General features: G+C 34.3%; 3 protein-coding genes and 2 pseudogenes across 10 annotated transcripts; 2 read left to right on the forward strand and 3 right to left on the reverse strand.

The window, feature by feature from the left end:
* The first annotated feature begins 860 nt into the window (after positions 1 to 860).
* Positions 861 to 12,330, forward strand: LOC131630312 (uncharacterized; annotated as a pseudogene).
* On the forward strand, positions 3,722 to 6,010 carry LOC131630324 (uncharacterized; annotated as a pseudogene).
* Positions 12,331 to 14,026: 1,696 nt separating the features above from the next.
* Positions 14,027 to 14,995, reverse strand: LOC131630325 (auxin response factor 9-like). Its single transcript, XM_058901110.1, has one exon. It carries the CDS (start codon positions 14,993 to 14,995, stop codon positions 14,027 to 14,029), a length of 969 nt encoding a protein of 322 aa, XP_058757093.1.
* Positions 14,996 to 24,757: 9,762 nt separating this feature from the next.
* LOC131630315 (threonine synthase 2, chloroplastic-like) lies at positions 24,758 to 30,869 on the reverse strand. 7 transcript variants are annotated; one of them, XM_058901102.1, is made up of 5 exons: positions 30,463 to 30,869; positions 30,141 to 30,234; positions 29,862 to 29,933; positions 26,165 to 29,671; positions 24,758 to 25,496 (listed from the first exon to the last, which is right to left on the reverse strand). In XM_058901102.1, the coding sequence occupies exon 4, from the start codon at positions 29,381 to 29,383 to the stop codon at positions 27,407 to 27,409; it is 1,977 nt and encodes a 658-aa protein (XP_058757085.1). In that variant the 5' UTR covers positions 29,384 to 29,671; positions 29,862 to 29,933; positions 30,141 to 30,234; positions 30,463 to 30,869; the 3' UTR covers positions 24,758 to 25,496; positions 26,165 to 27,406. The 7 variants fall into 7 exon arrangements, 6 of the variants coding, with proteins under 6 accessions (XP_058757085.1, XP_058757082.1, XP_058757079.1 ...); XM_058901099.1 differs by having other exon boundaries at positions 30,141 to 30,348; XM_058901096.1 differs by having other exon boundaries at positions 30,141 to 30,354.
* A 16,482-nt stretch (positions 30,870 to 47,351) lies between these two features.
* Positions 47,352 to 49,772, reverse strand: LOC131630321 (protein MAIN-LIKE 2-like). Of its 2 annotated transcripts, XR_009292304.1 has the most exons (4): positions 49,658 to 49,772; positions 48,835 to 49,556; positions 48,663 to 48,753; positions 47,352 to 48,585 (listed from the first exon to the last, which is right to left on the reverse strand). XR_009292304.1 is itself a non-coding variant. In XM_058901106.1 (2 exons), exons 1-2 carry the CDS (start codon positions 49,700 to 49,702, stop codon positions 48,909 to 48,911), a joined length of 693 nt encoding a protein of 230 aa, XP_058757089.1. In that variant the 5' UTR covers positions 49,703 to 49,772; the 3' UTR covers positions 48,793 to 48,908. The 2 variants fall into 2 exon arrangements, 1 of the variants encoding a protein (XP_058757089.1); XM_058901106.1 differs by lacking the exons at positions 47,352 to 48,585; positions 48,663 to 48,753 and having other exon boundaries at positions 48,793 to 49,556.
* Positions 49,773 to 72,089: the final 22,317 nt, after the last annotated feature.

The raw sequence follows: 72,089 nt of genomic DNA on the forward strand, positions 1-72,089 counted from the left end.
GAATCAAACTTGGATTTCATTGTTTATAATTAAAGTTCATAAATTCTAAGACCTTAAGACCAGACACTACCAAGTTAGAAAGGCCATTGGCTAAAACTGTACTCTTTCTCTCGCAAATTCACAATTTCTTTCTCTCCTCTTTCTTATTTTCCAGATGACAAGTTGAGGATGCTGCAAAACCAAACACCCCTTTCAAGGTTGACGAAGAAATGTGGCTTCAGTGTAGTGACATTCTTCCTTTTGATGCCAATGTTGCTTCTCTCGTTTATTATTTTCTCTAAGAAAGAGGAGAGAAAGAAACCGTAAATTTTTGCGTTTACTAAACCAATTTACTTTAATAAATATGCATAATTTAATTTTTATAATATAATATTTTTTATCTTTTGTGTTAAATATTTTCATTTTTCATAGAAATGAATTGTTTTCACAAAGTAAAGAATATATTATAATATAATTAAAATATGTTATGAAATGTCACCATCTCTAAATATCATTCTAAACCTCGAAATATAATTTAGAGTATCTTTTATTTTTATAATGATAAAAATTGATTTTAAAATAAATTGATTTATTTCTTTAAAAATAAGTTGAAGTTAAAGTATTTATGTTTGAACATATTTTTTATAAAAATAAATTAAATAATAAATTTTAATGTTTAAACTAAAAAACTTAAATATTTTTAACTTTAATTAAAATCAATTCCAAAAACTATAGTTAATTATACTTTTTGAAAAAGGAATGACATTCTATTTAATTTTTTATTTCTAAAATCATTTTCACCTCTTCCAAAAAACAAAAAGCCAAGTCTAAATATAAACATAAACTTGATAGCCAATTTAGATAACTGGAGTATTTGAAAACATTAATATAGAATAACATTTAAAATAATCTTTCAGATCATAACAAATTTCTAAAAATGCAATACCTCAACATTCAAATAAATTTAAGATAGATAGTACCAAATAAAAATTACTTTCTTTATACTCTTTTAACACTGCCATTTTTGTTCATTGTTTCTGGAAAAAAGCTTCATTTTTGTTCATTGTTTCTGAAAAAAAGCTTCATTTTTGTTCATTGTTTCTGAAAAAAGCTTCATTTTTATTCATTTAGTTCTCTCAGATTTGTTTAGTAAAAGATGTTTACTTAAAGACTTGACAAAAACGCACTTCGTTGAGTCAGAGAGGTAATCTTCACCATTACTGTTTTTTTTCTTCACTTTTTAGCTTTTTCTAGCTTTGTTAATTTGGGTTTTATCATAATTTAAATGATTTTCTCTTCATTCACTATAATTCTAATAAAGTTGTGATAGTTTTTTGTTTTGTTTTGTTAGTGATTTGTAAAGTTCTGATTTTTATGTTTAGGTTGTTACTCTTTTTGTGTTTGTTGTTGTTATTGTTGTGGTTTTTGTTGTTGATGATGATGATTGTTAGAAGGAAATTGAATTGGGAGAACACTACATTGAGATCATGTTGAGGTTTATGAAAATCTAATTTTTGGTTTTATTTTGTTTTTTGTGTTTGGTTGTTGATTAGAAGGAAGTTCCATTCACAAACACTACTACAATGAGATCTCGAAACGATCCGTGCATAGTTGGAATCGTGGGGAGTTTGAAGAAATCGTGTTGGCACCGTGATCTTGCTGAAGCTCCAAATTGAAGCCTTTGCAAAAAAATGGTGGCATATCCTGATTCTGCCTAACTTACCATGAGTCCAAACACACTTAATTCATTATCATCTTTAATCTTGACGTGTTTTCACGGAACTGCTACTGGTTCTGAGGGTGTTCATATTCTAATCCACAACCTACCAACATTTCATGCAAGGTATCAATATTTAGACATATGGTTCATGCTGAATATTTTTCTCCTTACGCGTGGTAATATAATATATAACTACGTAAATTCATTTCAGTGCTCCTGGACCATGGCAAGCAGTAATTGCATACGATGCTTGCGCGCGTCTTTGTCTTCATGCTTGGGCAATGCAATTTATGGAAGCTCCTGTTCTTGGAAAATGAATGTTCACTACTAAGGGACGCATTTGGGTGAGTTAAGTCTCTAGACTCTTCCTTCATTACTCTCTTCTCCTTCAAGTGTTGATGTAATTCATTGTTTTTAATACGCAGATTGCGACAAGTGCTACTTTAACCCGAAGAGGAATTATTGGTGAAATGCAATGCCGAGCTTTCAGCGAGGGTGTTGTACCTAAACCAAAAATACTTATTGGCAAGATGAAGGTTCAAGGTATAGTCTCGTGTTATTGTTTACTATTCAAATTATTTAACTTCTCCATAGTGAGTCTTTTGAGACATTCTTCACTTTTCAGTAAGTAAAGTCAAAAGGGGCGTCGACCCTCCTACTAGCTGCAGCATGTCATCCATAGTGGCATATAAAATTAAAATGGAAACAGTGCTATTACAGTAAAAAATATCTTTTGGTTGGCACGCTCTTAGGAAAGTTCGCTTTGTACTACATTTTTCCGCTAATGGCTCCTTCACACGCAAAAGCTTGGCATATGTGCATGCAAGCACTCACGATATACAGCAAGTCTCTAGACTCCTGAAAGTTGGTGTAACAACTTTGCGGAGCAATTCATCTTCCTATGATGTTGTGCAAGGTATGTGAAAATGAGATTTTGATCATCTAAAGTGCCTAGGTTCTAAATGTACCTACGGTATTATAATTTCACTTATTTTGGCTTTAACTTCATCTTATTTCATTCATTTTTATTTTGTGTGTGTTTATCATCAGAGACATTCTCATGTTCTTTTAGACCAAAAAGCTTAGTTGAAGAAGATGCCATCAAGTTGCATCCTGGATTTGGTGAAACCCATTTGTTGTAAGTTTTTTTTTTCTTCTTTTTTGTCTTTTTCTACTTGCACAACTATGGTGGTTGGACATAGTCATCTTATACTACAAATGCAGATGACAATAGTCATCTTAAGGTTAGTTTCAACTTTCAAAGAACATTAACTTATTTTCTAAAATCTCTAAATTAGTCGAGTTTCATCATTTAATGTTTCTCATCATATTACATTTTATTGTCTCTCGTGATCAGTGTGGTTCTGTAGCAGAGACAGTTGCGTATGACTTAGTTTTAGAAGTTGCGTGATCAGTGTGGTACTTATGCCACTAAATAATCTCAAATAAGTCAATCCAAATATTCCTCTAATTTTACTTAAGATGGATTAATGTCATCTACTTTTGTAATTTTTTAGTTTTTTTTTTTGTAAGATTGACTATATCCTAAGTCAATATACTAATTTCAATTTGCATTTACTTACTTTACTTTCAGATAGTTTTACTTTCTTTTTTTGCCTTATCTAAAATGACTCAATTTGGTCAACTTATCATAACCGGCTATTAAGAGAAAACAAGGAAGAAATTGAACATATACTCTCACTTACCTTTGAGAACTACAAGTCATTCGATGAATCATCCTTATCTGGTATCATTGATGTTTTAGACCAGCATCTGATCTTGCAGCACCTGATTTGGAACCTGCTGTTAAATTTTACAAGCTTCTTCACGATATCCTATCTCCCGAAGTCCAAACTGCTTTCTGTCATTATTTCCAGGTTGGAGAAATTCGAGTTTTGATGATTGCTTAACTTTCCGGTTTAATTGACAATCAATATATCCTTAGGTTGCGGAAAAAGAGGACACCTTTCTGATACAGATGAATATATTACACAGAATAACGAAGGTTGTTTAATGGATCATATGACTATTACCATTGCTTACCAGAAGATGAAAACTCTCTGCACAAATCTTAGGAATGAAATCTATACCGATATTCAGATTCATAACCAAAATATACTTCCCAGGTAAAACTATCTTGTATTTACTTTGCTTGTACATTGCTTTCTCATCTTGTATTTCGCTTATTTGTTGCACGTTTGTAACATTAACAATATATATTATCTAGAGTCTGTATGTCCATGTGATAACCGACTTTTCTCGGTATAGTTACTTTTGTTTGTTTGAAACTTGACTAATAGGAATTATCATTTGAATCACTTTATTGTAGACCTGCCAAATCTTTACAGCACAGGGCTTTGCAACATGTTAAGAAAGTGTGGTTAGGCCTAACTCAACCCTACAAAACCGGCTTGTAGAGTGAGGATTGCCCCCACTTATAAACTCATGTTCATGCCATATATTGTCCGATGTAACTGGAGCGTGGAAATAAATGGTGGGTGGCCCGATAGCGGAAACCATAGAAGGTGGTCCACCGGATCTTAAACGAGGCTCTGATACCATGTTAAGAAGTGTGGTTGGGCCTAACTCAACCCTACAAAACCGGCTTGTAGAGTGAGGATTGCCCCCACTTATAAACTCATGTTCATGCCATATATTGTCCGATGTGGGACTCTTAACACAACAGATTACGAGCCTTCCTCATATCTTGTCCACCGACAGACCTTCATCACCCGTAGCAGAACTTCTAATTGCTACATCAGATTTTCAAAGAGATCTCTCAGCCTGGAATATTAAGTAAGCGATCTATACTAGTGTTGGCATTTGACTAGGAGCATAGCTCTAATTACGTAGTCAAAGAATGAATCCCTTTCGTTAATGTCAATACTTTATTTCTTTCTCAGTCCGATCAAAGGTGGAGTAGATGCAAAAGAGCTGTTCCATTTGTATATTCTTGTTTGGATCCAAGATAAACGCCAATCTTTGCTAGAGTCTTGCAGATTAGACAAGGTGCCCTTTTTTTCCTTCATTAACGCGTCGCTTTTTCATGATACCCTCTGTTGATCAGTGTTTAAAAGAACCTTTTGAAGGATGCACTTAATTAATAAAATTGTGTTATATTAGTGAGGATGTTTAAATGCTTTGTTTTTGCAGGTGAAGTGGTCTGGAGTCAGAACGCATCATTCTATACTCCCTTTGTTGTATGGCATGCATGAGCGGCTGAAAGAGACATTGACCGATTACGAGGTCATCATTTGCCGTTGGCCCGAGTATATAATGGTTTTGGAAAATGTATGTCAAATCTTATTATCACTTTCCTGTTTCCGCATCCTGATTTTTTCTTTTTCTCGTAAATCTTAGATGATTCCAAAATTCAATGTTCTTGCTGTCATCGTAATTTAGTTGATTTTAACTAATGGAAAAAAATTATGACAGGCAATAGCTGATATTAAAAAGGCCATTGTGGAAGCTTTAGATAAGCAATATGCGGATGTATTAGCTCATCTTAAAGAAAGCATGACTCCGAAGAAATTTGGGCTGAAATATGTTCAGAAACTTGCAAAACGGTCTACATGCGCATACGTGGTTCCCGATGAGGTGAGCTGAATTTCAGGACAAGAATCTTTTGGATAAGTCTTTGTTCAAACAATTAAAATCGTGTATGTTACCTTTTGTCAGGTTGGAATTCTTTTGAATTCTTCGAAGAGAATGCTCGATACCCTGCGTCCTAGGATTGAATCGCAGTTCAAGTCATGGGGCTCTTGCTTGCCAAATGCTGGAAATACAGCACCTGGTGAGCGACTCAGTGAAGTGACAGTGATGCTGTGAGCAAAGTTTCGAAACTACCCGCAGGCAATTGTAGAAAAACTTGTCGAGAATGTTAGTTGCCTTTTGAGATCAAATTTATTACTGTTGTTATTTCAATACTCGATGCGCTGAGGACCAGTGTTGTCAAATAGCAGTGCTATAGTTTAGCTGAATCTGAACATAAGCCATTGTTCTGCGATACACATTTTAGTACAAAGTGTTGTCAAATGGCGTGCTAATATGTATCTTTTGATTTTGTTTCAGACGAGGGATCCGATGATTAGAGTTGGTTCTAATGATAGGCAGAATGGTTTCACCAAGTATGAATCGTCAGATTCGGCGGCCAGCTCAGAATTCTCGTCAACACAAGTAGGAAGTGTCAATGGCACTCTTCCGAAAAGTAGGGCTTATATGTCAGCTGGGTATGCTTCCAGTGTACCTTCAAGGATGAATCAACAAAATTCTGCAGAAAAAAGGTGCAATGTCCTTATAAAATTCTCTTAATTTTATTTTTAAGCACTTGCTACCTATGAAGCACGGACGCGACAGTGACACTGGTAGGTTTGGGAAAGTTTACAAGAGAAATCGTAAGAGAGAGTTGGAGCAACCACGGCGAAGGAGGAACGAGCGACCACGTAGGGGTGAGGGGTACGACGAGGAAGAAGAAGGGAGCGACCGGAGCTCCATATCACGAGAGTCACAGCCTCACCGTTATCACCATAGAGGTGAGGGTCGTCCACGACTCTTTGGAGGTCGTAGAAGATTGGAGATTCCTGTCTTCAAAGGGGAAGATGCGTATGGGTGGCTGGTAAAAGTGGAACGCTATTTCCAGTTGAATGAGGTGAGGGCGAAGGATAAGCTGGATGTAGCAATGCTGGCAATGGAAGAGAGAGCATTAAACTGGTACCAATGGTGGGAAGAACAAACACCATTGAGGACGTGGGATGAGTTTAAGACTGCTGTGATGCGCCGGTTCCAACCTGGATTGTTGCACAATCCTTTAGGACCATTGCTGAGTTTGAGGCAGAAGGGATCTGTAGGTGAGTACAGAGAGAAGTTTGAGATGATGGTGGCACCTTTGAGGAGGGAGGAGAGAATCATGCTGGACTCCATTTTTTTAAATGGACTCAAGGAAGAAATCCAGGCTGAGTTAAAGCTGTATGAAAGTCAGGATCTAGCTGATTTAATGGACAGGGCTTTGCTGATTGAGGAGAAAAATGAGGTGGTGACTAAGAAGGGAAGCTCATGGAAGGATAGAGGAGGAATTTTCAAACTTAAAGATCCAGCAGAGGTGGGAGGCTTTAAGAAAGAGAGTGAGAAAAGTCAAATGGGAGGGGGTGACAAAGGCAAAGGAAGGAGATTGGATCCTGCAGAATTGGAAGAAAGAAGCAAGAAGGGATTATGCTTCAAATGTGGGGACAAGTGGAATAGAGAGCATGTTTGCAAATTCAAGCATATGAGCTTGAAACTTTGTGAAGATAGTAGTGGAGAAGAGGATGGAAAAGAAGAACCGGGAGAAGCTCAAATGGTGGTGGCAGAAAGAGTAGAAGAGCTGCAAACCTTACAACTGTCAATACAAAGCAGGGATGGTTTCACATCAAACAAATCATTTAAAGTATGGGTGGAAGTGGAGGATAAGAGGCTGCTAACCCTAATTGACTCTGGGGCTACTAGCAATTTTATTGATTCAAAAATTGTTAGGGAATTGGTTTTGAAGGTGGCAGAGACTCCAACTTATGTGATTGAGGTGGGAAATGGAGAGAAAGTGAAGAACAAAGGAGTGTGTGAAGGGTTACAATTCACACTGCAAGGGATGGATTGGCTAGCTAGCTTGGGGAAAATTGAAGCAAATTTTAGTGAGCTCAGTTTGAAGTGGGAAAAGGAGGGAAGGAACTATGTGATCAAGGGAGATCCTGCATTGTGTGTGAGGCAGTCTACTTGGAAGTCCTTGATCAGGAATTTGAAGGATGAAGGTTTTGGGTTCTTTGTGCAACAAATGAAGCCTGAATCTACTGTGACAGCAGGAGAACAGGAAGTGTGGGAAGAGATTTTAAAGCCTTTTGAGGAGGTTTTCCACTTACCAACAGGACTGCCCCCTGTGAGAGCTCATGATCATGCCATTAGACTAAAGCATGAGGCTGCCATCCCAAATCTCAGACCCTACAGGTACCCTTTCTATCAGAAGAATGAAATTGAGAAGATAGTAAAGGATATGCTGCAGGCTGGGATAGTGAGACACAGCACCAGCCCTTTTTCAAGCCCTGTACTATTGGTCAAAAAGAAAGATGGTGGATGGAGATTTTGCACTGACTACAGGGCATTGAACAAAGCCACAATTCCTGACAAGTTCCCCATTCCAGTCATTGAGGAATTGTTAGATGAATTAGGGGGAGCTGTGATTTTTTCCAAACTAGACTTGAAGGCTGGATACCATCAAATAAGAATGAAGGAGGAGGATGTATCCAAGACAGCATTTAGAACCCATGAGGGCCATTATGAATACTTGGTAATGCCCTTTGGGTTATCAAATGCTCCTTCAACCTTTCAAGCTTTAATGAATGAGGTTCTAAGGCCTTATTTAAGGAAGTTTTGTCTAGTTTTTTTTGATGACATCCTCATCTATAGTAGGAGCAGTGAGGAACATCAAGCACATGTGAAAAAAGTTTTGACATTACTCAAGGAGCAGCAGCTGTATGCCAATAGAAAGAAGTGCTCCTTTGGTCAGCAACAAATTGAGTATTTGGGACACCTGATTTCAGGAGAAGGAGTGTCAGCTGACCCAAAGAAGATTGAGGACATGCTGAAATGGCCAGTACCAACAAACTTGAAGGGATTGAGGGGTTTTTTGGGACTGACAGGGTACTCCAGGAAGTTTGTCAGGAATTATGGGAAGGTGGCTTGGCCATTAACTCAACTACTGAAAAAAGACAGCTTCCTATGGAACAGGGAAGCTCAGGCAGCCTTTGAAGCTCTTAAGGTAGCCATGACTACTGTCCCTGTGCTAGCTTTACCTGATTTTGAGAAGGAATTTGTGCTGGAGACTGATGCCTCAGGAAAGGGGATTGGAGCTGTCCTTATGCAAGAGGGAAGACCAATTTCTTACATGAGTCAGACCCTATCAGATAGAGCACAACAAAAGTCTGTGTATGAAAGGGAGTTAATGGCAATTGTAATTGCAGTTCAGAAGTGGAGACCTTATTTATTAGGGAGACATTTCAAAATACACACGGATCAAAAGAGTCTAAAATTCATTACTGAGCAGAAAATCATGGGGGAGGAACAACAAAGATGGTTATCCAAGCTGTTGGGGTATGATTTTGAAGTGAAATACAAGCCTGGGAAAGAGAATAGTGCAGCAGATTCTTTATCAAGACAAATGCAGTATGTGAGTATTACTACTGTTCAGTGTGAAGCTTGGGAGGGCTTAGAAGAAGAAGTTCAGAAGGATGAGAAATTGCAAGCTATAGTTCAGGCAGTATTGACTGATCCTTCCAGTCAAGAGGGGTTTAAATTAAAGGGGGGCAGGTTGTATCATGAGGGCAGAATTGTGATCCCTAAGCAATCTCCAAGGATTGATTGGATCATGAAAGAATTCCATGATACTGCCATTGGTGGGCACTCTGGTTATTTAAGGACATACAAAAGGATAGCCAGTATTGTATATTGGGAAGGAATGAGAAAGAGAATACAACAGTATGTCCAAGCTTGTGAAGTATGCCAGAGAAACAAATATCAGACACTGAGCCCTGGAGGATTACTGCAACCTCTGCCTGTTCCCACTCAAACATGGAGTGACATCTCCATGGATTTCATTGGAGGTTTACCTAGGGCTTTAGGGGTAGACACAGTTATGGTAGTGGTGGATAGACTGACAAAATATGCCCACTTCATACCTGTCAGTCATCCTTATACAGCTAAGGATATTGCAGAAGTATTTGTTAAAGAAATAGTCAGGTTACATGGATTTCCCAGCTCCATAGTATCTGACAGGGACAAGGTGTTCTTAAGTCATTTCTGGGCAGAATTGTTCAAACAGGCAGGAACCAAGCTCAAGTATAGCAGTGCATACCATCCACAGTCTGATGGGCAAACTGAAGTAGTGAATAGATGTCTCGAAACTTACTTGAGATGTGTCACTGGGCTGAAACCAAAACAGTGGCCAAAATGGCTGGCTTGGGCTGAACATTGGTATAATACCAATTACCATAGCTCCTTAAGAACTACACCCTTTGAAGCCTTGTATGGGAGAACACCTCCTGTGTTGGTAAGAGGAGATACTTCATCAGCAGTAGATGAAGTAAATAGACTGACTGCTGAGAGGAATGTGGTGTTAAAAGAGCTACAGGAGCAGTTACTTAGGGCTCAAGACATTATGAGAAGCCAAGCCAATAAACACAGAAGAGCTGTGGAGTTTGAGATTGGTGACATGGTGTTCTTGAAGATTCAGCCTTATAAAATGAAGAGGTTGGCTAAAAGGGTGAATCAGAAACTAAGTCCCAGATATTATGGTCCTTATGAAATACTCCAGAAGATTGGAGCAGTAGCCTATAAGCTAAAACTACCAGAAGACACCAGGGTACACCCTGTGTTCCATGTCTCCCTGCTCAAAAAAGCTGTCTCACCTTCTGTAGCAACTCAACCTCTACCTGTGTGCATCAATGAAGAATGGCACTTGGAACCAAAACCTGAGAGAATCCTAGAGCAAAGGCAGAATGAAAAAGGAGAAATGGAAGCTTTGGTCAAATGGAGGGAGCTGCCTGATTTTGAAAACTCATGGGAAAATGCATCTAGGCTGAAGGCAGAATTTCCAGAAGTTCTCCTTGAGGTCAAGGAGAATTTGGAAGGGGGGAGAATTGGTAGGTTTGGGAAAGTTTACAAGAGAAATCGTAAGAGAGAGAAAGAGTGGCCAGCTAGCAAGGACAAAGAGGAGACAGCTAGCATATAGGACAAATTCTGTTAGGACCACTACTGAGCAGGGCTAGGTGTCAGGCTGTGAGTGGTTAGTAAATCCTAGGACTGCTAATAAATAGAATGATTGTTAGGAATATCAGTATGCACAGTTTTGGGTACTGAATCCTAGGAGAGAAAGGCCTCTCGAAGTGCCTCAGTCCTTTTTTTCCTTTTCTTTCTTTTGCTGCTATTTCAGTGCCTGCTGTACTACACTAGATCCCATATGAACTCTAGTGTGTTTTGCTGAATAATCACATATTCTATTTTCATCCATCTGTGTACTGTTATTTTATACTGTTAATACTAGATTGAACCTATCAGACACTAATACGTGGACACTGGTGGTAATTTGAAAAAGTGAATAAATTAAATGTAATCACAAGTGTTTGTGTCTATTTGATTTTGGACACTGACAAGGACACACCTATTTTCAGAGGTGTCGGTGCTACCGGGCTTGCTACTACGTTCCCCTTGTGAATATATACTGAGTAGCACCAACACTTCAAATTGAAGGCACGTTCAACATTAACATAACACATGAACATAACACCAACACGTGTGGTTTACATTCAAATAATATTTCACTTTCTTAATTTGTTACAGGTGTATGTGTCTTTGGCTTGCTGAGATTAGCCTAACTCTGATCTGTGCTATGGTGTGTTTTCAGAATGGAAGATTATCCGACGGCGAGGACATTCCAAGTGCACCCTCATTTTGTGGTTCAACTCAAGGGATCAGACCAACTAATGAGCAAATTTCAACTTCTACAGCTCGTAGTACTCCAAATAATGCAGAATCGAGCACCTTGAAATCTGTAACCAGAGATAAGTTTGAGAACCACGGAGATGCAAGCTCGGAACAATTGGTTAGGTTAGTATATTTGATCGAATTAATAATTGCATGCCTCTCAACACTGAGTTCTTAATCTTCATTAAACATACATGACATTGTAACCATACAGCATATACAAATGTATAGTAGTTTTAATTCAGTGCATAGTTGGAATTGCGGGGAGTTTTAAGAATTGTGTTGGCACCATGTTCTTGTTTGAAGTTTTTGCAAAAAAACGGCGGCATATCATGATTCTTCCTAACTTACAGTGAGTCCAAACACACTTAATATGATATCATCTTATTCTTTGATGTGTTAACACAGACCTGCTACTGGTTCTGACGGTGCTGCATCTTCTAATCCACAACCACCCCGTCTTCCAACATTTCATGCAAGGTATCAATATTAGACTTCTTTTCATGTTGAATATTTTTCTTCTCACACATGTGTAATAGATAACTAAATAAATTCATTTCAGTGCTCTTGCCTCTTGGACCATGGCAAGCAGTAATTGCATATGATGCTTGCGCGCGACTTTGCCTTCATGCTTGGGCAATGCAATGTACGGAAGCTCCTATGTTCTTGGAAAATGAATGTTCTCTACTAAGGGATGCATTTGGGTGAGTTAATTAAGACTCGAGATTATTTCATCACTACTCTCCTCTCCTTCAAGTGTTGATGTAATCAATTATTTTTAATACGTAGATTGCGACAAGTGCTGCTTCAACCCGAAGAGGAATTATTGGTGAAATGCAATGCCGAGCTTTCCAGCGAGGGTGTTGTGCCTAAACCAAAATACTTATTGGCAAGATGAGGGATCAAGGTATAATCTCGTGTTATTGTTTACTATTCAAATTATTTAACTTCTCCATAGTGAGTATTCTGAGACATTCTTCACTTTTCAGTACGTAAAGTCAAAAGGGGTGTCGACCCTCCTACTGGCTGTAGCATGTCAAAAATTGTGACAGACAAAATTAAAATGGAATCTGTACGATATAAATTCTCAAATTTACAGTAAAAAATATCTTCTGGTTGGCACGCTCTTAGGAAAGTTCGCTTTGTACCACATTTGCCTGCTAATGGCTCCTTCACTCACAAAAGCTTGGCATATGTGCATGCTAGCACTCGCTATATACAGCAAGTCTTTGGACTCCTGAAAGTTGGTGTAACAGCTCCTGCGGAGCAATTCATCATCCTATGATGTTGTGCAAGGTATGTGAAAATGAGATTTGGGTCATCTAAAGTACCTAGGTTCGGTATTATAATTTCACTTGATTTAGCTTTATCTTCATCTTATTTCATTCAATTTTATTTTTTGCGTGTGTTTATTATCAGAGACATTCTTGTGTTCTTTAAGAATGAAAAGCTTAGCTGAAAAAGATGCCATTAAGTTGCATCCTGGATCTGCAGAAACTCATATGTTGTAAAGTTTTTTTTCTTCGTTTTTGTCTTTTTCTACATTCACAAGTTCACAACTATGGTGGTTGAACATAATCTGCTTACTTTTACAGCTTTTCAGATAGTCTTGGCGACGATTTGATTATCGAAGTTTAAGATTCTAAGCGAAAACATTTTGGCCGTGTTCTTGTCCAAGTGGCTTCCATATCTGATAATCCGGTAATACTTCGTTGAACTTATATTTCAGGTAATTATTAGTGCATGTCGTGAGTGATGAGCATTATAATATATAATTCATGTTCAATCTGAAAATAGGCTGACAAAGTACGCCGGTGGCCTATTTATCATGAGCTTGTCGGAAAAATACAACTCTCTATAACTTATACTACAAGCGCAGATGAAAATAATCATCTCAAGGTTAGTTTCGAAGAACAGTAGCTTGTTTTCTGTTATACCAATGAGTTTCAAAATTGAATATTTCTCATGACATTTTTCTCTTGTGGTTGTGTGGTTCTGTAGCAGAGACAGTTGCGTACGACTTAGTTTTAGAAGTTGCGATGAAAGTCCAAGGCTTCCAACAAAGGAACCTATTGTTAGATGGTCCATGGAAATGGCTCTTGACAGAGTTTGTCCAAGTGCTTATTGTATAATCTATTTCTATAACAAAAATAAAGTCAAATTGTTTTAATATAAGCTATCCCATAGATTTTATGGAAATAATCTGAAAACAACTTATGGACATGCCATACTTGTGCCGGCAAATAATCTCAAATAAGTCGATCCAAAGATTCCTCCAATGTTACTTAAGATTGATTAATGTCCTCTATTTTGTAAGGACTATATCCTAGTCATTATACTACTTTTAATTTGCACTTACTTACTTTCAAATAGATTGACATTTTTTTGCCTTATCTAATACGGCTCAATTTGTCAACTTATCAGAATCGACTATTAGGAGAAAACAAGGAAGAAATTGAACAGATACTGTCACTTACAAACATGTTTGAGAATTACAAGTCACTCGATGAATCATGCTTATCTTGTAATCTGCTTATTTGCTGCATGTTTGTCACATCAACACTATCTATTTCTAGAGTCATATGTGCACGTGACTTTTCTCTTGTTTGAATCACTTTAATGATTTAAATACTATGCAGAACTAAAATAAGGCTTCAGTTTTCTAAGACATTCAAAATAAAGAGCAGAAAGAATAAAGCATAAGTGACTAACTGAGAAAAAAAGCAATAAAAGCAATAGTGAATTTTCTTATTTATTTATACTTGAGCTTTACAGAGCATGGTCTATGCAACACTGAATCCCAAAAAATGACCTAAACATGACCTAATCGGATGGAACTACATCCCAAGAATTAACTAAAATTTGACTGCCATCATTATCCCAAATAACCTGGGCAGCCCTCCAGCTTAAATCATCTACTGCGGACACAGCTCCTGACAATTTTCCAGTCCTTAAGTTCCCAAACAACTTTGAAGAATTCCGTTTTTGGATTTTCAAATCAGAGGTCATAAGATTTTTATTAGAATTGAAAAGAAAATCCGGATCGACCAAGAAGTCTACCCAGTTAGGGTAGAACCTGACCTTGAAAGTGCTATCATTCTGTGCACGAGCAACCGCCTTCGAAACCTCCTTTTTGAAACGTTTCTGAGACCGTGAATGTGTGTAGGCGAACGCCGAAAAATTCCCCTTCTTTCTGAAAGAGACAGAGAGATCGTCACCATCACCAGTCCTAGTAAAGAATACAGTATCGCCAGCAGCTATTTTCTTTTCCTGACACATCGTGTTCCAGTTCCCGGACAGATTGTATCCGTTCTTTGCAGTTGAGAATTTACATTTCACTGACCACTTCTTGTTTGCAACATCCACCAAGGTTAGCGAGTTACCGTTAAACCCTTCAATAATACCATTGTTAGCCACAGGGATGAAGAGTCGATCGTCTATATGGCTCTGAAATATTTCTTTCCCAAAAAAATCATCATCAAGATCGTTGCGAATGTGAAATTTATCCAAAACGGTTTCATCTTCACGAATGGGTTTGAGAGTGATGTTGGAGTACATTTCTTCCGTGTATGCGTCCGCAAGATAGGAAATCTTCACGATCTCACACAAGAATGGACGAGCTTCATTGATTGAAGACTGTTGAGAGCTGATACACATACTCTCCAAATGACCTTGGGGAAAGTAGTAAACACGCGAATTAACGTCGGGAACGAATGGGAGAACTCCGCTGCATTGAACCCAGGTAGCTTCATCAACAATGAAAGGTTTGTTTGGTTTCGAATAGATTTCCATATCCGGAAGAGGTAATTTGGGAATATGTGAAAGAGGAGATGAGACTGTAAAAAATCTTTTTGGGAAATTGTGTGAAAAGTAAAAGGTTAAAAGTTATAATTTAACTGAAAACTACTGAAATGTGATTGGGTAGAAATGTTTCACGCGGATCACCAGATGTTAACGGTTGAGATTAATTTAATCTACGGCTAATACTGTGACAACCATGACTTTAGAAAATGGTGTGATTGGACCAAACGAATTCACTAGGATCGCTAATTTTAACGGTCGAAATCATCTACATCTAGTGGTTTAAAAAATTCACAGGGAGTAAATAGTTTTTGAAAAGCTTCTGTAAGAATTGTTTCTTATGAGACACGTGCGATTATTTTAAACAAGACCCCATTTTTATTTATTTGAAGCATAACAAACTTATTCACCGACATTTTTTTAAACTTAACTTTCACCTTTATATAAAAAAGTTTTCTAAGTTATTAAAAACTTAATTTTCATTAAATTTTTAATATCTATTTTATTAATTAGTCTTTGTCATTTTATTGTACTAAATTATGATATTTTTATTTAAAAAATTGTATTTGTTTTTATTGGTTTTTAATTAATTAATTAATGTATTATTAAATTATTTTGTCACACTAATTAAAACTACCTCACGATTTTAAGCATTAACTAATTCACATTTTTTCACTTATTTTTTTTTCTTTTTTTAACTAATGATAAATATTATATATTGAAAGTATAATAATCATATAAAATAAACGAAATAAAAGAGGAAATAAAATAAATACTTATTTATTATAATTATAAGAATCTTTCTAAATTACACCATCTCACTTAAAAATATAGAGAATTCATAAAAGATAAAACGGGTCAGCATAATAAAAAAATAGTTAAAATGAAAGTAATTTCATTCATCTAATTCTTGAATCAATACATCTTCATGTAAAAATCAAATAAAAATAGTTAAAATAAAAGTAAATTCAATTCATCAAATTCTTGAATCAACACTATCAACATTAAACCCTCAATTAGCATAACAATGCAACAACATATAATCTATTATCAATAAATTAAACTATACAGTCATCACATATCCAGAATAGGGTTAAAATTAGTGATACAAAATATTCCTTTTATATCTAAAAATGACGGCATTAGACAAGAAAGAATTGTTAAAGGTGTTATAGAGGACTTCTAAGCGAAAGGGGGTCTAAATCGGCTAAGCATCTTGATAACGAGAGGTTGCAAGACGCTTTATTGCCTTTAGAGACTAATTCTTCTATCAATAATGAGGAGTGGAGACATTGGAAGACTTTACATGAGGGACAAAAGGAAGTGGATGAGGATGTAATAGAGGTTGGAAATGTGATTGAAGTAAAGTTGGCAGGGGATTATTCTAATATATTTAGTGTGTTATTTAGAGGAGGTTGATGGAGGAGTAAGGATGAGGTGAAGGTGAATCAGGGTGACGTGGGTGCTTAGGTAGTGGGTGGTGGTTAGGGGGGATGTCGAGGGGGAAAAGGGGTTATGATGCAAATCTTATTGTTTAATGTTCGTGAGTTAGGTGGGTCGGAGAATAGAAGAAAGGTGAGGAAAATGATGTTGGAGAAGAGTCAGTGGATTTCATGTATTCAGGAAATTAAATTGGAGGTGGGGGATGAGTTTGTTACTCGGTTTCTATGGGGGAATGATTTAATTGAGTTTTCATATAGACCTTTTGTCGGGGCATCTGACGGCATATTAACGTTATGGGATTTGATGAAGGTGGAGGTGTGGGCTACACGATTGATATAACATATTTTGATGATTCACGAAAGTTTTGTAAAGAGTGAGGTGAAGTTTTCTTTAGTTAATGTGTATGCGTTGTAACACCCCAATTTCTACCCGAATTTATAATGTAAAAATCGGAGTATTTTAAAAACTTCAAGCAACATATTGGAGTATCACATTTCAACATAAATTTCAACTTGTATTTCATTCAACAAAATAACTTCTTTTCATTTACAACGCAGCGGAATTACAATGCATGACTTATAAATCAATCATCCACTCTATTCAACTAAAGATAACTTCAAACATTGTAATTTACTTTTATTATTCAACTTGTATTCAACAATTATAAATATAACCAGGATGAAAACAACATAGACAGACATAATCTCATTCTGAGTGCTACATATCAGAGCAAGACCCTTTTCGACTTATCAAGCAACTTAACAACTTTATAAAAGACTTGAACATCTTCAGCTATCCTTGAGTACCTGTCCATTGCTCATGGTAGGGGAAACATCAGCAGAAGGGGTGAGATATCAACCAATATAAACAAGTGTATGATAAACAGTATATTAGATTAGATCATACGAGTTTTTACAACTTCATAACAACAATCAAATACCAACTTAATAATTACATCTACTAAGTAACAACAACACAACAACGTTAAATAACCACAACAACATATTGACAATGATACTTTAATAACAACAATTGTTTTCAAATAACAATGCTACGATGATAATAACTTTACATAGCTAGCAAGTAACTTAAATCATCACATTTTAAGAACAATAACTGCTTAAATCAACTAACATATCTACGAACACTTATAATTCATACAACTTCAATTCATCGCAATTAATAACAATAACAATTTAAATCAACTACCACATCAATATAACAACTTATAGTCAACACAATTTGATAACAATGACAACTTGGACACATGACTCAAATGCGACTCAACTATGCAAATGCATGTGGATCCATCGGAGTAAAACTCCTAACTTAAACATATGTCAGATTATCGAGGCATTTCAAGGCATAAGCCTTCAACTTAATAATTTTGCCAATCCAGGTCAATATGGTGAGCATTAGCTCCAACTTAAACAATTTTTCAGTTCAGGCCAACTTAATCAATGCAATGTATGCCATGCGACATCAACTTTAACAATAATTCACAACAATGCAACTACAACTTAAACATGCATCAATTGCATCAACTTAATCCAACATTGGTCGTTTGACCTACAACTTAATCAACAATAACTTATAACCAACAACGTATTCTAAACAACAACGAAAATATGAAACAACGACAACTCATCCACAACAACATAATCAACAACAAGTATTCAACGGTGACTTTAACAACAACATAGTTTCGTAACCGGAACAACCAAACAACCTACAGACCAACTTATCGACATAATTTACAACCAAATAAACCAATTATAATTACCTACTAATATTTACGACTATCCCGTTAAATTTCGGTCAATTCTGACAACTAACTTTACCGCTTAATTCGACTAACCGGTACTGTTACTACTTAAAATCTACTACTATTTAATTGTTCAACTCCTGTTAAATTAACTTCCTGCTACCAACTTACTTTCCAGCTGCCAACACTACTTGCGGTTACAACCCTCTACTATAATAATCCAATTTCTTGCTAAATAGCAGCTTCTGTTAGATTGCTCGAGACTACTAGTTTATGCTACATACTATTATATTTATTCTAGAAATTCATATTTTCTATAAGTCATGTATTATCCTTATAATTACTAACACATTATTCTCATCAAAATTTCACACGCGACTTCATCTTTACAAAATTTTCAATAATAATCGCTCAACTTCAACCACCCATATCTCCTTCAATACAGATCTCCCAAACACAAAATTATATTCCAAAACGAAGATAATTTTGTGTAGATTTTAGAACTTCAGGAATCGCTTAAATCCGACTTACAAGTAAAAAGTTATCAACTTTGCAATGAGAGTGATCCAGAATTTTCGTATGCAGAATTTTCCAAAAATCAGCATCAGACCCAGATATTAAAACACAGTTTTCTCCATCTTCACAAACTCCCTGAATGCAAACCTTATATGCAAACTGTAGGGAATTTCATAAGCTTTCCAAAAAGTCCAGAATCGCTTCAATCGGAATCATAAGTAAAAAGTTATGCTCCTCTTACTGACAGCTGCCCCAAAATTGTGAAAATCAGAATTGGAGATTGATGAACACGAGTTTCATCTCTCTCTCTCTCTCTCTCTCTCTCTCTCTCTCTCTCTCTCTCTCTCTCTCTCTCTCTCTCTCTCTCTCTCTCTCTCTCTCTCTCTCTCTCTCTCTCTCTCTCTCTCTCTCTCTCTCTCTTGCTTCTAAGATCCACCAACATCATCGACTTTTTATCCAACTACGAAAATTACCCGACTTTATTCCAACTATACTCAAGACATACAATCTATCAAATTAATCCATCAACTCATCTTTTCCTTCGTTACGATTTCACCAATTATAAATCCACAGCCAATACAATAGTAACAATTAACACAGTAACAATTATTTAATCAAATCGTCACAACGCAAACAAAACAATTAATCCATGGCAATTTCATAGAATCCCAATCCCACATACGGTTTATCATAATCCCGGTTATAGAGATTGAACCCCACCCTTACCTTGGTTTTACGGTCGATCTCAATTTTTCCGATCGAATTCTTGATCTGGCTTTCGGTCTACGTTTTCCTCCAATGACAGTTTCCTCTAACCCTTGTTCCTCTTTTCCTTCTTTCACGTATTGATTCCTTTTCTTTTTCTTATTTTTTTCCAAAATAACTTATATATTACTTAATCAAATAATAATAATAATAATACTATTTCTCCATAATGTCTTAACCAACTAACCAACACCTCCTACTTTGTTATTTAACACCTTACAACTTAATCCAAACTAAATAATATTACTATTACTAATATTATTTCTTCAACAAAATTAACTTAATTAATTCTCCGATTAATGACTAAATAATCCAAGTTTAGCTTAATCCCTCTAATCGACATATTAATCCAATTAGCTTCTTAAAATAATACCGACAATTCCAATTTCTATTAGATTCAATAAATAAATCCTTTATTAATTTAATTAAATAAATAATTAAATTCGGGGCGTTACATGCGTCGTGTGATGGTATGGAGAGGTAAATGTTATGGGATAGTTTAAGAGTTATTTTGAATGAATCTGGTGGAGGTCCATGGTGTATGGTAGGGGATTTCAATGATATTAGGCATCAGGTAGAAAGGCGTAGTATTGTGTCTATTGAGAGTTATGTGGAAAATTCGTCATTTAATATGTTTATTAAGGATAATGCCCGGTAGATTTTCCGTTTTGTAGGAGACGATTTATTTGGTATCGTGGGGATGGTCGAGTTATGAGTCTGTTGGATAGATTTCTGGATACTTAAGAGTGGTGTAATATTTGACCTAATTGTACTCAGTGGGCATTTCCTAGAGGTATCTCTGATCATTGTCCACTGGTGTTGACTGTTGATGGTCATAATTGGGGACCACAACCTCAACGTATGTTGAAATGTTGGGCGGATTTACCAGGGTACCATGATTACGTGGTTTAACAGTTGAGGTCTTTTCAGGTGGAAGGGTGTGGTGGATATGTTTTGAAGGAAAAGTTTAGGTTGATCAAAGGTAGTCTGAGATGGTGGCATCATCAACATACTTAGAATCTGGAAGGGGAAATTTCAAAGGTAAACTAGTGTATTAATTCCCTTGATGTGAAAGGGGGACAATTTTCTTTAGAGAAGGTGAGGAGGTTGGATTACATGAGTTATCAGTTGAATTGGGTTCTTTATCTAAGTTAAACTCTAGTATACAATGGCAAAAGTCAATAGTGAATTAGTTGAGGGAGGATGATGCAAACTCAAAAAATTTAATAGGTTTATGGCTTCTAGATAAAGGTCTAATGCGATTATATCCTTATGCATGAATAGTTATATTGTGGAAGGTGTGGCTTCGATTATGAATTCCGTTTTTCAACACTTTCTGTGATACTTTAAGGCGGGTGTGGGAAATCGGCCAAATATTGATAATCTGGCGTTCATAACTCTAAGTACCACACGAATAACGATATGGTACGCGCATTGTTATCAAAAATATTTAATATTAATAAAAAATTAATAAAAAAACTAAAAATAGAAAGATAAAATATTAAAGAAATTTATCAAATTCAAACTATATTATTTAATAATATAGAAATTTAAGAAAATGATTGACAATATTCCATTTTTTGAAATTTAAATCAATATTTTCATTTTCCTCGTTTTATTTCAATAATTTCTCTCTTTTATGACATGAAAACATGTGCATAAAAATATTTTTAATAATATTTATATTATAAATGTAATTTTTTCATATATATAAAAATATTTTGATCAACTATAATTTCTTTTCCTGTATATAAATATTTTTCTTAGCATTGTTTATAAAATATTTAGAATTATATCAAACTTTTTTTCCTTTTATAAATATAACTCATTTATAGAAAAGATTTTGATCAATAATATATGTACAAGAAGTAATCCCCTTTATCTATGCAAGTAAAAAAACATATTTTGATCTAAACCATTGAGAAAAATATAGATAGTTAAATAAATCTAACATATTTTGTCTACTTTACTAAAAAGGAACTTAATTGAGCTCCAAATTGAATCCTCATCTTAGATATCACCATATAAAAATAATAATATACATATTTGTGTCACTAGAGAAAAATATAGATGACTCTTAAATAATACATAACATTATAAAGATCATTTAATAGTCTATAAGACTCGAAATAGATTTCTTTAAGATATTCATTAAAGATGTTCTTATAAAATGAGAAGAAAAATATATAAGATGAATTCGTCATCTCAATAATATAATTATAATATAAGAAATATATTACTTTTAAACATATTGATATAAATTTCATAATAATCTATTTAATAATTTATTATAGATTTTTGATTTGAATAATTGAGTATATGCAAGTGAGGAGCTCATGCAAGACATGCTAACCCTCTAAAAAAATGCCTATTAATACGATAGTTTAAGATTTTGTATGGTGTTTAAAAAAGAGCTTTGCTATCTCTACACCATTTGCCCTACATCGTATCAATACACCGTAAATATTAACAAAAGGAAATATTTTGGCATGGAAATCAAGACAATGCTGTTTATTAAAAAATTGAAATGTATGCATGCATTTCAAGTATAATTATACGGTGTAGTTGTAAAAAAGAGTGTAAGTTTAACTATTCTCTTTAAAAAATACTGTTTGAAGATGAAGATGTGAATGTTTAACAACAAAATATAGGTTTGATCTATATTTACATGTATTCATAAATTTAAGAATACCATAAATGTTAACAACAAACACCGTGACCATAAGTATTTTTGAGACCAATTTACTATAGTGCATAAGAAAAATTTTACGATATTTTTTTATTTAATTTGATCTTAGTTTATATTACTTATACCTATACTTATAGATATACGACTTAAAGAATATTAATGATATTTTTTTATTTAATTTGATCTTAATTTATATTATCTATACATATAGATAAAAGGGATAGAGAATTTATCAATAATATTTTACCAAAATTATTTTTTATCAATAATATATATATATATATATATATATATATATATATATATATATATATATATATATATATATATATATATATATATATATATATAGATATATATATATATATATATATATATATATATATTTCAAGTAAACATGCTTTTCCAGAACCTGCTTTTCCTGATGTTTTACATTTCCAACAATCTCCATGTACTCTTGAAAAAAAGAATGTATGAGAATGTTCTGAATTTGTTGCTCAAACTCAACGAATTGATGGCCAAAAAGTTTACCATGCACAAGAATGAATGGCTAGCTCTCATGATACTACTGAAAGAAAGAGAAGAAAAGTGATTAAAGGAGATGGATTCTGCTCTCATGATACTACTGAAAGAAAGAGAAGAAAAGTGATTAAAGGAGATGGATTCTTCACCAAACATGAATACTAAATATTGTGCAACACATCTGATTAGAATTCAATTTCAAAAAAAAATAAAAATAGATCCAGTAAAAGTAAATACTATTCTAATATAAATTTGTCCCACTTGTATTAGATATACCAAAAGAAAATATGTAAATAACTCTTTATTATACATGTGCCAGAGTTAATTATCAATTATTATACATTCAAAGAGGCTAAAAATTAAGTCAAAATCTACGACCTATATAGCACCACTCAAGAAAACTTTCAAATCCATTTTAATATTAGTTACCTAATAAAAGTGTAGGTACACATGAATTGGTATAGGGTTAAATATGTTTTTAGTTCTTATAAATACGCGACCCTGCAATTTTGGTCTCTGTAAAATTTTTCTTCGAATAATAGTTCCTTGCAAATTTTCCCATCCACACTTTTGGTCCCTGCCGTCAAGTGTTATTGACGGAAGCTGACGTGGCACTAGTTGCGGGGGTTTTAAACCTCCTCTAAACTAACCCAGAAAAAAATAAAAGAATTGGTTCTGAATTTTTCACAAACACCTTACAAGCAAGTCTTGTTGATTCAAAACGAGTAAACCACTCCATCTCTAGTGCTGCCGTCGATGTAGAAATCGTTGATTCTACATTGATTGAGAGTAACTTTTTCAGATCTCTTCAACCTCTGCAGGAATTGTTAGGGAGGAAATTTGTTTTCCTCTACCTCTACTATGCTCATAATCTCACAATATGTGAATAATGTAGCAATTTTCTGGGCAGCGTGTTGCAGAACGGCGTTCTGCGGTGGATCAACAAGGCAACAATTCGACAGAAGTGACTATGTTTTATGATAAAAGAGAACCCGAACCTAGCTCTTGATAGCCAATGTGAGGAATTATGATCAATTAATTTCTTAGGATTATACATACACTTGATATATATAAGTTGTCACGTAAAGCATAAACTTTGAAGGCTTATAGTTAGCTTGTAACATAATTTCTCTATATCATTGTACCACCAACAATTTCTCTGTTTGCATCACTCTGAAACTATGACATATTTTCAACATACATGACAATCTTCTACAATCAACATTGGTGAATTTCCAAAATATATTTAGAAATTTACAACAATTATAATGTTATTGACATATAAAACATCACACAATGTATTTGTTGATTCAGTGGCTGTGAAGCATGCTTTTTAAATATCAAGTAAACAAAAATATAATATAAATGTTATACTAGTTTTAAAAGAATTCAACCCTGCAATAGTATTTCTTACTGATATAAGACTATGCAAACTTAACTAGAGAAAAGGACATGCATGTTTTACATTTTAAATCATCCTTCAAGTACCTCAACATGGCTACTAAAACTAAAAAGTACCTCAACATCCTTTAACTCCCTTTTCCAAATATTGCACGTTAGTTCAATGGATGTGATTCATGCTTTTATACAGTAAGGAAAGAAAACTATAATATAAAATTTATACTAGTTTTAAAATAATTCCACCCTGCAGTAGTATTTCTTACTGGTATGAAACATAATAAATAGAAAGAGCCAAAAAAATTAAGTTGTGTAATTCTCATCACCGAATAATTCTCCTTGTGAGAACACTTGCTAGAGCTAAACCAGGAAAGGTGGAACTGAATGTTATGAGTTAAGGTGGAAGTGTGAACATATCAACGAGTGAAGTAAACACTACAATCATTGGTATTATATATACAGATAAGCATCTTGCTATATATAAAGTTGGAAAAGTGCTTCTTCCTATGGATTTATGATTGAATCAACAAGACTTGTTTGTAAGGTGTTTGTGAAAAGTTCAGAACCAATTCTTTTGTTTTTTTTCTGGGATAGTTCAGAGGAGGTTTAAAACCCCCGCAATTAGTGCCACGTCAGCTTCTGTCAATGACACTTGACGGCAGGGACCAAAATTGTGGATGGAAAAATTTGCAAGGACTATTATTCGAAGAAAATTTTTATAGGGACCAAAATTACAGGGTCGCGTATTTATAAGGACTAAAAACATATTTAACCCATTGTTATATTATGTTATGGTATGAAGAAGTAAAACAAATTATGAGCCACATCTCAATTAAAAAGCATTTAAAGTTGTGGTTTTAAAAAATACAGAACCCCTGCTAGAAAACTTAAATTATTTGGGTTGAAAATTTAGCTGACACAATGTATTTAACACATATATTAGATCAAAATCTAACATAATTAAAAATATATAACATATTTATAACAGTTGTAACTACTAACTAATGAGAAACAAAGCCTTTGAAACAAATGTTAGTATGAGTTAAAAGAAAATAAAGCTTCACATACTATACTATTCTTATTATTCTCAATGTCAGTATGAGTTAAAAGCAAATTCACCCTATTCTCACTATCACACTATTTTCAAAACCAACTGAAAGATGACTATTAGAGCACGAAACTTCTTGAACATCAGCAACAGAAACTTGTGCAAGAGCATCATCGTATTGTTTCAACATGTTAAAAAGTACATCTTTACTTTGAAGTCCGCCTTTCATGTTTTGAAGGATTATTCTTATTTCTTTCCGCAACTCAACCATCTTCCTAAGCTCATTTTCTGCTCCGTAGCTCACATTCCAATCCACCACTCTGATTTCCCATACCAAAGTGCTTTTCTGTACATTCAATCATTCAGATTCAGTCAACATACTAATACTAAAATACACATAAGGTTCAGTGCCTAAGCGTAACCGCAATTTAAAACCATGATAAGATTGGTTATCAAACAAGTTTTTATTGTCACCTCAGAAATTGGGAATTCGACAGCATGTTTTGTTGCTGGTTTGATAATAACCTCGGTAGCAACATCAATAATGATATATTAATAGGGTATGTTCCCAAAGGTTTTCCAACCACAAGTGCAATTGCAGCCACGTCTTAAGATTTTAATAAAAGTCTAGGACTGGAATCTGAACTACAAAGTCGAGGTTTTCTATGTCTCTGCAACTATAACACAACTACAATTGAGCCTGCACCAACTGTATTTGATCAAACTTTTGCAATACCAAGGATTGAAACATGACTCAACTCCTTGAAATGAGTGGTACTTGACACCAATTATTTACGATACCAAAAAATAGCAACGACTACTTTATAGACAATTTAAAACCTTGTTGGTTGGAATAAGTGATGTTTGACATAGTTTTCACAATATCAAGCATCACAGCACAAAACTACTTTATAGGTTGGTGATAATAAGACCAATATATATGATTTTAACAACTTTGTCAGTAAGGACTAAAAAACACGATGAAGCACTTAAAAAGGAGAAGGAAGGACTTACTTGAAAAGGGTATCAGCAGATTTGGAGGAGCCAGCAAATACATTGGTCCTCTGTGTCAGGAAAGGACTAATCATCCTAGAAAAGGCATGGTACCACCAAGGAACATTGATAAAAATCTACACAAACAGAAACAAATAAACAAAAAACCACCGAATTAAGCAACGATATTAGTCACTAAACATGAAAAACTCCAACATATTTAAAAAAAAAAATCACAATAATTGTTAAAAACCTGTTTGGCAACAAATTCGGGATAGTTATCCTGAAGCAATCGGGATAGCTATACATTTTAACATGTTTGATCAAGATAAAAATAAGACCCACATAAGCAACTCCAATCTGGTTATTAACACTACTGACACCCAATAGTTTTCTTATAACAGAGAGTGAAGCATTAATTAACAACATTACATGAAAACAACCACAGGTCACATTACTACTATGATTATAGAATCATGATGAAAAGGTTCACCATCATCATGAACTGCATTTACAAAACCACCAACTTACATGTTCCTCCACGAAGATAAATCAAATCATAATGCAAAGTGCATCAAACAACATAAAGATAAACCTAATTAAGTATCGAAAAGATAAACCGGCATTTCATCAAATAGTTGGAGGAACACTTCCAAATTGAAAACAGTTTAAATAAACCACTGTTATGAACATGCTTTTGCCACTAAGAGAAACAAGAGAAATCTACGCTAAAAAGACTAATAACTATAAAACTAATTCCATTCATTTTCCTTGATGATTATTACACTTACAAAAACACCTATTTATAACATTGAAATCAACTATTAATTCTAATGGGCTTGTGGACTTGGGGGTCTAGATCATTACATTCCACCAATCTTGGAAAACAACCTTGTCCTCAAGGTTGTGAAGATTACATCTACCACAAATTTTCTTCCCGGATCCCATTACTTAAAATTGAATAACCAAGATTTTGTTTACATCTTTAATTGGACACCAGGATCCCATTGCTTGATGTGATACGATCTTCCCATTGTAGACACACACAAATCTTGAGTGATTGAATGAGAATGTGTATGAGACGTTGGTGCACCAATTATGAGAAAGAATGAGAAGCATTTCCTCAGAAGGTGGTGAACCCAATCACAATAAGAACTACTAATACTACTTCTCATTTCAGAACTATGCATGTTATAGCCATTATAGGTGTTGTCTTTCTGATGTAGCATCCAAACAAGCTCTACGGTGTGAAAAACTAGTCTCTCATAGAAGTCTAAGATCATAACCGAGCCACTTGAAAATTGTGATCCCTTTTTTTTCTCTTACAAGGTTCAATATAGGCCTTAGCATTTCTGCAACCTTTCTTATTTCCTGAATCACATGTGAGATGAAAACAAGAAAAATATAACCTTCCAAACTCAATTCATCCACCCAATTGATTGTTACCTCAACAATACCATTACAATGCTTCAAAGCATGAACAAATCTATTCATATAAACAGGATCACCTACATGAATAACATATGCAAAAGTAGTATGTTCCCTAACAGGCTTAAACTCTTTCCAACCCAATTTAACGTAAAAAGGATTTACGTTTGCATCTTGAACAGAAACAAGCTTTGGAAGCCTATCCACAAGACCTAACTCTCTACACATTAGAAACCCTTTACAAAAAGCATAAATATTACCAAGTTTTCCACCGGGTACAATAACCCAATCAGGTACCTGGCAATCAAACTGTTGCAAAATCTCAATAGCAGCAGTTTTCTGTCCCTCGGGTCTCAAACTGTTAATAGAATTAGCCAAATAAATAGGCATTTCAGCAGTTACTTCACGAATCAACTGTTTAGACCCATCAAAATCAGTACCAATGCTAAGAACAAAAGCACCATTGGCAATCAGTTGACCTAATTGAGCAATATAAATTCTATTACCAGGCATGAAAGCAATTGAAGGGATTCCAACATATGGAAAATAAGCAGATAAGGCAGCAGAAGTGTCACTAGTAGAAACATATCCAACAACAACAATAGGGAAGTTTATTTTTCTATGGTTAACCTTACTAGCAAGAACAATCATACCAAGATCCTTGAAATTATCAGTATGGCTAGTACCACAATTCTTAACCCACCAATGATTCTTGCCTAGAAACTGTTTGTCAAAATGTTCAGCCCAAAAAAGATTAAATTTACCTTCAAATGCACTAATGATGTCATCATCGTCGATCTCATGTAGAACCCAATCTATTTTTCTCCATACACCAGAACCATAAGGCCATATGGTTTCACCGACGCGGGAATCAAAGAGGTTATGCCGGTAAGCGCCATCGAATTTCTTGAGAGCATCGAGATCGTGCTGCAGATTATGGAGGCGGGAAATGTTTGTTTCATTTTGTTGATGGTGGAAATAATTATACAAACCATATTGATGTTGTTCAGTAATAAGGGACCGCGGTTTCGGTGGAGAATCCGGTGGTTTTGGCGGTGGATACGGTGCCGACGCCGGAAGTTGAAAAATTGTATATTTCATTTCAAAATCTGACGATGGTGGCTTTAGTAGTGGAGGTTGGGAATCTAAATCGCAAGGAAGAAGAAAATGATTTGTTGGAAACAAATTTAGAAGTTCAGTTTGCTCACTTTTTTCTACTGTGTGCGTCTTTGATTTCTCATCAATTGCAGAAATAAACAATTTTCTTTCAACGGTAATCGCAACATTTAAAATTTCTGATGTTTTTGTGACTTCTTCGTAACTGTGTATCGTCCCAAAAGTTCCGATGACACTGTTGTGGTTGTTTTCAATCGTTTTGGATTCAACCACACAATCGTGAAAGATTTGTGGTGGAACAATGACTTTATGTTGGGGCTTCGATTGAAATTCAGGTGTGGAGTGGTGAAGATAAAGTTGAGGAGTGGAAATTTCAAGATATTGTTGGTGGTTATTTAAAGAGGATATGTCAGCATTAATGGAAGAAAGTGTAGTAACACAACTGCTCATTGTTTGAAGACAAATTTGTTGCGAATCCAAAATTTGTTGAACAATGGATTTAGTGTAAGAACAGAGGTTTTGAGGTGATGCCATGGTGGATTGGTGAATTGTTGATTGTGAGTAGAAAAGTGTGTTGGGATGTTGATATGTTTGAGGTTTCAACAAAGTGTGGGTGTTGATAGTTGTAGTATCATGATGGTAGTGATGATATGGAGGAGAATCCATGGCAATGAAAGCACCATTTGTTATGAACATGCTTTTGCCACTAAGAGAAACAAGAGAAATCTACGCTAAAAAGACTAATAACTATAAAACTAATTCCATTCATTTTTCTTGATGATTATTACACTTACAAAAGCACCTATTTATAACATTGAAATCAACTATTAATTCTAATGGGCTTGTGGACTTACAACCACACTCAAATCTAAAATATAAAATGTTTAAAATTTCTTACCAAATTCCTTTCACCATAAACATTAACCCCGTCAGTGTCTCGATAAACACCAAATACATTTTCAACTGTGAAACTCAATTCATGACCTACATCAGAAAAAACAAATTCACAAATATGCCTCGAGAAGATATTGATCTGCAGCTTTTCAAGGAAATTTATAAATCAACATCTAATGTTCCAGTTATATAAATCTAAAGTTCCAACCGAAAATTAGTTCATAAATAAAGCATATTATAAAAATATCAAAATATAAGAAAGGGTTCATTACTAACATACCTTATCTGCAAACTCATGGCTGCTCCCTGTCGTCTGATTCTGTGTTGAACCCAACAAATTTCTGGCTGCTCCCTTTAACAAAAAATAGTCAAAATATATAACACCATAATCAATCACACCATTCAACAATTTGTTCACACCATGAAAATTGTAATATCATTCTAACCTTGAAATCCAAAAAACAAATTAAAACCCTTAAAATTGATAATCGAATATTTAAAAGTCGATGGCGGAATACAAGTTTCTGAATAATAATACAATTAACATGGTTTTACTTACTTGTATTGAAGGCCCAAAATAGCTACAGGTTTTTCAACAAAGCCAGAAAGGAAAGAAAACTTTTGCAAACTTTTGTAACCTACATATTAGACACCTGTCTTTCAAACACAAAATCAGCATTTTGGATAAACAAATAAAATACCAAAACCGAAACTTCCGCCATTGACAAAGTTGCAGAACCCTTTTCAGCGGAAAAAGTCGATCCAGTCTATATCTTGAAAAATAAACCACAAATCAACAAATCAAACACAAAAACCCTAAATACAAAATCAAAACCATAAATTTTTAATTGATTAACACAGATATGATCGCACCATCGTACCATTGTCGCCTCCCTTGTTCATACCATCGCATAAACGGTGGCCGACCACCACACGATCCTTACGAATCCGAAATCCTCGGCAGAATAGCCTTTGTTCCTCATCTCCCTTATTCGCTCCACTGTGGGCTATTGTTTTGATTCTTCAAAGAAGAAAGAAGGGGAAGAAGAAATGAAAGAAGAAGATGAAGGAAAGTACAGAGAAAACAAGAGAGGGAAAAAGGGACGAGAGAGAGAAAGAGAAGAGGTTTTTGAAATTTGAATGGAACCAAAAGAGAAAGATAAAGCAGATGGTGTAGGGTTTGTTTCGGTTTGTCATGTCCAACAACATGGACGTGGCAGAGGGAGAGGGAAAAGGAGGGAGGCCAAAATGAAGGGACAACTGGCAAAGGGTAGAGTTGTAGTTACTCAGAACCAAAAGGTTCTTATATGATAGATAAAGAGAAAACATCTAATTTTCTCGATATCAAAATATAGATATGTATTATTTTGGTTAATGTTATGTAGGGGTGACAATTGGATCCATTAAGGGAAAATCCATCCAATCCATCCATCATTTAAAAAGTAAGTTAATGGATTGGACAAATCCATCCATTTATATACATGGATTGATCCAATCCATCCATCTTATTTTATTGATCCAACAAATTATTTTTATCATATATATTAAATCTCTTATATTATTTTTTTTTAAAAAAAATTGATTTTAAAAAATCAAGTTTTTCCATATATACAATAACATCAATTTTACTGTATTTCCAAAAAAAGATTTTACTGTTTTTTAAAACTTGATCTTACTGTTTTTTTGGAAAAACTCGATTTTACTGTTTTGATGGAAAAACTTGATTTTACTGTATTCCATAAAAAATTCAATTTTACTGTTTTTTTGGAAAAACTTGATTTACAGTTTTTATGGAACAACTTGATTTTATTGTATTTCATAAAAACTCGATTTTATTGTATTTCTAAAAAAACTCGATTTTACTGTTTTTGTTAAGGGAAAAACTCGATTTTACAGAATTTCTGAAAAAAACTCGATTTTACTGTTTTTTAGGAAAAACTTGATTTTACTGTTTTTTCAGAAAAACTCGATTTTACTGTTTCTTTCGAAAATCATGATTTTTAGTGTTTTTTTCAAAAAAACTCAATTTTAATGTTTCTTTTGAAAAACTCGATTTTTACTGTTTTTTTAAGGAAAAACTCCATTTTACTGTTTTTATGGAAAAACTCGATTTTACTGTTATTTTGGAAAAACTTGATTTATTGTATTTCAAAAGAAACTCGATTTTACTGTATTTATGAAAAAATCCGATATTACTGTATTTTTGAAAAGCTCGGTTTTACTGTTTTTCTGAAAAAACTCGATTTTACTGTTTTTTGAAAAAACTCTATTTTACTGTTTGTTGGAAAAACACGATTTTACTGTTTTTTTTAAAACTCGATTTTACTGTTTTTATGGAAAAACTTGATTTTATTGTATTCCATAAAAAAAACTCAATTTTACTATATTTATGAAAAAACTCGATTTTACTGTTTTTCGGAAAAACTCAATTTTACTGTTTTTATGGAAAAACTTGATTTTACTGTATTTCATAAAAAACTCGATTTTACTGTATTTCTGGAAAAACTTAATTTTACTATTTTTTGGAATAACTAGATTTTACTTTATTTCCGAAAAACTTGATTTTACTGTTTTTTAGGAAAAACTTGGTTTTACTGTTTTTCAGAAAGACTCAATTTTACTCTTTCCTTCGAAAAACTCGATTTTTTTTTCCAAAATCACGATTTTACTATTTCTTTCGAAAAACTCGATTTTTACTAATTTTTTAGTAAAACTCGATTTTACTTTTTGTTTCGAAAAATTCAATTTTTCTGTATTTCCAAAAAACATTAAAACTGAGTTTTTTTTCGTCCGAAAATATAGCAAAAATTTGTGTTTTCTAGAAAAAAACTGTAAAATCAAGTTTTTCCTAAAAAACAGTAAAATCAAGTTTTTTCCAAAAAACTGTAAAATCGAGTTTTTCTAAAAAAAACAGTAAAATCAAGTTTTTCCAAATAACAAACAGTAACATCAAGTTTTCCATAAAAACAGTAAAATCGAGTATTATAAAAAAACAGTAAAATCGAGTTTTTTCAAATAACAGTAAAATTGAGTTTTTTTTAAAAAAAATAGTAAAATCAAGTTTTTCAAAAAAAAAAAACAGTAAAATCAAGTTTTTCCAAAAGAAAAAAAACAGTAAAATCAAGTTTTTCCGAAAAACAGTAAAATAAAGTTTTTCCAATAAAACAGTAAAATCAAGTTTTTCCAATAAAACAGTAAAACCAAGTTTTTCCAAAAAAAAAAACAGTAAAATCAAGTTTTTCCAAAAAACAGTAAAATCGAGTTTTAAAAAAAAAACGTTTTTCCAAAAAAAATAGTAAAATCAAGTTTTTCCAAAAAAACAGTTAAATCGAGTTTTTCAAAAATCAGTAAAATCGAGTTTTTTTAAAAAACAGTAAAATCAAGTTTTTCCAAAAAAACAGTAAAATCGCGTTTTTCCAAAAAAGTAGTAAAATCAAGTTTTTCCAAAAAAAAATAGTAAAATCAAGTTTTTCCAAAAAAAAAATATTAAAATCAAGTTTTTCCAATAAAACCGTAAAATCGAGTTTTTTCCAAAAAACAGTAAAATTGAGTTTTTCCAAAAAAACAGTAAAATCGAGTTTTTCCAAAAAAAAAAACAGTAAAATCAAGTTTTTCCAAAAAAAAAAACAGTCAAATCAAGTTTTTCCAAAAAACAGTAAAATCGAGTTTTTCCAAAAAAAAAAAAAAGTAAAATCGAATTTTCAAAAAACAGTAAAATCGAGTTGTTCCAAAAAAACAGTAAAATTGAGTTTTTCCAAAAAAAACAGTAAAATCGAGTTTTATCGGAAATATAGAAACATCAAATTTTTTTTTGAAAGAGTAAATATTTTTATATAAAATATTTATTTTAAAAAAATGAATATAATTAAATTAAAATTTTGGATGGATGGATATCCATCCATTAAATTGATCTAAATGGATGGATTGGATGTATTTTATTGTTAGTGGATAGATTGAATTGGATATTCTTAAGAAAATTTTAATGGATTGCTAATGAATAAATTGATCATTTTGATCCATACATTAACAATCCAATCCATATCCATCCAATCAGTCCATTTTGCCACCCCTAATGTTATGGTTGTTTTTGTAAATGAATGTTTACATACATGTAATTTAGCCTTTAAGTTTCACGCAAGTCATTGTAAGTTGTAGCCACTGCCAGAACTTCAAGGCGTAAACTTGAGAAGCAAGTGCGTTGAGAGCATATGACGCAACAACTTTAAGGGATACAAAGCTTATAATGAAACCAGTTATAACATGTGCAAGTAACTTGCAGGTTAGATCGATGAATCTCGTAACTGAATTCATCTTTATCAGTAATTTCGACGGTTGACCTTCAGATATAACCAACAACCTGTGCAATAAAAACACATTTTCCATAGAAAATTTTAAGAATGATATTAATCAATCATTAAATTATTTTGAGGAATAGTAAACTGAGAAGAAAAAGAAGACAATTGTGAACATGAAAAAGAAGAAGAAAATATATTTTTGAATGGAGAAACTTTCTGAGTTTAAATACAGTGACGCATGGGAGGAGCAATCATAAATTCATACTCTTTCCTATTCAGAAATAGAAGATAAGCGGGCAACAAGTTGCGTCGCTACTCCCTTTTAAATCGTAAAACCAATACTCTTAAAAACTACATCCAAAGATCTAGGAGATACAACATTATTATTCTTAAGTCTTTGAACTCTCTGTAAAAGCTCAACTGCTTCTGGTGCTAGGAAACCAAAAGTATCAAAGGCAAACGGTATAAAAACATGTTGATTTTTAGAGCATGTTTTCTCATGTTTGACCACTTTACTGGAAGCAGCTTTGAGAGCTGTCTGTCCCACAGTAAAACCATCAGTCCTCAAACCCACCAGTGGAGAGACTCCGTCAAGTCCACACAATTATGTTTCCCTCCTACCTACCCGTACACCAAAATATCTGCTGGTCTAAGTGTCGATCTCCCCTCAAGTGGGCCAGTCAAAAAATTCACATGGTGCCTCTTTTTTCACAGATACTCCGGCCCATAGGAATATATCAAACAAGACATCCCTAACAATGTCATGTCGGTATTTGAAGCCTGGAAGCTCCCTACAGTGAATCGCATGTTCCTCAAATGTATCCAAACACGCCTTATGACAAACAAGACAAACCTCATCAATAGGAAATAAAGGGATCATAAGGCAGTATCTTAAGATAGAACGATACTCCACCGGTGACATATGTTGGCCTAGCCTATCAATAGGAATAGCCAGGAGAAAATCTTGGGCATGTACGGCTTGCAAACAACCAAAAACTGCCTTCTGGCTTGCATTCATGTCAAACTTCACATCCATGTCCTTAACAATTTTACTAAAAAGGGCACTCGCCAAAACATGTTGTACTTTAGAAGGGACGGTGTCCTTACTAGTAAAATTGCTAAGGTTAAAATCTGGAATTACAACAGACCATCCAAAGCTCTATCAACATCTGAATCCATAGCATACACTTCAATGTGTCTCAAAATATGATCCTGCAACACCCAAGATTGGGCCCTAGAAGCCAGAAAAGCGTATGAGGCAGCATCCACAGCCGAGTACAAACCCAAACCTCCAACTCTAATGGGTAATGAAGCCACATTGAAAGTCCCTGAAGAAAGGACCTCCACCAACCACAATGTCTTCAATCGCCTTCCGCAACTCTTTATCAAACTAAATAGCTGCTTCCTCCATATGTGTAGGTTGACACGTTCTTAGGCCAAAGAACAATTTGGCAATACCCATGCAGGATCGAAGTAAAAGAAGCTCATTCTGAAGATCCTTTAGTTGTGGTAGAAGAACATCTTCAACTTTGAGCTCACTGGGAAGAAGGTACGTGGTTAAATTTAAGTTAATCTTTTCGTTATATGCTTTATATTTCCATTATGTGAAGCTAATTCATGGTTACTGGTGATCAAATATCTGGAATTTTACATAAAATACGATCAAAACTGTACATGTAGTGTTTGTGTTGATGTAGTTTCTTATGTTGTGCGCTTAATTAAGCACTTTTCTAATTCTTAGATTTTCTGCATAAAATCACTTCTGTAAAAGTTGATTAGAGAGACAACTGGATACCTATATTTCTGGAAGAAAAAGAGTGGTTTTTGTTTAGTAGCACGAACAAATTGAGCTAAATAAGCGGTAAGTAAAAGTTCGATAAATGGTCTTTTGTGAGGAAGGAAATTCACAAGTAGTGAATATGTTGTTCTAGCTGTAGGATGTGTGTATGTGTGCATAATTATTATTATTACTAACGTCTAAACACGGGTATTCCTCTACATCTGCTTTTTTTTAGTGTGCACACGTCTCAAAATATAAATATATTTTTTATTTAATTTTGATCATAATTTAAATTATTCATATAATAAATTTTTGTGATATATATTTGTGTATAATAGGTTAATTTTATATTAAATATGTGATACAATTAATATTTATTCATATAAAATAAAATCAATAAAATAAAATAAAAAGTGAAATAAAAATATTAAATCTCTAAATTTTGGATTGATAAAAGATGGATTCTTATTTACCCTCTTTAAAAAGTTGGGTAACCTAACCCAACTGAGTTGTCAAATTTAAAAATGATTAGTTGTCAATTTTGTTGGGTGATTATTAACCTTTCAAATTTTAGATAATTGTAGATTTACCCCAAATTCATTAATGACCATTTATATTTTCAAAGCTACTTTTGTGTTGATTTGATACTTTGTGATGCTTCAAGTACTTTCACGTTGAAATTATGATCATCTACGATAATAAAGTTTCGAGTTAAAAGGTAGTGCACTGACAGTGTAAAATAATTTTACACTGTCATCCAATAGAAAATCATAAATGTGCCATGTCATTAAATTTTTTTAAATAAAAAAATGGTTTAATTAGATACATGGGTGGTGATTGGTTGACAGTGTAAAAATATTTTACACTGTCAGTGCATCACCCCTTTTCTCTAAAGTTTCACTTCATTTAATTTAATTGATATATACTCCTTCAATTTATTCACAGATTCATACATAACAAAATAATCATGCTTCAAAACAAATGAGTAAGATAATATTTTTATTTTCAATCTTAACCAACAAAAAATAATTTCTATATTTTTACATTTATATTAAATAATTTGTTAAAAAACTATTTATTTATTTTTTATTGATACTAGTAAGAAACCCGTGCTATCGCACGGGTCCCGTTTGGATTTATATTACACGTCTATTAGATCACTATTTATAAAGTATAAATTAATTCTTCAATTAGTTGGCATTCACATAGTTACAAATATAAGGCTAATAATATGCACCAACTTTTAAACATTGATTCGTACTTACAATAAATCGTACAGTCGATTCTCTAACTTCAATTATATAATACAACAGCAAGAGAAATATTTATAAGATGAACATTAAAATGAGCAGTTTACAGTTGATATCTCATAGATACGTTTACATCTACCCGTGAATCTAGATGAGTTAACAAAACCCAGTTGATTCTATATGAGTTAATTTTAAAACTACATATTTGAATAAAATCGTTTTTCCAATTCAAATAACATTAATTTTTAGATATTAGTCAATTTTTCCAAACCTAAAATTTATAACAGCTTCCCGTCAAATATCAATTTTAATTCCTTCTTATTATATAATATTTATGAATTTTACAAACCTACAATATATAACAACTCCTTGTCAAATTTCAGTTTTAAATGAATATCTCCACTACAGCTGGTATCTCATAGATCCATATGAGTTAATTTCAAAATTACATATTTGACTGAAATAATGTTTTTAGTTTAAATAATATTATTTTTTAGATATTAGTCAAGTTTTCCAAACATAAAGTTTATAAGAGCTTCCCGTCAAATATCAGTTTTAACTTTATGATTATTAACTTTTTAAGATTCCATTATGTTTTATTTTAGTAATTTTATAAGTTTTATGATTAGTATTTTATAAGTTTAAAAAAAATTAATTTTAATTAAAAAATTAAACGTAGTATAAAAAATTGTTAGTATAATTTTATATATGTATAAATTTATTAATATATATTTAAGAATATTTTTAATAGTACAATTTTTTAAAAATTTTAAAAATATTTTGAGTTTTTAAAATATTAGTGTAAGCAATTTTTATTTTTAAAAAAAATTTAAATCATTAAGCTGATTATTAATTCTATGTTTAAAAAAATATTATGTATAATGAAACAAAAAAAATTATATAAAACATATAAATTTATTATGTATAATGCCTAATGCATTTATAAATATAGAAACTAATGATGAATAAAAAGTGATAAATATTGATTAAAAAAATATGTATAGGTTAAAAAAATTATTTTATGACATAAATTTATTCTATAATCATATCATGTAATTATAAATGTAATTATAAAAGAGATTAATTTTAATTACTAAAGGAGATTTTCTGGATTTTTTTATAAAAGGTTTTCTATATGTTTTATATTTTAAAAAGATATCAACACTAATTTTGATTTATCTTTTAAATATACTATATTAATAAAAATTTTTGAAACCCTCTCTTTATTAGATATGATTAGATGAAAATCAAATAAATAAAAAATATATATTTTAGTTAAAGTTAAATTATGTTGGAATCAAAGTGGAGCCATAAAAATCTCATCATTCAACGAATTTAATTATTCCAGCAACCAATATTAATGTTCAAAAATCATAGTAGATTTTTCCATAGTGTCCATGAAGTCTAACAGATACCTAAAATTTAAATAGAAATTAAAATTAGAATATAAAAAGAGGAGTTTGTTTTCACATATTTGTAAATATTCTAAAGACATCTTAATTTTCAGAGAAAAAAAATCATATCTTAAGAAATTAAAAATAGTATAAAAAATTGTTAGGATACTTTTATATAAGTTTAAATTTATTAATATATGTTTAAGAATAGTTTTTATAGTAAAATTTATTAAATTTTTTTATAATATTTTGAGTTTTTAAAATATTAATGTAATCAATTTTTATTTTAACAAAAAAATTTAAATCATTGAGATAATATCTGATTATTAATTCTATGTTTAAAAAATATTATGTAGAATGAAACAAAAAAATTATATAAAACATATAAATTTATTATGTATGATGCCTAATGCATTTATAAATATAGAAACTAATGATGAATAAAAAGTGATAAATATTGATTAAAAAGGTATGTGTAGGTTAAAAAAAATTATTTTATGACATAAATTTATTCTATAATCATATCATGTAATTATAAAAGAGATTAATTATAATTACTAAAGGAGATTTTGTGGATTTTGTTTATAAAAGGTTTTCTATATGTTTTATATTTTAAAAAGATATCAACACTAATTTTGATTTATCTTTTAAATATACTATATTAATAAAATTTTTTGAAACCCTCTCTTTATTAGATATGATTAGATGAAAATCAAATAAATAGAAGTCCGTGAAGTCTAGCAGTAACATTTAACTGAAAATCAAATCAAATAAAAATTTCATCATTCAATGAATTTAATTATTGCAGCAATCAGTATTAATGTTCAAGAATCATAGTAGATTTTTCCAAAGTGTCCATGAAGTCTAACAGTAACATTTAAAAAGAAATTAAAATTAGAATAAAAACTAAGGAATTTGTTTTCACATATTTGCAAAGATTCCAAAGGCATCGAATTTTCAGAGAAAAAAATCAATTATTGCCCAAAGAAGTCCGTCCAAACATTCATGAGTAAGTTGCATCAAATCATCCAAAAAGATAATCAATCAAATCTCCATAAATTTCCAAGTTGAATCTTCTAAAATCATCAAATTAGGATCCTCATTAAAGATATAAACAAAGTAAAATCGGATTAAAATCTACAATGATCTCAATCGAGTAAAGATCCTCAAATCCTCTCAATCAACATAAAATAAAATAAAAGTAATCTTTTCATTATATAAAGAACACGAATTTCACTTAGAAGGGACCTCATTGGCCAGTAAAAACTTCGCAACAACCTTCATAACCTCTTTCTAATGCATATGTTAAAAAAGCTACTTCAATATCACCATCTTCATGGAACCCCCCACCACAAAAAAATCAAAATAATAAAAAATAATATGAAAAAAACTTGAGCTTCCAATACTTCTTGCATTAGACCAAAAATTATGATATGCCAAGACAATGTTGATTGAAGCAGCTCCAACGACCAACAGCCACGCACGCCACCATTATCTTCGACCAGCAGCCACGCTACCGCACAGAGACCGAGACCCCGCACAGAGACAGTATATGGCTCTAACCAATTCCATAGAATCTTCGGATAAATATAACATCCCATATAGATAAATTCAACCTATTAACAACATAAAAAATTAATTTTGATGAGAAGAAAATAAAAGGATCAAGAAGGATTGGAAGTGAAACAGAAATAGAACAACACTATAACATTTAAACAAATCTCTTGCTAGTGAAATTCAAGTTGCTTACGCTGCTTCCACAAATCTTTTGCAGCCAACGCCATTTCAAAACCATCGACAACGACAATGCTTGTTTTGATATTACCAACGGAAGATGAAAGAGTGTGCTTGCTTTGGCAAAAATTTTACGGTTAATTTAACAGATCCATCAACTGAGACGGCTTTTGGTGAAATGGAGAAGGTGATTTAAATAGTCCAGCAACTAACTTCCCACAACATGTGTTAGTCCAACCTTCAATGTGGCCTTTGAGTCCTGCATAGAGGAGAGTGAAAATTCAAATTTTCATTGAAACATGTAACATGGCTATTCATTTTTGCATTGAGAACGTGAAAGCAGCAAAAGCATTAATTGAGTTTAGACGAAAAATAACTCTGTAATTAGGAGAAAATGAATTTGGATTAAAAAGGCTTAGATATACACAATATTATGATAATGCTTTGAAACTAATAACTCAAATTGGCCACACACCATTTACTAATTATGTTTGATAAAATTAAATTAAAAATGTAGGAAAAAATAATGGTATGACACATCAGCCATATTAAATGCCAAATGCATGTAAATGCAGCATTAATGCATTAAGACTTATTTGTCCTTGAAATTAGATTAGTTTAAACTTTTATTAGTGGGGTTAAACTTGGATTTTCCAGGTACTTTTGTTTTTATATATTTATAATAGATTAATCGTTATATATTCTATCAAATTGATTAATTTATCACTTTTACAAGTTAATTTTAAAATATTTATATGTGTGATTTATTAGATTGATTACACGATGAATATATATATATATATATATATATATATATATATATATATATATATATATATATATATATATATATATATATATATATATATATATATAATCAAATACTATTAAAAATATTAAATTAATTAAATATGATTGAATGTTTATATTTTATTTAATTTTATTACCTTTTGTTTCAAAAAATAAATGAAAGTCAATATAAAACTTGACTCCAAATTCTCCACGACAAACATTGATCCTCTAAGATATTTTTGTTAGAATATTAATTCGTGGGTCAACAAATTCAATCAATGATGTGATAACTCTCCGATGTGAAGAGATTAACACTTAATAAATAAATATCTTGGAATAAATGGTCCATTAGCTCGGTTATTCGGCCAGTTTGATGTCTTTGGTCACGATAGAGGACTGTGATTTCTCTTCTTAAAGAATAAAACTTGTAGTCAACATTTTGCGTATCATGAGGCCCGAGGAAAAGGGTGATGAAGGTGCATCTAAAAGAGTAGAACAATCATTTTCAGGTGCGGGAGGAGTCTTAGGTGGTTTTTCATCTAGGTTTTCTAATTGGTACCGCCAGTTATTTTTGTTATGGACACTAGTGAACTCTTGGTTTTGGTAAGGTGAAATAGTGTACTACTTCATACTCCCTCAGTCCCAAATTATAAGACGTTTTAAACATTTCACACACTTTAAAAAAAGTAATCATTGTTGTATGGAAAAGAAAAATTGTGTATGACTTTACACTATTGTTCTTCATAATTATATAAGAGAGAGAAATTAAAAGAATTGAAAGAAGAAAGAGAAATAAATAATTGAGGGTATATTGGGAAAAACATCATTAATGTTGTATTGGAATTAGAAAGTGACTTATAATTTGGGACAAATTTTTTCTCCAAAACGTTTTATATTTTGGGACAACGGGAGTAATTGATAAAGGAAATAGGCAGTTGAAAATGATCATTTCTAATGGAAGATCTATAAATTATGATCTTGGTAGGTGATGATGGACCTCCGAGAGTCCGATTGACGAAATTTTCAAATTTGTTTGTATCTTATTCCTTTTTACATGATATGGACTATTCGATATTGAAAATTCTAGTCAGTGTTCTTCCCGTGAAGGAAATAGTTAGCCGAGAATGATAATTTCTTACGAAAGACTTATGAATTATGATCTCGAAAGGTAACGGTGAACCTCAGGGAGTCTGATTAATATTTTTTTGAATTTGTTTGTTTCTTACTCCGTTTTACACGATGTGGACGATCTGATATTGAAAATTCTAATAGGAAAAAGTTTGTTGAGAAGATCTTTATATGGATGACTTGTGAATTATGATTTAAAAAGGCGATGTAGGACTTCCTGAAGTTTAATTGATACAAAATTTAAATTTGTTTGCTTCTTATTAATTTTAAATATATGGAAGATTCAATATTAAAAATTCTAGTTAGTGTTCTTCCAGTAAAGGAAAGAGTCAGTTGAGAATAATTTTTTTTAGTGAAAGATTTAATATTCAATGATTCAATACCTTGACCGAATCAATAATCGTTTAAATTTAAAATATTTATTTAATATGTAATTAAAATTCTAAAAAATATTTTATATATAATTTTATTTAAATTTTAAATTTTAAAATAACAAAATAAATATGTTAAAACTATATAAAAATGTAAAATTATAATTATTCAAGAGCGTATTTAAGAAAATAAAAAATAATTATATAATGATTAACTTTGCTCAACTTATTAATTTTTGAGAAAATGATTGATGCACTGACAATGTAAAATCACAATCATGTATCAGGATAAAATACAATTTTAAAATTTTTTTTAATGACATGGTAAACAATAGCTTTTCTATTGGATGACATTGTAAAATTATTTTACACTGTCAGTGTATATCCATTAAACTCTTAATTTTTTTATTAATTTATAACTAGTATTTAAAAAATGTTATTAGTATTTTGAAAAAAAAGTTAATTATAATAAATAAAATAAAAACAATATTGTTTTGCTACATGTGATCATTTTTAACGTTAAATGAAATATAGTCAATGATCAATGACTACAATATTAATTTTAATGTTATGGTGAATTGAATTTGTATGGGCTATCACATTCTTAATGATAGGGGCAAACTTATAATTATTAAAAGGAGAGTTGTATGAATGAAATTTTTATAGTTTTAATGATATTGTATGTGTATATTTTTAGACCAATCTAATTAAGACACATAAGTTGGGTAAGATTACCCAATATTTTTAATTGGGTAATGAAGTAGTGCCCTTGATAAAATATAAATTTCTCATCAACAACTTTATAATGACAACATACAATTTTGTGCACCCTCAATGCAATAGTTTAAATTTTATTCATATATTCTCATTCCTAATTTTTTAATTATAATCAAATACCAATAATTAAAATTTAGAGAGAAAAAATAACAATAATAAAAAATCATTAATCACAATCAAAATTTGAAGAAATGAGAGAGTGAAAGAAAAGAAAGAAGAATAGTAGTAAAAAGTCATGAATTTATTTTCTTCACCGTATTTTTGGTAATGATCATGAAAAATGTCTTTGCTAGTGTAGTTTTTCAAGTTTGTAAGTAATTTTTTTTTTTGGCGTTAAGTTTGTAAGTAACTTTGTTACCTTGAAATCACTCATTTTCTCGCTTCAATTTCAAAGCATCACAACTTGCTTATAAGCAAAAATATGATCAGAGAAAACACACAGAAACTAATCAAGAACAACAATTAGAAAATGACCAAGAAATTGAAGGAGTTTCAGAAACGGTTCAAGAATCTGAGCATGAAGCATATCCAGGAGAAATCCCCAAAAAAGAAGAAATCGAGAAACTTTCCTATCCACTCAAATCTTCTCCAACCACAACTCCGGCAAGAATCCCGGCAGAATCCCTGGCGATACTTATGGCTAAATCGTCGGTGACATCTCCGACATCACTTTCAGATTCATCTCTTGTTATAAAACCACGGTTTGATAACAAAAATAATAGATTGTTAAAGTTTCCGACGCCGACACCGGAACCACATCAGATCTACCCACATTATTTTATGGTATCTACACGTTGCTGTAAAATTACAGATCTGGTTTATGGGACAGATTCTCATTCCAAAGAAGTGGACAAGGGTGGTGTGAGAAATGTTATTCCACCAAAACCGCCGGATTCCAAATTAAAGAAGGAAATGACTTGTTTTTTTTCTGCATCTATCCAAATCTTTGGACGATGGTATGAGATTTCTGCAACTAAAGCTCAAAACTTATCTGCATCATTGGGTTTTCCACAAATTTCATCTCATAAATCGGAAGCAATAATGGAAAACTCAAATTCTGGTTTGCTGAGAGATACTCATGTGTGTTCTCCTCCCTTTGATTATGATCTTGCTAGTTGGAACCCATTTCAATCATCCAACAAATTCACGATCCGTGTGAGAGATTTTGAACCAATTGCCCTTAACCACGTGTCGCTATCTTATTTTTATGTTTTCATCCTCACTCCAGATGCTGAACTATCACTGTGTCATATGTATGTCAACTTATATCCACACCAAAAGCGACATCTCTTTGGTTCCGTCTCGCTAATTTTGAAGCGCGTCGGTGTTTTGGTGAAATCATCCGGTTTAGGCGAAATTCTGCTTTCGGCTTCGGTCTAGTGCACTTATGCGTCGACTGTTCGTCCGGTTGTAAGCTTTTGTCGTATGCTGTCCAAATTTTCCTTTCTCTGTTATTACTAGCCTTGGAAGTTTGGTTCAGCCTCAAAATTTTGGTCTCTTAGACCAACTTTAACTATGCTGCTGGAATAATTTGGAGTAACTGTTATTATTGGATAAATAACCACTTAAGCCTGTTGGAATGCATATCTTTTTGGGTGGGATTGGTGTGAAACTCTTGTATGTTAGTTTAGGATTGGTGGGACTGGTTGTACTGATGGTAAAGCTTTTGTTTTCTGTGTTCTGTAGACTGGTGTAACAGGCATTACTTATGCCTTTCCTGTTTCTTTTGCTGAATAAATTTTGCTATTTCAAAAAAAAAATTTTCATTGCAATTTATTTCCCTATTATTATTATTTTAATTCTCCTCTCTATGATACTGATACCCACACATTTTATGATGCCAACCCATTTAATGAATCAACTTTCTTAGCACGTATTTCGGTGGCAACAAAAGGATATGGACAGTCCTTTAATTCCTACCACATTACTCAGGCACTACCAACAAAAACAAATGCTTTCTCAATGGTAATGTATGCAAGGGCAACAAGTAGCTTTTCTCTCTCCCCACTAATGACACTCTATTCTACTGATGCTGGAACAACAACACAAGTGCAATCATCCACCCAATTGTCAATATGTGCTTCTCATCGATTTAAGCAATGGGACCCTGGAAAAAGTATGATATTATTTATCTTTTACAACCTTGAGGACAAGGTTGTTTTTCAAGGGGTAAGTAATGATAGGAAGTTTAATAGAAGAATTTATTAGTTAAATAAATTTTATTAGTATTTTGATGAATTAGGAGTTATTTTATATTATTATGTTTTCTAGAATATTCTTAAGACATTTGGGGCTTTTAATAGCTTTTGGGCTTTTAGTTATTTATCCATTAGGAACATTATATATGTAGTGTCTTTGACACATTTTAAGATATGAAATGAAATGAAAAGTCTTTAATTTTCTTAGTTTAATTTACTTGTCTCTTTTATTTCTCTTAGCTTTTCTTTAGTTTGTTAGGGTTCCTAATTAGCATCCTAACAATTTCACTCTATTATATCCTCTCTATTATTGTTGATTTGAAAGAAAATAAAAAGTAAAACTACCAATTTATTTGAAATACTTACCGATTGAAAGATAATTTGAATACATAATATAGAAAAGTTATAGAATCTACGGTTAAGAGAAAGTAGAAAAATAGTACTAGTAAACATGTTAGACTCAGTGATGTCTCATGAAATATCAAATTGGATTTCCTGCTGTCAACTTTTTACCATATTCACACCGTTAAAATAATAGGGATTGTTAGATCTTGATCAAGTGGATTAGAAAAAATAGATTTGATTTATTTCAAATTAACAATTTTAAATAAGAGCTAATCTTGATAAGAGGGTATGAGACACTTGAATGTGTGAATGTGTGTTTCTTTGACTGGGGGAGATTTGGGTCCATGAAATGTGTATCCGCGTGTGCTAACAGCAACTATTTTCTGTATCAAAACCAAACCAAAACAATACATCAAATAAGACATAAGACATTCATTAACTTTTGGACTGAATTATTTATAAATATTAAATTACAATTTATATTTAAAACAAACAAACAAAATACATGTGTTAAGAAGTGTGGTTAGGCCTAACTCAACCCAGGCCTAACTCAACCCTACAAAACCGGCTTGTAGGAGGACATGTTTAGGCCATATATTGTCCGATGTGGGACTCTTAACACACCCCCTCACGCCCAGGACTAGACAACTGGAGCGTGGGAGCGTGGAAATAAATGGTGGGTGGCCCGATAGCGGAAACCATAGAAGGTGGCCCACCGGATCTTAAACCAGGCTCTGATACCATGTTAAGAAGTGTGGTTAGGCCTAACTCAACCCTACAAAACCGGCTTGTAGGGTGAGGATTGCCCCCACTTATAAGAACATGTTTAGACCATATATTGTCCGATGTGGGACTCTTAGCAACATGAAAAAGTAGCAACATGGTGTTCATTCCGATCAAAATCAAGCATTATCCCGCTGGTAACAAACTTCTCACTTTTTAAAAGACAATCATATGCACAACAATAAAGTGAAGTAATTTTTACAATGAGAATAAATTTCTTTTTTCTTTACAAAGAATATAAATGAAACAAAAATAAAGAAGATAGAAAAATACCCGACATAAAAGGAGGATTACACCCCATCACACACCTCTTCCATGCATCCACCAGGGAGTGCAACAATACTGTGGCATCTCACTGTATTAGTCAAATATTTTCTGTCTCACAAATGGCATCACAACGGTGTAGATTGCTTCATGTCTCATTTTAGGGTCATGAAGGGGATTGAGATAACATGTGTATTTGTATTTAAATAATATGCTAATTATTTCTGTGTTCACATAAATTTCATATCCACGTTATTCTAAAAATTCATGAAAGTAAGTAATAGGCAATTTTTTCAGAAAAAAGAAAGAAAAAAATAATAGAGTTATCATGAAGGAAATTGTTGAAAAAATTTCTAGAATGCCACTATTTGAAATGTAATATACCACAATGTCATATTTTCAAAAAAAATTCCAAAATGTCACCCTCACCTATAGCCTCGCCAATCCAATTGGTGAGGGGGGTTCAATTTTTTTTTTTTTACATGGGATCTCACCAATCCAATTGGGGGTCCATTATTTTTCTTTTTTTTTTTATTTTCTGAATTTATTTAATGTTTTTTTTTATAAATAGTTTTTAATAATTAAAAATAATTTTTTTAAATAATTTTTTTTTAATAATTGATTAATTTTTAAAATATTTTTTTTTTGAATTTAATTTTTTATAATTTATTTATTTATGACATAATTAAAATGGAGATTAAAGAAAAAACCATATTATTAATATTAATAAAAATACGATTACAAATACATCATTTGTGGAACACATGTTTGCTGCCAGTATGACAATATGTCTGTTTTTTGGTGCGCTTCCCTCTGCCTAGGTCCGGTGATTTTTCTCTTGTCTGCGTAGGCGGAGGAGGAGATGGTGTATCATCTTCAGACAACTCTTCATCTTCCTCAACATGTTGCGCATAGGTACCGCCCATATCAATATTCAAATCTTCGACACCCAATGCTGGAAATTCCATAAGTTGGTCATTGGTGAGGCCGAAGTTGGGGATTGAATGTGACGAACTATGGTAAGTTTCTGACATTGTTGGAAAAATGTCCGGAAAATATAGATCTTCACTGTTAATTGGTAGGTGGTTGGTTGGGAAGATGATGGGTTGGAGAAATCAAATTGTGGTGGAGGAACTGGACTACGGTTGAATTGTGGTCGAAAATTGTGGTTGGAATTGTTGTTGGTGGTAGAAGCTTGTTTGAGGGGTTGTGGTGGGGTTATAAGGTTGTTGAATGGTTTGGAAAGTGTTACGGGTGTGAGTATAAGGTTGTGGATTGGTTTGAAATGGGTTATATGTTTGTTGAAGAAAAGATGAGGATTGAGCCCAAAATTTTGAGGGGTTCATTTGGGCAGTTTGTTGTAAAGTATGTGGTGTGATGGTTGGTCGGGTTGAGGAATGGACGGTGGGTCGGGTGGAGGAAGGGACTGTTGGTTGGGTTGAGGAAGAGCCATACCGGCGACGACGGGGGTCGAGCAATAGATGTTCCTGAGAAAGTGGAATTTCAGGAATATTGCGAAACCAACGCATATATTCGTCACTGTGCGCAAAACCCCTCTCTTGATCCACATAGTCACCCACTAATACAAGTGACCTTCTGTTCCTCCATTCTGCGATCTCTTCAACGTTCGCATTTTTCCAATGGATATGCCAGAAACTTTGCTTCTCCATTTTGTGGTGCTCGTCAAGACATCTTGGTGCTATTGGGATGTCTTGCTTAAAACCAAATTGGAGTTTTACCCTGTCCGTGTGATGCATTTCCACAATATGAAAACACATGATATATGTGATGCATTTCCACAATATGAAAACATATGATATATGTTTTCGCACTCCACACCTCCCCATATTCCAGCGCACAATCAGGGTAGTCGGGATATGGACTCCACACAAACTGTTGCACAAAACAAATTTGTTAGAATGTTATGACATATTGTACATCCATGAAAAAAAGTAAAGTTACAAACTTACATGTTGAGGAAGCATGTGATCAAAGGCATTTCGGTAACCAATTAAATCTCCATGAGGATTTGGTTTGTATTTCATTCCTCGTTGAGCAAACCTTGCATTTTATGGAAAAATGGTGAATATAGATGTTATCAAATAAAACTGTGAATATACTTAAATATAAATTAAATTGTACCTTATTCCATATGGATAAGATGGTTGAACAGGACTTCTGGGAGCAATGTGCGGTATACGCCAGAATGCCCAACACTAAAGTAGCAGTGCACATCCTGCGATTCCTCTTGCATCTTTGCCGGCCGTTCTACACAAATTTATGTATAGATGAGCCAAACAAGCAGAACCCCAACTATATGTCCCGCACTTATCAATGTCTCCCACTAACGGTATCCAAGATGAATGCAATAAATTTTGACTTTTATCAGAAAATATTTTTTTTGCAATAAGTAGTACAATATAAATTTTAGCGTGTAGCATGTTTTGCGCATCAGTTGGTTGTTGTATTGCTCTCAATTGTTCCAACATGCCATCCAGCCATGTAATCCTTATTGAACCTCCACTTATGGCATTTTCGGGAGGTTGTACTCCTAGGTGTCTCATATACACATTACCCAGCTCTTGTGTTTGGCCGTTAACAGTCATACCATCAATGCGGAGCCCAATTAACATTCTCACATCTTGTAATGTTACGGTGCATTCACCGATTGAAAGATGGAACATATGTGTTTCGGGTCTCCATCTCTCGACCAACGCAAGCACAAGGGCAGTATCTACACTTTTTACGGTAATTTGCGAGACCATATCAAAACCGGCTCGAGACAAATATGGCATTATGCTATCACTAGGTGGTTGTTTCATGCAGTGCGAGTGTACTCGGAAATTCTTATTATCATCAGCATCCTGGAATAAATAACGTAAAGAAAATAAGAGTTTAAACAAATCTGAAAAAATTTGAAATTATTAACTATGACTATAACTTATGAGAAAAAATAAAAACATACGTAAGCTGCAACATTTGAAGGTGTTCCTCTATGATCTTCTCCCATTGTTAGCAATGTCGTTGTTTAGAATGAAAGTTAAGGCTTTAAGAAATTGATGTTGGGTTTGTTGATGTTGAGTTTGTTGATGATGAATGTCTTTCATGAATGCCATATATATAGCCATTTTAGTGTCCTCCTATTGTCCATTGTGTTTACAAGTGTTATGCATGCAAACTATAAGAGTGACACATATTATCTGGTGAGTAACAAGTGTGATCCATGCAAGGCTTAATAGTTGGCCCTTTTGTCCACGAGTTACAAGTGTTGGCCATGCAATAATAATGTCTTGGTTGGCTGACATGCATGCAAGGCACACTGCATAATACAACACAGTCTTTATTCAAATTAGTCTTTTTTTTACCCTTTCATCCCCTCATCAATTGGATTGGCGAGGGCATACTGGCACGAATATTATTACCAATGCAACACAGTCTTTATTCAAATCAGTCTTTATTTTTTACCCTTTCATCCTCTCGTCAATTGGATTGGCGAGGGAATACTGACACGAATATTATTACCAATGCAACACAGTCTTTATTTTTTACCCTTTCATCCCCTCGTCAATTGGATTGGCGAGGGCATACTGACTCAAATATTATTACCAATACAACACAGTCTTTATTCAAATCAGTTTTTATTTTTTACCCTTTCATCCCCTCGTCAATTGGATTGGCGAGGGAATACTGGCACGAATATTATTACCAATGCAACACAGTCTTTATTCAAATCAGTCTTTATTTTTTACCCTTTCATCCCCTCGTCAATTGGATTGGCGATGGCATATCGGCACGAATATTTTCAGAATCTTTAATTTCATCATTGAAACTTGTTACATTTTGAACCAATGAAATGCAAGGCACGCTATACAACTTGTGTGTTGAATTTTCATCTATATAATAATTTGAGTTTCATTCCCAATTCACAACATCCGCAACATTCAAAATATTCACAACATACACCACTTATCAAAAAATGTCTGAGAGAAACATTATAGTGTCTGTTAACTTTAATGGTGAAATTTTCTCCGATCCTTCTGAGGGCTTCGCATTCAAGAATACCTCTTTAATGCGTTTCAAAGTTCATTTTCAATCAACTTATGTTAATTTGAAAGAGCGTATGGAGAATAAATTGGGGCTTCCTGTCGGAGAAATTATTCACCGACATCCATTTTTTCTGCAGAAGATGGTTCTGCAGTTTATGTAATGAAGGTCATAGCAACCGATGACGATGTCAAGTCCATGTTTCAGTGTCACAGAACATTTCCTCAACTCAACGAGATGGAGTTATATGCTCGCATTCAGACAATACCAACTCAACAGACATATACACATCAATACGGGGAAGCTCTGGAGGAAGAAATAACTCAAAACAATGAGCCATTCATTCTGAATAAAGAGGTTGGTGAATACATCGATGATGAAATCGAAGATGCGCCTGAGGTTCGTATGGAAGACATTTTTGGTCATAGCGGTAGCGATGATGAGGAAGATTCTGCCCCTCCTTCACATGCTGTTTACGCGGAACCAATAAATTTGTACAATCCACCGGCGCACCTGCAAAACATGTCAATAGAAGATGAACAACAAATGCCTGTTTTTGGGGAGTGCATACCAACCCATGTTGGAGACGACATGTACGAAGGTATGGAGTTCGATAACAAGGATGCGTGTGAATATGCCATTAAAGATATTGGCATATAACAAACAATCTGGATTATACGGTGTATAAATCGGACAACACACGCTACATAATCAGATGCACGAATCCAACATGCAGCTACAAATGTAGAGCTTCGATTCGTAAGAAGAAATCGAAGTGGGTGGTTGCGAAGATCCACGGACAACACACATGCACTTCAACCTCAATGTCACAAGACCATAGAAAATTGAATTCTAATTTGATCATGCAGAGCATCAGACAACTTGTTGGCAGTGATCCTGTTAGAACAAGATTTGTTCTGATCAATTATCTTAGTTTTGATGATAACAATAATATGAATTTTGCTTAAGATAATATGGTACTCTAATCCAATGCAATTTCCCTTTCAGGAAATATATATATAAAGAGTACGCATAATTCAGCGCTCAGAAGCTTTGTCTCAAATGGTTCAGTATGCAACATCAGAACATGGTCTGGTAAGACATCAGAAGATGGTCGAAGCAGAATCAGAACATGGGTCTATGGAAGCATCAGAAGAACATGAGATCAGAAGCACTGAAGCTCAGAAGATGGTATCACGCTCAGAAGCACTTCAAGGTCAGAAGATCAGAAGATGCTATGCACCAAGCTGTTTGACTCTGATGATATTCAAACGTTGTATTCACAAACATCAGATCAGAAGAAAGTACAAGTGGCAAGCTACGCTGACTGACAAAAGGAACGTTAAAAGCTATTAAAGGCTACGTCAGTAGACACAGCGTGAACAAGGCTCGAGGTAGTTGACAAAAGCGTATAACATTAAATGCGATGCTGTACGGAACACGCAAAGCATTAAATGCATTCAACGGTCATCTTCTCCAACGCCTATAAATATGAAGTTCTGATGAGAAGCAAGGTTAACAATCCTGAACATAAACAACGCATATTAACTTGCTGAAACGCTGTTCAAATCTAAACTCAGAATCTTCATCTTCATCAAAGCTCACTACATTGCTGTTGTAATATATTAGTGAGATTAAGCTTAAACGTTAAGAGAAATATCACAGTTGTGATTATCGCTTGTAAGAAGCATTTGTAAACTCTTGAATTGATTACATTAAGTTGTAAGGAACTAGAGTGATCGTGTTGATCAGAATACTCTAGGAAGTCTTAGGAGTGAACTAAGCAGATTGTAACTAGAGTGATCGTGTTGATCAGTAGACTCTAGAAAAGTCTTAGAGGGTATCTAAGCAGTTGTTCCTGGAGTGATCAGTGTGTGATCAGAAGACTCTGGAAGACTTAGTTGCGGACTAAGTGGAAAACCATTGTAATCCGTGCGATTAGTGGATTAAATCCTCAGTTGAGGTAAATCATCTCTGCGGGGGTGGACTGGAGTAGTTTAGTTAACAACGAACCAGGATAAAAATAACTGTGCAATTTATTTTTATCTGTCAAGTTTTTAAAGCTACACTTATTCAAACCCCCCCTTTCTAAGTGTTTTTCTATCCTTCAATTGGCATCAGAGCGCCGGTTCTAAGGTGCAAGCACTTAATCGTGTTTAGAAAAGATTCAGGAAGAGAAAAACGCTTCAGTAAAAGATGGTTGATGAAAGTGAAAAGTCTACACCTACACCTGCATCTACATCTGGCTCTGCTGAGCAATACAACGGTAACAATGGTTATACTAGACCGCCGGTATTTGATGGTGAAAACTTTGAATACTGGAAAGATAAACTGGAAAGTTACTTTCTTGGTCTAGATGGTGATCTATGGGATCTTCTGATGGATGGTTACAAACATCCTGTAAATGCCAGAGGCGTAAAGCTAACAAGGCAAGAAATGGATGATGATCAGAAAAAGCTTTTCAGGAATCATCATAAATGCAGAACTGTTTTGCTGAATGCTATCTCTCATGCTGAGTATGAGAAGATATCTAACAGGGAAACGGCCTATGACATATATGAGTCCTTGAAAATGACTCATGAAGGAAATGCTCAAGTCAAGGAGACTAAAGCTCTAGCTTTAATCCAGAAGTATGAAGCCTTCAAGATGGAGGATGATGAAGACATTGAGAAGATGTTTTCAAGATTTCAAACTCTTACTGCTGGATTGAGAGTTCTTGACAAGGGATACACCAAGGCTGATCACGTAAAGAAGATCATCAGAAGCTTACCCAGAAGATGGGGTCCTATGGTGACTGCATTCAAGATTGCAAAGAATCTGAATGAAGTTTCTCTAGAAGAGCTCATCAGTGCCTTGAGAAGTCATGAAATAGAGCTGGACGCAAATGAGCCTCAAAAGAAAGGTAAGTCTATTGCATTAAAATCTAATATCAAGAAATGCACTAACGCTTTTCAGGCCAGAGAAGAAGATCCTGAAGAATCAGAATCTGAAGAAGAAGATGAACTGTCCCTGATCTCCAGAAGGCTAAATCAACTCTGGAAGACCAAGCAAAGGAAGTTCAGAGGCTTCAGAAGTTCAAAGAAATTTGAACGTGGAGAATCTTCTGATGACAGAAGATTTGACAAGAAGAAGGTCATGTGCTATGAATGCAATGAGCCTGGACACTACAAGAACGAATGTCCAAATCTTCAGAAGGAAAGTCCCAAGAAAAAGTTTCATAAGAAGAAAGGTCTTATGGCAACCTGGGATGAGTCAGAAGATGATTCTGAAGACGAGCAGGCCAACTGTGCGCTGATGGCGACAGAAGATGACGGATCAGAATCCACATCAGAATCAGATTCTGAAGAGGTATTTTCTGAACTTACTAGAGATGAGTTAGTTTCCGGTCTAACTGAACTTCTGGAACTCAAGTCTCAGATTAGTCTCAAATACAAAAAGCTGAAAAAGCAATTTGAATTTGAAACAAAGAAGCTTGAGTTGGAGAATTCTGAATTAAAAGAAAAACTTTTAAAATTATCCAATAATGTTGGATCTCCTTCTGATTCAGAAAAATCCATTCCCAGTCTAAACCATATTCTGAAAGAATATGATTTAAGTTTCAGGAAGTTCTTATCTAGAAGTATTGGCAGAAGTCAGCTAGCTTCTATGATATATGCTGTGTCTGGAAACAAAAGAGTAGGCATTGGTTTTGAGGGTGAAACCCCATACAAACTTGAACCTGTTGATGAAATGAAAATCACATACAAGCCATTGTATGATCAGTTCAAGTATGGCCACTCTCATGATATTAGGCACACTTCACATGCTCAAAGTTTTCACATAACACACACCAAAAAGCATGTGACACAACCTAGGAAATATCATGAAACTCACATTAAGAATTATCATGTTGTTCCTCCTATTGCTTACAATGTTAAACCCAAGTTCAATCAGAACTTGAGAAAATCTAACAAGAAAGGACCCAAGAAAATGTGGGTACCTAAGGATAAGATTATTCCTATTGCAGATATCCTTGACTGCAAAAAGGACAAAGCACAACATGTCATGGTACCTGGACTCTGGATGCTCGCGACACATGACAGGAAGAAGGTCTATGTTCCAAGACCTGGTGCTTAAGTCTGGAGGAGAAGTCAAGTTTGGAGGAGATCAGAAGGGCAAGATAATTGGCTCTGGAACTATAAAGTCTGGTAACTCTCCTTCCATTTCTAATGTACTTCTTGTGGAAGGATTAACACATAACCTCTTATCTATCAGTCAATTGAGTGACAATGGTTATGATATAATCTTTAATCAAGAGTCTTGCAAGGCTGTAAATCAGAAGGATGGCTCAATCCTATTTACAGGCAAGAGGAAGAACAACATTTATAAGACAGATCTGCAAGATCTTATGAGTCAGAAGGTGACTTGTCTTATGTCTGTTTCTGAAGAGCAGTGGGTCTGGCACAGAAGATTAGGTCATGCTAGTTTGAGAAAGATTTCTCAGATTAACAAACTGAATCTGGTCAGAGGACTTCCTAATCTGAAATTCAAATCAGATGCTCTTTGTGAAGCATGTCAGAAGGGCAAGTTCTCCAAACCCGCATTCAAGTCCAAGAATGTTGTTTCCACCTCAAGGCCATTAGAACTCTTGCACATTGATCTGTTTGGCCCAGTCAAAACAGCATCTGTCAGAGGGAAGAAATATGGATTAGTCATCGTAGATGATTATAGTCGCTGGACATGGGTAAAATTCTTGAAACACAAGGATGAGACTCATTCAGTGTTCTTTGATTTCTGCATTCAGATTCAATCTGAAAAAGAGTGTAAAATCATAAAGGTCAGAAGTGATCATGGTGGTGAATTTGAGAACAGATCCTTTGAAGAGTTCTTCAAAGAAAATGGTACTGCCCATGATTTCTCTTGTCCTAGAACTCCACAGCAAAATGGGGTTGTAGAACGAAAGAATAGGACTCTGCAAGAAATGGCCAGAACCATGATCAATGAAACCAATATGGCTAAGCATTTCTGGGCAGAAGCAATAAACACTGCATGCTATATTCAGAATAGAATCTCTATCAGACCTATTCTAAATAAGACTCCTTATGAATTGTGGAAGAATAGAAAGCCCAACATTTCATATTTCCATCCTTTCGGATGTGTATGCTTTATTCTGAACACTAAAGATCATCTTGGTAAGTTTGATTCCAAAGCACAGAAATGTTTCCTTCTTGGATATTCTGAACGCTCAAAAGGCTACAGAGTATACAATACTGAAACATTGATTGTAGAAGAATCAATCAATATCAGGTTTGATGATAAGCTTGGTTCTGAAAAACCAAAGCAGTTTGATAATTTTGCAGATTGTGATATTGATATATCAGAAGTTGTTGAGCCAAGAAGCAACGCATCAGAAGCAGAGCTCCTCAGAAGCAAAGAACCAGAAGATCAAGTATCAGCTTCTCTGGAGGATCTAAGCATTTCTGAAGAACCATCTGTCAGAAGATCATCCAGACTCATCTCTGGTCATTCAGAAGATGTCATTCTTGGAAAGAAGGATGATCCAATTAGAACAAGAGCATTCCTTAAGAACAATGCAGATTGTCAATTAGGTCTTGTATCTTTGATCGAGCCAACTTCTGTTGATCATGCTCTAGAAGATCCAGACTGGATAATTGCTATGCAAGAAGAATTAAATCAGTTTACAAGGAATGATGTTTGGGATCTTGTTCCTAGACCAGATGGATTCAATATAATTGGTACAAAATGGGTCTTCAGAAACAAGCTCAGTGAGAAAGGTGAAGTGGTAAGAAACAAAGCCAGACTGGTGGCTCAGGGTTATAGTCAGCAATAAGGGATTGACTACACAGAAACCTTTGCACCAGTGGCCAGGTTAGAATCTATTCGTCTATTAATTTCTTTTGCCACTCAACATAACATCACTCTTTATCAGATGGATGTTAAGAGTGCCTTCTTAAATGGTTATATAGATGAAGAAGTTTATGTCCATCAACCTCCTGGTTTTGAAGACTCTATGTCTCCTAATCATGTTTTTAAACTTAAGAAATCATTGTATGGATTGAAACAGGCTCCCAGAGCTTGGTATGAACGCTTAAGTTCTTTCCTTCTGGATAATGGTTTCACTAGAGGAAAAGTGGACACTACTCTATTTTGTAAAACCTTTAAAAGGGATATTTTAATTTGTCAAATATATGTAGATGATATTATTTTTGGAACATCTAATGCTACACTTGGAAAGGAGTTTGCTAAGTCTATGCAGGATGAGTTTGAAATGAGCATGATGGGAGAACTCAAGTATTTCCTCGGAATACAAATAAATCAAACATCAGAAGGAACGTATGTTCACCAAACCAAGTATGTGAAGGAACTTCTGAAGAAGTTTAATCTTCTAGATTGCAAAGAAGCCAAAACTCCTATGCATCCAACATGCATCCTAGGTAAGGATGAGGTAAGTAAGAAGGTAGATCAGAAGTTATACAGAGGTATGATTGGATCTCTTCTATATCTGACTGCTTCTAGACCTGACATTCTGTTCAGTGTTTGTTTGTGTGCTAGATTCCAATCAGATCCTAGAGAATCTCATTTAACTGCTGTTAAGAGAATTCTAAGGTATCTGAAAGGTACTACTAATGTTGGCTTAGTTTACAGAAAATCTAAAGAATACAACTTAGTAGGATTCTGCGATGCTGACTATGCTGGAGACAGAATTGAAAGAAAAAGTACTTCAGGAAGTTGCCAATTTCTTGGAAGTCATTTGATCTCTTGGTATAGCAAGAAGCAAGCAACTATTGCTCTATCAACAACAGAAGCAGAATATGTCGCTGCTGCTGGTTGTAGTACACAGATGCTCTGGATGAAGAGTCAGTTAGAAGATTATCAGATATTTGAGAGTAACATTCCTATATTCTGTGATAATACTTCTGCTATATGTTTATCTAAGAATCCCATTCTTCATTCAAAAGCTAAACATATTGAGATTAAACATCATTTCATAAGGGACTATGTTCAGAAGGGTGTTATATCTTTAAACTTTGTTGATACAGACCATCAATGGGCTGATATCTTTACAAAACCCCTGGCTGAAGATAGGTTTAAGTTCATTCTGAAGAACATCAGTATGGATTTATGCCCAGAATGAGAAGATGAGAAGTTCTCATGTATGAGTATCTTCTGAAATGAAAATGGATTATTTTTTATATCAGAAGCTCTGATTGAAATCTTTTAGAAATTATGATTCGGTTATTACTAACGTTTCATTGTCTAAGTTGATTCAGAACCTCTTTTAAAGCAAAACAACTGTTACGTTTTTATCTCGGGATGGTAAACCTGTCGTTACTATTCATGGATAAGCGCGCGTGCAGTTGAAGGGACGCCGACCATAGGTAACTGTGCTAGTCACCTCATTTGTCTTTATTATCTCTCCTCACGTCACGTAACATTAAATGCTATTCATCATTCGTTTCATTTTATTTTCTTTTAAATACTCTTCAAACTCTTCTCTTTCCCTCTCATCTCTCTCTATCTCTTTGCTTTCCTCATCAAGTTTTTTCTCTCTCTCTTTTTTCGTCTCTTGCTCAAACATTTTTTTTTAAAAAAAAAATCCTAGCTCAAACCTAGCGTTCACCCTAAGCCTGTTGAAGATCTATGACTCAAAGGCGACAGATCTCTGCATATCTCGGGATGGCTCTCCTAATACCTCTCAAGTCAGACCTCTTCTTTGATGTTGTTATCAACTTTCACCCAAAGACAGAAGACTTTCTTGAGTTATGGGAGGAGGTTAAGAATGATATTCTTAACTTCTATGTTAAGGGAAAGCCCCGTTTGCAACATTAGCTCTCTGTCTGTGAACTGTCCCTCACTTCCTCCTTGGTCTCTGGGATCTCTCCTACAGTGGAGGTTCCAGTCTGGAAGACAAGAAGTCCTCAGGGATTCTTGATGGGTTGACACAGAGTGTGTCTTGCTAGGGTTTTGTTTTTTAATTTTTGTAGTGATTTCCTCTTTGGAAATTCTTTTTTGTATTTGCTAGGCATGTTTCTCATCTTGTTAAACATAGGAACTTCTTGTAATATCTTTTGATTATCAATGAAAAGTTTCTTTGCTTTTACATTCCAGTGACTCTATTTGTCGTTTTATGCATCTAATTCTTTTGAAATATTGCTTTTTGATGTTATGACAAAAAAGGGGGAGAAAGATAAATGATAAATGATTTGATTAATCTATCAGTTGCCGGGTAAAGCTCCCACACATTCACTAACAAGAACTGCAAGTTCTATATGGTTTAAGTGTTTTGCAGGTATACTGAAGAGAATCTTCAAAGCAAACACAAGAAGCAAAACCATGGAAACTGAAGCAAGCTGAGTGCTGTCAAGCTTCAGAAGATCAGAAGCAAGAAAGAAGAATGAATCAGAAGCACTGATAATAGAATTTGATCTATATTTGTCTATTTATTCTGACAAAATTCTATTTGCTCTGATACATATAATGTTATGGCTCCGATACATTATTTGCTCTGATACATTATTTCAGCCTATATGGCTCTGATTCATATAATGTGCTCAAACATACATTTTATGTTCTAACTCGTTCATGCTGACTTTTGTCGTTTAGTTTTTGTTCTGTAACATTTCAGGATGTAGAGATGCTCAGATGATGCTCTGGTACATTCAACAATGTTCTGATACAAATCTAGCATGAAGTGATGTTGGTAGAAATTCAAAGCTCTGAAGCTATCCGAGGGAAGCAGAAATCAGAAGCTGCGAATGTTCTAAAGATCCAGAAAAACTCAAGTTCTGAAGCTGTCCTGAATGGAAGCAGAAATCAGAAGCTGTGAATGTTCAGAAGATCAAAGAAATTCAAGTTCTGAAGCTGTCCTGAATGGAAGCAGAAATCAGAAGCTGTGAATGTTCAGAAGATCAAAGAAATTCAAGTTCTGAAGCTGTCCTAGATGGAAGCAGGAATCAGAAGCTGTGAGTGTTCTAAGGATCTAAAGAAATTCTAGTTCTGAAGCTGTCCAATGGAAGCAGAAGTCAGAAGCTAGGAATTTTCTAAAGACAGAAGCTTATATGATCGTCTCTACCGAAATAATCAGGGAAGTCTTTTATTAAAGTTCTTCGAGTATTTATTTCAGGGGGAGATTATTTATCTCAGGGGGAGATTGTTAATCTCAGGGGGAGACATATTCATATGCTTATGCTATAGCTGTGTAATTTGTCTTTTGCCGTCTGTTCTTTCTGATCGCAAATTCATATCATTTATATATGTTTTTGTCATCATCAAAAAGGGGGAGATTGTTAGAACAAGATTTGTTCTGATCAATTATCTTAGTTTTGATGATAACAATAATATGAATTTTGCTTAAGATAATATGGTACTCTAATCCAATGCAATTTCCCTTTCAGGAAATATATATATAAAGAGTACGCATAATTCAGCGCTCAGAAGCTTTGTCTCAAATGGTTCAGTATGCAACATCAGAACATGGTCTGGCAAGACATCAGAAGATGGTCGAAGCAGAATCAGAACATGGGTCTATGGAAGCATCAGAAGAACATGAGATCAGAAGCACTGAAGCTCAGAAGATGGTATCACGCTCAGAAGCACTTCAAGGTCAGAAGATCAGAAGATGCTATGCACCAAGCTGTTTGACTCTGATGATATTCAAACGTTGTATTCACAAACATCATATCAGAAGAAAGTACAAGTGGCAAGCTACGCTGACTGACAAAAGGAACGTTAAAAGCTATTAAAGGCTACGTCAGTAGACACAGCGTGAACAAGGCTCGAGGTAGTTGACAAAAGCGTATAACATTAAATGCGATGCTGTACGGAACACGCAAAGCATTAAATGCATTTAACGGTCATCTTCTCCAACGCCTATAAATATGAAGTTCTGATGAGAAGCAAGGTTAACAATCCTGAACATAAACAACGCATATTAACTTGCTGAAACGCTGTTCAAATCTAAACTCAGAATCTTCATCTTCATCAAAGCTCACTACATTGCTGTTGTAATATATTAGTGAGATTAAGCTTAAACGTTAAGAGAAATATCACAGTTGTGATTATCGCTTGTAAGAAGCATTTGTAAACTCTTGAATTGATTACATTAAGTTGTAAGGAACTAGAGTGATCGTGTTGATCAGAATACTCTAGGAAGTCTTAGGAGTGAACTAAGCAGATTGTAACTAGAGTGATCGTGTTGATCAGTAGACTCTAGAAAAGTCTTAGAGGGTATCTAAGCAGTTGTTCCTGGAGTGATCAGTGTGTGATCAGAAGACTCTGGAAGACTTAGTTGCGGACTAAGTGGAAAACCATTGTAATCCGTGCGATTAGTGGATTAAATCCTCAGTTGAGGTAAATCATCTCTGCGGGGGTGGACTGGAGTAGTTTAGTTAACAACGAACCAGGATAAAAATAACTGTGCAATTTATTTTTATCTGTCAAGTTTTTAAAGCTACACTTATTCAAACCCCCCCTTTCTAAGTGTTTTTCTATCCTTCAGATCCATCCATTAAGGTAAAAGTGATTATCGCTCATATAACTGAGAAATTCGGATATATAAAATCATACAGGAAGGCGTGGATTGCAAAGGTCAAGGCAATTGAATCATTGTACGGTAACTGGGAAACATCTTACAATGACCTTATGCGTTGGTTGTTGGTAATGAAAATCTTTCTTCCGGGTACAATTATAGACTTGCAAACCTTGCCTGCCTTTACAAGCGATGGCACCCAGCTGGTAAACAAGAGGATCTTCCACCGTCTCTTTTGGGCGTTTCAACCATGTATCAATGTTTTTCCATATTGTAAGCCTATGTTGCAGGTCGACGGAACCTGGTTGTATGACAGATATAGAGGAACATTGTTGATGGCTATGGCACAAGATAGGAATTGCAATATTTTCCCAGTTGCATTCGTAATAGTTGAGGGTGAAACAAGAGATGCTTGTAGTTTCTTTCTCAGAAACTTAAGACTTCATGTGACACCACAACCTAATCTGTGCATAATATAAGACAGACATCCTTCAATAAAGAGTGCATACGATGATCCTGCTAATGGTTGGCAAAATCTCCCATCTAAGCATGTCTACTGCATTAGACATGTTACTCAAAATTTTCAGCGTGAGATTAAAGATAATCAACTGCGCAAAACAGTTCTAAACATGGGTAACAATACAACTCAGTACTATTATTACTTCTACGTTTGAATAATATATCAAGTATTTATAAACTTTTTTAGGATATGCTTTGACAGAGGCATCTTTTAGTCACTATCGGGCCAAGATACTGGCATCAGAGAGAGAGAGAGGATGCACTGATTTGGGTAGACAACATTCCCAGGGAGAAGTGGACTAGAGCGTTCAATGGAGGATCACGTTGGGGACACGTGACATCTAACATGTCCGAATCCTACAACCAGGTGCTTAAGGATACAAGAAACCTACCCATCACTTCTCTGGTTCAAGCTACTTACTTTCGGATGGGATCACTCTTTGGTACTCGAGGTCGCAAATGGACAAAAAAGTTGGCATCTGGTCAAGCTCTCAGTGATTTATGCAAGAAGGGAATGGAAGAAGAAATGAAAATTGCAACCACTCACCATGTCATGCATTTCGATCGGGAGAACTTCTACTTCATGGTTGCCGAAAGAATCAACCGTAATGATGGTCGACCTTTAGGTACTTTCTGTGTCGATCTAAGGAAGCGTACTTGTGATTGCGGAAAATTTCAAGCCTTCCATTTGCCGTGCTCTCATGCTATTGCTGCTTGTGCTAGTATTCGCCAAGACTACACCATTCACATACCAGAAGTGTTCACAACTCTTGGTGTTTTTAAAGTCTACAAAGAAAGTTTCCTTGCCGTACCACACGAGGAAAACTGGCCATAATACACAGGGTTTACTTTGTGTCATAACGAGTCTATGCGAAGGAGGATGAAGGGACGTCCAGCTAGTACACATATTAGAACTGAAATGGATGTCGTAGAAAAAGAAAAGAGAAAGTGTGGGATCTGTCGCGAAGTAGGTCATATTCGTAGCAAATGTCCCAATGTGGCAGGCCCTTCTAATAGGCCATGATTGTTGATCCAAATGTTTAACTATGTAATATAATGTTATGCTTTTCTCATTCATTTTTCGAATACAACAACATAACAACATAATAAACTAAAAACAACAACTTCATTAACTGATGGAACAAATTAAACACAACAACTTAGAAAAAACAACATCATAAACTCATAAAACGACAAAATGATAAACTGATAGAACAACTTAACACAATAGTACATCTACGAAATAACTACCATCAAGGTCACTTCTCCAGGTGGATCCAGCAGCATCAAAAGGCACCCAGCGTCATTCCTAATATTTCACCATTCTCATTTTTCTATTCCATCCACGACACTCTTATCCAGCCTCTGAATCCTCCTGATTTTTTCTCCAGGAGCTATCTCTCCCTCCAACCAATTCATCAAGTGTCACTGCAAATGCTCGAACTTCTGGGTGTTCCATAGGAGGATTTTCATCGGAGGCTTAGTTGGAGAATAAATAAGTTGGCAGTCTCTCTTCATTATCGGAAATTCTGGAAACGGTTCCAGTGGTGGCGGTGGTCCTGTTGGGTAACTAGTTGGACGAATCACGGTTCTTCTTGACCACCCAGACATTGTTTAGAGAGAGAAAGAGATATTGTATGTAATTGGTGTGAGAAACAACTATTTATAGGAGAAAAAATTAATAAAATAATCAACTCGTCAATTGGATTGGCGAGCCAGTTACAAACAATTATTTGTCAGATAAAATAATTTTTTTACATAATTTAAAATAAAATAATAATGGAAAAATAATAAATTATTAAATAAAATAATAATGTTAAAAATTAATCAATTATTAAAAAAAATAATTATTTAAAATAATTATTTTTAATTATTAAAAAATTTATTTTTAATTATTTAAATTAAATAAAAAAAATTTTAAGAAAAATTAAAATATTTCTGAAAATTAAAAATGAAAAAAAAATGGGTCCCCCTCTCCAATCCAATTGGCGAGGCCCCATGAAGAAAAAAAAATCAACCCCCTCACCAATTGGATTGGCGAGGGCCTAAGGGGGTGGCATTTTGACAATTTTTTTTTAACTATGACATTTTGGTATAAAAGTTTTCAAATAGTGACAAATGAGAAATTTTTTCGAAATTGTTTCAAATATTTTTAAAGGCCAAGCTATTTGACGGTGACTGATTTTTGAATGGTGACGATTTGACATTGCTTTTAATTGTGCTAAGAGTTTGAAGAAAAAATACGATAAATCATCTATTTTTTTTCATTTTGATCTTAGTTTGAAGACTTGAAATTAGTTCCAGAAGTTGTCATTCATAAAAAAATCAAGGTTCATACCTTTGCTCAGTATGACAGTGTATCCTGCCCAAAAACTGCATTTAAGGGCTGACATACGAAAGATCCAACCTTATACTGCCAATCAGATGTTGTGGATCCTTTTCTCCCAATAGTATTATCAGTATAACTCTGAATTGACGCCAATTCAGATGCAACTTCCAAACATGACCATAGGTTCTAAAGAAAGCTTCAAAGAAGATGCTCAGAAATGAAGGGATCTCGCTGCCAGAGTTCAACCTCCGCTAACTGACAGACAATTGGTTGAATTATTCACAATTACACTGACTGGTCCATGCCATATCATCTATTACAAGAAAGTCAAAGCCAACTACTTGGGGCAGCCAGAAAGGATACAACCAGTCTATAGGGGCAATTCAGATATCTAGTACTGCGCCAACAAAACAACAACAAAAGCAGCATGCTATTCAACATACTTGGAAGTCTAAACGACAATTCACTCCTTTGAACATGTTGTTGTCTCCAGCTTCGCAACAATTTTTGACGAATAATGTGATTATACGGAGAAAACTTTGTCCGGCTCATGCCTTCTCTGTTCCTGATTTCAATGCTAAACAGTCTTATACATGACACTGAAGATTTTTGGGTACTCGAGTATCAGATTCAAGACTTGATTGACAGCAAGATCGTCAACTTTGGCCCGCCTAGAGAGCCTCACAAAGCTACAGACATCTAGAAGGGCGACTTTTAGATTTTTAGTTTTTCCATTGCGCTTTTTATTGATTGTTTAAGCGCTTGTCATTTAGTAGACTCATATCTGTTTTTGACGTTCATCAATAATGAACTGCATATGTTTGTCTTAAACCGATCCATTCGTTTCACTCTTTATTTCTTTGAAAAAATTGTTTTGCTTATTACTCTTTGATATCCAACTCTTGATAAAGCTGCAAGCCTTGGAGGGAGGATGAAGAAACAGTACCAACTAAAATAGTATGCTTTTGAACAGACTGCGCTGACGATGTACAAGCCTTGTTTCAATTCCCAAACAGTGGAGTTATAAGGAAGTTAATACCTCGTCAACCCCCTTTGAGCCTTCGAAGTAGGAGTTTTTTTATTTCATCAAAAATAAAACCTGTAATCATAACCTGGGGCATGAGTAGTTCTCAGTTAATTCTCGTGTGCATTCAAATACAAGACAGACAAGTCAGGCGCCTTCCAAAGAAGGTCGCGAGTTCAAGTTTTCATGCGCTCATGTCAAAGAAGTGCAGCAAACATATCTCAATTCAAAAGGTGGCAACGATGATTCTCCGAAGAACATTGATCAATACAGTCATCATTCTTACAGTAAATCTTAAAGACGAAGATTGTTCGTGCAGTTTAAATAAAAGAAAATGAAAAATAAAAGAACCAAAAAATTCGGCTGGACCCAAAAGGAAAGATACAAAGTATCTGGTCCATGCAAAAGGTGGGTGAAGCGCCTCGAAAATTAAATAGATATTTAATTTTCAAACTAGACAGAGTCGCCATCGAATATTTATTTTATTCCTAAGGAAAAGGTAAAATAAACGAATAAAACCTAGAGATTACGGATTCGGGTGTCGGTTATGCGAGGGGAAGGTACTAGCACCCCTCACATCCATCGTACTTGATGGGAACCTTTTGTTTTTGTGTGTGCATATGAATGTTTTAAAGATGTTTCCTTAATAAAAACCGCGTGTTTTATTTTATTATTGCGCTCGTATCGGATTCGAATCTGACTGCCTACGTATCCTCAATGTGTAATGAGGAATCAGAGTGTCGTAGTTCGTCTTGAAAATGTTTTATTGTTGGTTGATTGATTTTAAGAAGACATAGGCACTCAGACGACCGAATAGATTGATTCGACGCTTTTTTACCCCAGAGAGATTAGAGAGAGGGTTCTAATCCCTATGTTTAGTCTTTTTAGAAAAATTAGGGTTTTCGTTTGCGGGTCGTATAGAACGATAAAAGCATTTGATGAGGTTGTGTTGATTTTAAGGGACCTGAGTATTATAGCGAAAGAATAGAATGGTTCATCGCTATTATACTCCAGACAGATTAGAGAGAGAATTCTAATCCCTCTGTTTGATCCGATTTATAGAAAAGTGTGAGACAGATCGTTAGATCTGTGTTAATTAGGTCAACTTGGAACAGGAATAAAAACAGAATACGCAGCAGGCGTATCCCCTTTTTATTCCAAAGACCGGAAGTAGAATGGCTTCCAGCCTCGTTCAATTTTATTGCAAAAAGATGTTTTACATGGTTTGATTATGAAAGAATTTGAAGCGATCGCAAAAGAATGGAGGGAGAAGAAGCACCAGGTTATGATTAATCAGACGTTAATCAGGGTGATTAACGCTCCATTAATCTCGAGAGAATAGATAGAGAGATCTATCCCCTACTATGAGACCCATCGGCGAGCAACATAAAACAAATAAAAGTATTTTTGAAAAGAGGGAGGCGTTAACCTTTGTATTTAGCCTTCGTACGGGCGTTATACAAAGTGTTTTAGCACTTGTTGTTTGAAAAAAAGTTTGTATGAAAATGTGTTTGAAATGTGGTGTGAGCTAAGCTAGATTTCATGCTTTATTTGTATACTCCCTATAATTACTAACCATATCAGATCAAATTACAGAAAGTAAAGGCGGGAATTAAAGACTGAATGTAAAAGAGTAGGGAAGAGGGATCTTACCAATCCCAAGAAAAATCAGAGGTAAAGCAGTATGAAAACCATGTGACTGTTAGTAATGAATATAAACAAATAGGCATGACAACAACATCATAAAATTATACAGGCATGGCATCTAGAATACAACAGTGATTAATTATCCTACCATCATAAAAATATACAGGCATGTGAGATACAGTGATTAATTATTAGGATTGAATACGGAAAACGATTAATCGAAAACATGTTAACAAATATGATCAAATTAAATTATTTACAAGAGATTAATTAGAAATCCTAATTTTAATTTAATCATTAAGTTAAAAGCTTAAGTCTACAATTATTGAGAATTAGTCATGCAAAAGAAAAAATATCGGGATAATTACATGTTTTGTTAACCAATCAAAAATATTATATCCAATTTAGAACTTTGTTATTTGTTAAAAAAGATAAAGGATTAATTAAGTTGGAAATAAATTAATTTAAGGAATGATTAGCTAGAAAACTTAAAATAAAAATAAGTGAAGAAGAAACAAGCCGTACCAGGAATCGAACAGTGTTCTTGAAAGATAAATGTTATCTCACTTTCCACTAAACCAAGACATCTTTGTGAACAGTTAAGTAAAATAAATAAAAAACAAAGCAATTCGAAAATGCACCCCTTACAACACATGACCATTTATAAAAATATTAAAAAAAGTGATAAAACAAGTACCTGAACTGAACTCGTGAGCCACAAATAATTTTCACCTTTTTAAACTCACTTCCTTTCCTTCTAATAACAAAAAGAATATTCTCTCTTCCCTTTGAACTCTCCCACGAATCAAACCCTGAGTTTGTTGTGGTGATCGTCTGATTCTGTAGCAGCGGCGGCGGAGTAGTGGAATCGGAGGGCGCGATCTGAGCTTCGTACGACTGGGTGATGCGGCGGCTATGGTTTCAGATCGCACCGGACGACGACAGCTGCGATCTGGTACAATGATTTCTGTGATTCTTGCCTTGTCTTTATTCGCTTCTCCTATTATTTCCTCGTTGAACGGATATTGGAGGAGTTTGGCAGAAGGGAGGTCCGTGCGACAGTCCGATTTGTAGTTGTTGACGGAGATTGGAGGAGTTTGACAGCAGGGTCACGTTCATGGTGGTGATGTCACGCGGATTCAGTGTAAGCGTCCAGATGATGACAAATCCGATATTGAAGCAATTGAAGGTGAGTTGCAATTCCGGCGATGTGAGTTCCAATTGGGATTGATGACTGTTGTTCGTGGTTTGCGTAATCGGCGGCTGGGGAAAGATACGAGACGAAGCTCGCGGTATCTAGGTGTTGGTTCAGTCTTTCTTCTTTGAAATTCTTGTTCAATCTTTTTTCCTGTAAAATGCAACACACGCATAACTACTGATGGTGAAATTAATTTGAAACAATTTGAAACAGGGCCATGGCTTGAGGCTAGATGCACGAGAACAGAGGGAGTGAATCGAAAGTGTTGTGATGATGATGTTTATGCGGTATGCTTCGAAGTGATAACAGTGCTGCAGGATGGAGATGGAGTCCTTCGTGTTTGTCGATGTGGTAGATGATGATGGAGGCAGCATCGATAACAATTGTTATCACTCTCTTTTTCTGTTATTCCTGTAAAAAAACACAACAAATATAGGACAAATAGTGATACAATGTATTGTTATGTTTATTTACATATAGATAAGATCGATTTCGCATGAAAACACTGGTGAACAAAAAAACGTTTGACCATGAATATGGTTTGAATGGTGTGTATACGTGTATGTACAAGGTAGGAAAGGTTTTGGTTATGTACAAGAGATACGGTTTGTATGAGATCGAAAATAAGGTTTTTTTTGAATTTGTTAGTATAAGGTACAAGAACCAAATAAAAATAAAAAACGGTCAAGATTAGTAAGTATGTACATCACAACAACAATATGTTAGTAAAATAAGGGTTAGAAAATTGCTAGTTGGTGAATTTGTACATCGAAAATAAGGGTTTGTGTTAGGATTCTGTACATGAAAAGGAATTGGTTAGAATAAGGGTTTAGAAAATTGTTAGTATCGGGACTCTGTACATGAATAGGGTTAGGAAATTGTTAGTCGTCTGTACATGAAAAATAAGGACGAATAAGAACCCTTTTTATAGATGAGAATTAGGTTAATTCACGGGCTTGGATTTGAAGATTTGAAAATAGAATGTAAGATTTAATGAAAAAAAAATAGATTTAAACCAAATCTTAAATATTTTCTATTATTTATTTTAAATTGAATTTAAATTGAATTAAATCCAAGATAAATAAAATAAATAATGAGAAAGCAAGGAAATGGGCTAATGGGTCGTGGATGGCATATGGAATAAAATTTAAGATCATCAAATGGGCCCATGAGTGAAAAAGGAATGTTCGGTCATTGTTTGTTTCATGCCGCCTCTCAAAATTGGTCAGCTTCAAAAATACGTAACTTCCTCAATTTCGATCAGAAAAATGCGTTCTTGGTCTTTTTAGAAAGCTTGAGATGTCCTCTAACCAATGACTTTGGCCTCATGTCCATTTGATCTTCCAAACTCAAGTTATGAATTTTTGAAGAAAATGACTGTTCGCTGTCTTTTGAAACAGACCTATAATGTCTTGAGTCATATCTTTCAAACCATGCATCTTTTGACTTCGATTTTTTAACCATGCTGTAGAGGGATAAATTCTCTTCATTTTGAGCCTTGGTTGGAATTTTTATGATGAAGTATGAGTATTTGGTGAATTTTTGAAGTTTGGCTGCTTTTCGCAGTTTCTTAAGAAACTGTAACTTTTGCAATTGAGCTTTCTGAGTTTTCCTTGATTCATCATGATCAATCCTTGATAAAATGATGATTTTAGGATCATAAGGATGATGTTGACCAAAAATCTTGAGTGCTGGCTGCTGCTGAACCTAAGTTTGACTTTTCAGGTTCCTAAAATCGACTGTTGCCTTATTTGGCCTTTGTTTGACCAAACTTGTGCCGTTTGACCAGAAACTTGACATGAAGATTATTAGGAGCATATGTGACCTTATGAAGCTGTGCCAGACCTTTGATTGATCCATTAACCTTATTCAAATCAAAACCCTAATTTTGGTTGTCTGTTTTATGAGGTGGACTTAAATGCTGCTTCTTGTAATGGCATGAACTTTTTATGGATTTGTTGAGACTGTGGAGACCATTGAATCAAATTCCTTTTGAGTAGATGAGGGCAAATTTTGGGGTACAACAGTGGGAAAGTTGGAAATTCTCGAGCGAAGTCGGAAACTCTCAAAAGGACGAGTTCGGGAAACTGCAAATTCTCAAGAGTACAAGTTCGTGCGATCAGATGTCAAAAAATAAGGAAGAAATGGTGGATATCTCAAAGAATCCTTCGACTTCTGAATCATCATTGTCAAGTCAACACTACAAGTTCAAGATCTCCTGAAACACGAATGCATAACTCGATTTAACTGAGCATAGGATCGGAGAACATCACGAAGAACGGGATGGGCATAAACAAACTTTGAGCCTTATATTCATTGTTTCTTAAACCCTGAACCAAGCCACAATACAACCCTTAAAAGTCCTAACTGAAGCGCGGTTAGTTCGAAAGCATACTGTTACCGAAGGTATCCTGACTCCTTAGAGGTTTGCCATAAAATCTTGAGTTAATATCACTCTCTTCAAAAAATGTTGTTTAAATTTCATACAGTTTTGTTTTCACAAAAAATACTTTTAAACTTCAAGACAGACATATGCATCGTATTTTAGAAGTTTCATCATACAACATTTTTTGTCTGCATTTTTTTCAAGTGTTTGGGCATCAAAATGAACTTGCACAGGAAACAACTAAGGATCGAGAAGTCTTCCCGATAGACAAAATTGTTTCTAAACTACATAAAAAAAGCAGAAATTCTTCTTGTGCGTGACACATCAATTAAAAGATGATGTATACGAGAGGCATGATCACGAACTTTCAAATCCAGGGGCATGTCATGTCATTATCCTGTTCATCTGAGGAAGTCAAGTCGAGACTCAGAGAATCTCTCAAAGGATACTTAATATCCAAAGACATGCTTTCACATCAGAATTCTCACAGGCAGCATTTCTCCTGTCATCCAGCTAGGGGTATCTCGGTATCTCATCCTAAAATTTGTCTAGGATACCTATACATCCTCACAGATCCAGCTTCATGAAATTATCTCAACAAGACGATCTTCATACAATGTTTCATTTCCCAACATATCTGAGCTTGGGGCATCTCCCAACGATTCATATCCTGACATGATCATCCTCCCCAACATGCCGAGGATTTCTGACGACATGATCATCTTCCCCAATGGACCTCTCACTAGATAGGAGGTGATCATCCATCCCGAGGTTTATTTCCTCGCCACAGCATGCTCATGCAGTATTCCCCAGCGGAATCCATCTTATTCCCCAACAAGGTTTATTTCACCAACCATGCAAAGTCTAGCAAACTTTTTCTCCAACAAAGTTCATTCCAGAGTAATAGCGCACGTCTGCAACTTGGTCAGGCCACCACAGATCCATTCCCCCAGTAATAACTCATCAATCAAAAACGATTCTTCTCAACCGCTTCTATCTCCAATCGGAATTCAAAAATCCCCAGCTGAATTTCCTCCCAACTAAAGCAGGATTACCCAACACAATTTGTTCTAATCGAAGAGCTGCCCACAAAATCTCCAGCAGCAGATAGGAATTTATTTTTCCAATTTGAGTGCGCTACACGAAGCTACTGATGCACTTCAATCATATATTTTCATACATCATGTCTTTCCACAAAATCTGTCTGTTATTCTACAGGATTAGATCTCAAGACTTTATCCTTTCACCGAAACGAAGGATTATCTTCGCCGAAACGAAGACGCCGATAGAAACGGTTATGAATATCTTATCCTTTCGCCGAAACGAGGGATTATCTTCGCCGAAACGAATACACCAACGGAAACGGTTATGAATATCTTATCCTTTCGCCGAAACGAAGAATTATCTTCGCCAAAACGAAGACATCAAATATATCTTATCCGTTCGCTGAAATGAAGGATTATCTTCGCCGAAACAAAGACATCAAATATATTTTATCCGTTCGCTGAAACGAAGGATTATTTTCGCCGAAACGAAGAATTATTTTCGCCGAAATGAAGAATTACTTTCGCCGAAACGAAGGATTACTTTCGCCGAAACTAAGGATTACTTTGGCCGAAACGACAGATTACTTTCGCCGAAACGAAGAACTATTTTCGCCGAAACGAAGAATTATTTTCGTCGTAACGAAGAACTATTTTCGCCGAAACGAAGGATTATTTT

Source organism: Vicia villosa, unplaced genomic scaffold, assembly GCF_029867415.1.
Source record: "Vicia villosa cultivar HV-30 ecotype Madison, WI unplaced genomic scaffold, Vvil1.0 ctg.000672F_1_1, whole genome shotgun sequence".
NCBI lineage: Eukaryota > Viridiplantae > Streptophyta > Magnoliopsida > Fabales > Fabaceae > Vicia > Vicia villosa.

What these genes read in the sequence shown, in the direction of transcription:
- LOC131630325 (XM_058901110.1), bottom strand. Translation starts at nt 14,995, where the DNA reads ATGGAAATCTATTCGAAACCAAACAAACCTTTCATTGTTGATGAAGCT.
- LOC131630315 (XM_058901102.1), bottom strand. Translation starts at nt 29,383, where the DNA reads ATGTTCATAACAAATGGTGCTTTCATTGCCATGGATTCTCCTCCATAT.
- LOC131630321 (XM_058901106.1), bottom strand. Translation starts at nt 49,702, where the DNA reads ATGGGAGAAGATCATAGAGGAACACCTTCAAATGTTGCAGCTTAC. An exon ending in CTTCAAATGTTGCAGCTTAC is followed by an intron (nt 49,557 to 49,657) that starts GTATGTTTTTAT and finishes TATTTATTCCAG; the next exon opens with GATGCTGATGATAATAAGAA.